The sequence below is a fragment of the Liolophura sinensis genome, chromosome 12 (genome assembly GCF_032854445.1).
Source record: "Liolophura sinensis isolate JHLJ2023 chromosome 12, CUHK_Ljap_v2, whole genome shotgun sequence".
In the NCBI taxonomy this organism is placed as follows: Eukaryota; Metazoa; Mollusca; class Polyplacophora; order Chitonida; family Chitonidae; genus Liolophura; species Liolophura sinensis.
Window position 1 is genome coordinate 23,354,194 of NC_088306.1, and position 54,408 is coordinate 23,408,601.

At 38.6% G+C, this 54,408-nt stretch overlaps 2 protein-coding genes across 2 annotated transcripts; one reads left to right on the plus strand and one right to left on the minus strand.

Annotated features, from left to right (window-relative positions):
- Positions 1–20,274: 20,274 nt before the first annotated feature.
- Positions 20,275–36,543, minus strand: LOC135479132 (PCI domain-containing protein 2-like). The gene is made up of 11 exons (XM_064758883.1): positions 36,454–36,543; positions 35,108–35,211; positions 34,350–34,425; positions 33,624–33,727; positions 28,310–28,356; positions 26,135–26,235; positions 25,240–25,313; positions 23,249–23,374; positions 22,384–22,450; positions 20,922–20,978; positions 20,275–20,405 (listed from the first exon to the last, which is right to left on the minus strand). The coding sequence occupies exons 2-11, from the start codon at positions 35,137–35,139 to the stop codon at positions 20,334–20,336; spliced, it is 756 nt and encodes a 251-aa protein (XP_064614953.1). The 5' UTR covers positions 35,140–35,211; positions 36,454–36,543; the 3' UTR covers positions 20,275–20,333.
- A 5,358-nt stretch (positions 36,544–41,901) lies between these two features.
- Positions 41,902–51,182, plus strand: LOC135479101 (cyclin-C-like). The gene is made up of 10 exons (XM_064758822.1): positions 41,902–42,022; positions 42,676–42,782; positions 43,361–43,445; positions 44,164–44,233; positions 45,500–45,551; positions 45,916–46,007; positions 46,913–47,004; positions 47,692–47,759; positions 48,924–49,003; positions 50,653–51,182. Exons 1-10 carry the CDS (start codon positions 41,991–41,993, stop codon positions 50,773–50,775), a joined length of 801 nt encoding a protein of 266 aa, XP_064614892.1. The 5' UTR covers positions 41,902–41,990; the 3' UTR covers positions 50,776–51,182.
- Positions 51,183–54,408: the final 3,226 nt, after the last annotated feature.

Here is a 54,408-nt window from a genome sequence, read left to right on the forward strand (position 1 = left end):
CAAGGGCATTCATAAAGAAAAGACATTTGTTAATGAAATCCAAAACAAAGAAACGAAAAAATTCTTACCCTTCTACGCTCATTTTCGTGCACTATCAATCGATGGAACGAACAATCAGGGGTGTCGAATGGTCCAGTTGTATAGGCTATACTATCACTGCACACACACAGTTCTCCGTGATCTTCAGCCTGTCTCATTCACACGCACAAACACAGCAACAAAAACATTTCCATGCGGCATTACGCAAGTCCAGTGCCCGGAGAAATCCCTAGCATTTGCCGCCCTTCTCGGAGAATGACGGAGCGATTTGATGCGTGCTCCGGCTCGTGGAAAGTGCCGAAGTGCTGAGAGGTTTCAGCACTCTGACACAACTGTCGTCTGCCTTAATCAAATATCAGGCGCGTGGCAGATGTTTGAAGAAATCATTAACAAGAGTGTAATGCCAACTCGAATATTAATCTTATAGGGGGCACATGTGTGTAATATCGGTGGTCTTCGTGCAAATAAGATGTTCATTTTTAACCTTTTTTTCTAAAGAAAATAAGTTCCTCTTATGTCTTAGATATTAAAAAACACTCTATTACTATCATCTAGATAGAAAATGAACATAGAAAAAGGGCTACATACTAAATAACGAATATGTGTAACGTGCATGTCACGGAGCAAGAGCTTAGATAGGAACCTATATAAGGCCTCAGACATGATAATATTAAAGGAGACTTAGGTCGATCAATATGCAGCGAACTGTGCAAATTTTTTCGTCGCAAATGTGCGAATTGCAAATTTATGTCCGAATGCATGGAAGAAACCTGTGACGTGCTCGTTTTAGTAGAGAATTTATTCTGATTACAAAAAAGAGTTTTATTAAGCGTCACTCTTCTTATTACGTATAGGTTTAGCCAGACAAACATTCTCCATATGGTGCGCTCGCAATTCCGGTCACCTGTATACTACTTCCAGCCGTTCTGTGTCGAAGTCCACAACAGAAGCAAAAATAGTAAAAATTTTGCTGAAAATGAACCGATATGGCCCAATACTGGAATTGCTGTGCAAATTTGTCTCGTCATGTGCCATGCTTATATTTAAAATAACAAAACCGATTAGAAGAAAGTCTGCAAAACTGTTGATGTCCATTATAATACAAAACGATAATGATTTGGTTGAAAATGAACATAACCAGCACAAAAGTCGACTTTGGCCTAAAACTCGTAATGCTAAAGGCATGCGCGGGTACAGGCACAGAGTTTCAATTCTGTCCAAAACTTGACAATGGTGGCCATAATTTTGTTGAAAATTGATGACACAGTCCCGAACCTGGAACTCGATCTTTAACTCGCCATATAAAGCTATGTACTAAGTTTCAGTTTACAATAACGAACCACTGGAAAATGTCAGCAAAAAACATGCGTATCTCGTCATATAATGAAGCTATTTACATAGTTTCAGTTCAGTATGATACCCGTTTGAAAACGTAGTCAGCAGAACTGTTTTCTGAAGAACTGAGAGGTGATAGCCGATGAGTAAACTTGTCACATACAATCTCGAACAGTGAAGTGTTGGATGTTCATTCAAATATGCTGCCAATCTATAGACATACTAGAGGTGACCCAAAATGGACGGTCCAGGTCAATATTCGCAAGACCAGTTTCCAAAACGACATTCGACACAAACCACATAAGAACTAAGAAAGTGCATTAAGTACGAAATTAACACAGATTCATGCAAAGACAAGCAGTCACCAGTTTTCAGTGATGTGGGCAAGACGCAAGAAATGTTCTAAGCGACTGAGCGAAATCACTATTCAACTCGTGTACCAATATATATATGCTATATAGCTGTCGATAATCAAAATATGTACCGCAGTTGCGCTTTGATTGCCACTGTTCATATGTTCAAAGTGGCCATCCAATTCAAACAGGACGAATATACAGCCCCTGGACCAGTGTTACGCGGAATTACAGACAGTTATGAAGCAATATTCTACCAATTATTACACTGTAGATGTCATGCTGAAATCAAGGTCTCCGTGACCGAGGTGGTAACCACGCCAGCGTGGCGCAAGGACCAAGGAGCCGCTCGCCAATCCGATCGTTGTGAGTTCAAGTCCAGCTCATGCTGCCTTCCTCTTCGACCGTACGTGGTAAGGTCTGCAGCAAATTGCAGGTGGTCGTTGGTTTCCCCTTGCTGTGCCCGGTTTCCTCCCATCATAATGAGTTTCAATGAGCCCGGGGGAAACTCACAACAATCCGCAGGTTTCTGTCAGACCTTCCCACGTTTGGCAGGAGAGGAAGCCAGCATGAGCTGGACTTGAACTCACAGCGAACGAATTGGTGAGAGGCTCCTAGGTTCATGGGGATCCAGTAGGCCTATGATATACATATATGTATGGGTATACCATATAGCCTTCATTGAACCATGTACAAACGCAATTTAAAAAATCATTTCCTCTCTTCTAAACACTCTTTTCTTGTCGTATATTTCACCGACAGTGCCATTGTCGGCACATAAAATGAAACTGCGGAGCAAGGGAAAAATGCCATCCATTATCAAAGTTCGTTAGGCCGTTCCATATACATGGAAATTACAAATATTCTCATAAAATTATATGAAAAAAATTCTATATCATTACAAAAATATATGATGCAACTATACATGCATCTCATATATTGCTAATTTATGCATTAAAATATGTGTTGTAATCAACCGCTTACGGAAGTTCTCAGTACTTCTCTGGCTTGTTTCCAAGTTTTTGAGCAATTATATCATGATTACTTTCGTGAAATTCAAACATTTGCGCCCTAGATCCGCTCTGTTGGATTTTCCCTCAAGGAAGTATTATATAAAACAAATGATGGGGAAATGAAGTTAAAAAAATTATAAATAACATGCCTGTCGCATATACATATACATCTATACTTAATGACGTATAAGCCTCGCACAACTCCCTTCATGCTCATCCTTTGATCATGGGAAGATATTCGAAAGTCCATAAAAATATATTATACCATAACTGTTAAACGGGTGTTATATAACGATTTTAATATTTATTTATTTAATTTATTTATTTATCTATTTTTTATGTATTTATTTGGATTTAACGGCGTGTACTCAACAGTTTTTCACATCAGTTTTATCGGTGGCAGAAACCAGAGTATCCGGATAAAACAACCTATATTTGGCAAGTACAGTTCTGAGGAAGTTTCCTATGCAAATATGACTGACCCTTTACCATCAGAGGGAGCTTAATGTATACATGTCATGGATGGACGGCTAGTGATCTCAAGCAAACACCATCTAATATGGCCCGAATAAAGCGCCTCACAAAAAGCGCACCGTTAAGGTCTTATAACCATTGTTAATTAATGGCAGTGGAACTGCCGAGTTTTCCATGGACCTGGCTCATAAAAGTCTGTACCCCTATCTCATCTGGCTGTTCCATAGCTGTTGTTTGTTTCTTCTAGTCGTGTAAACACGGATGTATTAACTTCATATGACTCTTTTTACAGAGTAAAAAAGTAAAGATACCAAGTATTACCTGCGCAGCAGATGTTATTTTTTTTTGCTGGCGTTCATTTGTCTGACTGCCTGTCTCTGTGTCAAACTCCACGCACATAGTTTACATGGCCAAGCACAAATCCATTCATTACATTTTATTGAGTATCCAGATCGAGATACTGGGTTAAGTAATAGCACCTAATGTACACAGACTCATTCGACAACAGGACCCGTTGTGGCCTAGGGGTTAGCGTGCTAGCGCAGCAGGGTGCCCCGGGAGGCTCTAGCCCAATTTAACTGTTGTGAGTTCAAGTCCAACTCATCCTGGATTCTCTCTGGTATTAAGTGGGAAGGTCTCTCAGCAGCCTACGGATGGTCGAGGGGTTTACACCGAACAAAACCCGGTTTTCTCCCACCACATTGCTGGTGGATATAGTGAAATATTCTGGAGAACGGCGTAAAACACCAATGAAATAAATGTAAATAAATCACAAGAGAGCAAGGAGAGGGGCGTGGTCCAGTAAAACACCAGGTGTAAGATCAATCCCAGCTTCGGGCAGTAAATTTGTCAATTTCCCCGCTCTCATGCATTGTTCATGGGGACTTAATGACAACATAAGCAACATATGGCACCAGTAGAGCCATTTTCGCAGTTTTTGTGGTCGTTAAAGGCTACCAAGGAAAATTCGTCAGTAACTTGCCAAAGGTTTGTGGGTTTTACCCTGGGCATCGATCATATAAACGAAACATTCTTGCGTACTACAGTCAGTCAGTCTGTATTATTCAAACTGCAGGGCGATCTTGTGGTCAGCAGTCTCGATCACAGCACATATGGTTACTCGGCCAACGACGGCTCATGTTCCCTGTATTTGAAATATGCCCTATCCAAATTCCCCCAAGAAATAGGACAATTCACAGAAAATAAATACGTCACATAAGTAAGAAATACGATTATTCAAATTGCTAAAACATCACGAAAATGATACTATATAAGATATACTTATAAGATTATGGCATGAGGTGAATAACTAGGGATGAATATATCACATAACAAAAATCACAACTGTTCGAATTGTTAAAATATTAAAATTTGATGGTTTTCTCTACCACCCTACGTAGAAAGGTCTGGCAAAACCTGAGGATGGTCGTGGGTTTCCCTCTGGCCCTGCCCGGTTTCCTCCCTCCATAATGCTGGCAGTTGTCGTGTAAGCGCAATATTCTTGATTACCGCGTGAGACAGCAATCAAATAAATACATAAATAAAGAAAACATTAGAATTAATATGGCTAACTCTGTCAGTGTAGAATTTTGTGCCATCGATGAACTTATTTCAAAAAATACTTTTTAAGCCGTTTGCTGATGTGTTGTATAAATAGAAAAAAAATAAATATAAGCTTATCCGAGTATCAATACAATTTTACCATTCATATCGAAACTTGCCCTGTACTCTAAAATATAGTAAAAAAAAAAATCTATTTTTCTTATAACTTACCGACATACGATGGGGGTCAGGCGTGTGTCTACAGCTTCAGTGGCTGTGTAGCTGCTGTGTGGGTCACTTTTGGTACTGACATGTGCATAAGTAGATGTGTGTCGTTTATAAATGATGGGGAAGTGTTGGTATAACTAAACAATTTACCATAACCCAGCGCAAGCTGAGGTTCAGACTCATGACCGTTAAACATGTCAATTACAAACACTTATATCGAATCAGTGTAGGGGTATATAATACACAAACGGCGCAGAAACGGTATATATGCTAATTAGCTATTAGGCCTACTGCGCATTACTGAGGGAAAATTGAACAAATATCAAATTTAGTAAATTTTAAAATGTGCCGAAATAATAAATAAATAAAAACAAAAAGTATCCATGAATAACTATAATAAAAACAGAAAAAAGATAAATGAAAATATATTTGAGTAAGTAAATATATTCAGTTTGTCTTATACTGAACGTGTATGTATACATAAATGTGACTGCTCTTTAATTCCATGCTAAAGATTTTTTATTTGTATATCTGAAAGTCAGTCATTTCAAGGGTGGAGGAGACGATCGTGCCCGAAGTAAACCATCGACCTTTAATAAGTTCCTGGTGCACTTTCACGCGTGTCCAGTGCTTATCATCGCCAAGGTTATTATCTGTGAGCTCTTGCGATATATATGGCACCAGTCTGACCGAATATGTTGAGCATTTACGGTAGATAAATGTATATTAGTGCGTAAACAAACAGGTCAACCTTACAAACAGCGGTCAATTATATCCCGAAGTTCCTTCCGCTTTCGGCGAGCTGAGCCGGGTCTAGAACAGCGAGTGTTAGTTTTAGTGTCAAGTGACGAGTGACAGAAATGTACATCGGACTATGACGGCATCACCATAACTGTGAATGTGTCATTATAGAATTACCGTAGTGACCCGGACAAATGCACGAATGTAAGAATACTGTCAAGTACCATGGGCCTTCAGCAATATAAAAGCATTTAATGTTTAATAATGGCAAGATGTAGTATGTCTTAAAACCTATTACAAGAAATTTTGGCACGCAGAATATTTCATACTGTGAATGCATTTCGCAGCATTATGAGATTTATAGTCAACTTGGCCGACACTTTATGTATTAAAAGCGTGTAAAATGGTGTCTTAAAAAGTCTGCAAATCTGCTAAAAACGGATGTTTAAAAATCCATTCAAAAAGTGTTAATAATAATATGTCTAAAAATTGTTTATAATTTATTAATTAATTTATTTATTTGATTAATGTTTTACTCCATGCTCAAGAATATTTCACTTATACGACGGCGGTCAGTATTATGGTGGGAGGAAACCGGCAGCGCCTTGGAGAAACCCACAACAATCCTTCTTACGTACGGCTGAAGATTTACTCAAAGCGACCGCATTGGTAGGCTCCTAGGTCATTGCGCTGCGCTGGCGTGCTACCCCGCCCCCCCCCCCCCCCCCACCCCCACCCACGCCACGGAGGCCTCTAGAGTTTCTGTCTGAGAAGAGTGTTCAACAATCTGTTAAAAAAGTGTGTACATCACAATTTATTGAAAAAGTATATCTAAAATGTATTTAAAAAGTGTGAACATCACAACTTATTGAAAACGCATGTATAACAATCTGTTTAAAAAGTGTTTAGATCACAATTTATAGAAAAAAAGTATGTGTAACAATCTATTTAAGAAGTGTGTACATTACAATTTATTGAAAAACTATATATAACAATCTATTTAAAAATGTATAGCAGCCTGTTTTGAAAGTGTGTAAGAATCTATTAAAAATGCTTATCAACCTGCTCAAAAACTGTGTAGGTATCTGTTTAAAAAAAGACAGTGCATAAGAATATGCTTAAAATGTGCTCGAGAATCTGTTTAACAGACAGCGCATAAATGTGCATATGTACAGCTGTAGGGTCTTCAATCCTCCACGTGCTTGCAGTGTATATTCAACGTCAGTTTCTTAAATGTCACTGTTATTTTTATTTTATTTTTTTGCGTGTGTGTTATTTCCCGCGTCACATTTCCAAAAAAGAACTTTCTGGTTCCACTACTTCTTGCTCTGACATGGAAACTGAATATTTGTTAGCCTTTCATGTGATTCGGATGATATTTTGACATCACTGAATCCAACAGTTGGATAAAATTCTGCGGAGGGTTAACATTTCTGAAATGCGTGTATAAGCACATTATTCATCTCTATTTTATTGGACACCGTATATGTTAATCCTTATCATTGCTAATCAAAGTAAAGCACACAAAATACTGGATCGCAAAATCAGACAAGTTTTCATGACTACCTCATTAATTCTCCGTCATACAAGGGAGATAATTTACAAGGTCGCGAACGGGCCGCTATGTTAAGATAGGCAGAATAGGGAGGTGTGTAGAAGCAGACATTCCAACGAAACATTTAAGTCATAGTATTTAACATATATGTCTGTGTAATTTAGAAATTTCGTCGCAAAATGAACAGTACATCAAATGATGAGAAATGGCGGGACTCCATGACGAGATAACTCTTCGTACAGACTAAATTATCTCCCCTGATTTTACATTTTAACGATGCTTAAAACAATTGGCACTTGTTTATCAGGATAATACGGCCAGCTGATAAAAGATTAGTTCCAGAAATACGTGTCATTTGGCTCTTTGGTTACATGTAACTTGTCACCTGATGGGCAAAATTTAACATAACAATAACTGTTGTACTGGTACTTCCTGATCACTCAGAACCTTTGTTTCTGACGTTGTGTTGGACGTTAACTTTGACGTCACTCTGACCTCAGTCGGTAGCGTCGTGACCTCTCGTTACCTGGAGACGTCACGTGGGCGATTGTTACTTTGTTGGCTGCTCTTTATCGAAACGTTGACGTCGTTTCAATGAAATCTTTCTAGATTTAAAGGTTTGAGCGCTTTTATTTGCTGATTTAGATGGAGAAGCTGTACTCCTATAAGAGTAAGTAGCGTCAGTTTGCTGTTGTAATATACGTTAGATGGTAAATATGGGAAGAGAGCAGCTTTCTATAGCAATTTTACAAGTAGAAGTCAAAAACTTTCCTTTAGCTCAGGTACCAGGATCACGAAGTTGTCTAAGACCTTGATGTTTTATGCAGTGCTCAGGAATATTTCACTTATCCTACGGTACTCAGCATTATGGTGGGAGAAACCCACGACCATCCGCAGGTTGCTGACAGCCCTTCCCACATAGGGGTTTATTGGTATAAAGATAGCCTATACTTTTAAACTTCGATGAACAGACCCGAGATTTCTTTCAATTCTGTTGATCGGAAGTTAAGCCTAAGTTCATGGTGAACATCATGACGCCATGACGTTCAAGGGCATTCATTTCGTACCTAAAGAGATCTTTAGTGTGTAAATGATGAGCATTCCATGGCTCGTCATATCCGAATGGAATTTTGATAGTCTAGAAAAACAGTTACAAATTTTTATTGTCTTTTAGCACTTTCTTATCTAGGGCTTGTATCTCAAAAATAGATTTTCGACCCCATAAATTCATTAATTGTTACAACGTGTTTGGAATAACTTTCTACAACAACAATGTTATCTTGTCAACTATTTCCTGCTCAGACTATATTCTCTTTGTGATACCGCAGGAATGGAAGATCTGGATAATGACCCCACGCCCAAAAGTAGTAGTTCCGAGGAGGACCACATATCGACTGGGCCATTCTCAGATGAGGATATCTGGGCGGATTTCGACTCGGCCATAGAATTGGGCCATCAGCTGAGAAGACAGGATAAGCTAAGAGAACAGGGCCGAGATTACTGTGCCAAGGCTACAAGCCCCACGGTAGGGTTTGGGGGCAGTGACAGTGGAGTGGGCGCAAAAAGCTCCACAGTTGCATATGCAGACGAGAAGGTTTCTAAGGCCCCCGATAACGAAAAAGAAAAGATTTGTTCTTCAGTTAATCTGAGCAAATCCACAAAGTTTGACCAAAAAATAGAGGAAGGTGACAATAGTCTTTCAAAATACGAGAAGGGCAAGCAGGGATATGATGGTGAAGAGGGTGAAGATTTCGGGATAAGTTTACCACAGGTGATCACCAGTGACAACATTCCAGGACACATAAGTCTTGACGACAGCCAAGTTCAGAATGCCATTGCCACCAAAGAAAAAGTCTGCGCACAAGCTCCTCCTAACGCTAGAATCAAAGATCCACGGTGTCCCAAGATGATCCCAAAACACGTCGCCTCTGCTTGTGCAAAGTTCACGGTCAAAGGTGAGCAAGGCCTGAAAGAAACTACCTACAACCCCGAAGAACAAAACTCCTCCGATTCCAGTGACGACCAGTCCGATGAGTCTTCTGATTTCACGGACCAAGAAAAGCCGTCCGGATTCGGAATCACGTGGTTCTGGCCGGAGACTGAGCCGGTCACCATGCCCCTGTGTAACGTGCCCAGAATGCTGGGTCTGGGCATGGACGAATGGCTGACCCCTACACACGGCTCCTATGACATCTCAGACAGTTCGCTCAGCGACTCGGCAGACGACGAGAGAAGTGTCACGTCGAGTTCAGATAAGGAGGTATCTCCCAGAATAACCGCAACTCAACACCAAGTGGTGGACGAAGAGGTCAGGCGTAAACGACTTGTGAGTTTGGAAAGCTCCGAGTTAAATGGCCGACAGCACATCCTCAGAGATGCACCTCAGCCTTCTGACAAGATCACATCGAAGAAGACTGTCGAAAAGAGAAAGGTCAGGATCCACCGTTCTCACGCTGAGATTCCGAACTTTGATGGAAAATGGCAGAATGACACGCTGATTCTGGACAGGTGCACTAAAGCGTTAGCCAGAAAGAAACACCACACGACTGCCGTGGTTCATTCAATCGGTGATTCCGTAAAAGAGGACAGGAAGTCACAAGACGGCCAATCGGAAAACAGCGTCTTTGCAAATGACACATCAGCGAGGTCTTGTGTCACAGAACACAACCACAAAGGAAGAAGTTTACGTCAAGGATTGCGGCAGACAGCACGGCGGGTTAGAGAGAGGTTTCAATCTTTTGGAAAGATGTGTACAGCATGCTGCAGATAAGTAGCAATAAGAGTTGCGCCAAACAGTGTGGGATTAAAGAGGTGTGAGAGGCAAAATATATTCAATTGGATAAGTAATCAACTACTTTGGATTGATAATAATTTTATATCATGTGTTTTCTATGTTGTAAATAAGACAAGACACAGTACTTTGAAATTCTGCCAGATTAAAGGGAAATTAAAGCGAAAATAAAGAAAAGGTAGACGTCAGTAACGGAAACATCGTAGACGTCGCGTGATACCTGCCCTTGAAAAGATGTTTCCATGAATCAATAACGTTACAAATTCTCAGGCCAAACAGCGGTTTGCTTTCGAGCACTATACCATCTAAGTGTCGGTATGTCCCTTCCACACGACCCCTCCATCCACCACCCTCTTTTACACCTTGGAATCTGTATGCTTGCCGCCATATGCACCACAATGCAATGTGCGCCTCGATCACGACGTCATTAGGAATTCCCGTTATTCATTAAAATATAGCTAATGCGGAATGACTCCACATTTGCCTAATAATATGTCACATAACTTCATGTACAAACGCGCGAAAGCCTAAACTCCTATACGATCATAGCCTGTATGTATGTGCACCAAATGTCTATGTCAAAACTGCAATGACTACAGTGTCAGGTGTATTTTGAGACATATATATGTGGAAGTTCTTAGATTGGCGTAAAATGTTCTGTAAATGACTACTGCCTCCTTCCTGATTGATGTTATCTGCCTGTTAGAGCTTGCCTATTTATACGTATTAATGGATTTTGGTCGTGTGTGTTCTTGGGTCATATTCATTTTTTCTTTGATGTTTTTTCTTTGTACAATTTGCCGTTTTGCACACATTCTGTTTTCGAAATAAACTGGTACAAACGCACCCGAAAGTGTTTTGTTTACTATTATTAGTTGTACAATTAAAAACAGCTTATATAGTAACTTGTTCGACTGGAGGTTAAAATCATAGTGGAGAAAGTCTCAATCGTATGACGGTGCCTTTTTTACAAAACTTTGTATTTCAAATTTCTCATGATCTGTCTGGGAATCGTATGTAATGGCATAATTCGACTTTGTTCAAGAGAGAAAATTTGACAACTTGATTTTTGAGGTTTTGTGAAATTGGGATCAGGTTTATAGTGGTAGAAAGCTGGGCAGACATCCTCAACCGTAACCAGTTAGTTACCTGACAAATTTATTTTCTTAAAGTCGCAGTCAAGCCATCAGGAACTGAATTCTAGCCCACAAGGATCTCCCTGCCCATCGACTAAATGCATGTATGTAAATGTGCTCGGGGTTTTTCGTCCTACTTACAAATTTTTCGGTCATATGACGACGAGGAGTCATTAGGTGTGTGTACATATCGTGTGCCTTCTTGTAGCAGAGCACGTCAATGCCGTCGAATTTATTGCCGCCACTTAAATACCATACCGAAGACACCAGACATTACACCCCACCCAGTCACATTATTACTGACACTAGGCTGTTTACTTGCTCTTACTTCTCACTGCTGAGCGCCAAGCGAGAAGGCAACAAGTACCATTTTACAGCCTTTGATATGACCCGACCAGGGTTTAATACCGGATTCTATCGGCTTTGAGGTGGACGCTCTATCCATTAGGCCACCGAAGCGGTGACAAACGGCAAAAAGTAATCTTGGAGAGCCCATTGGCCCTGGTTAGAAACAAAAAAATTGAAATATTCAACACCTGGTTTTAAAAGAATTATTAATTGTTAAGTACTAAAATAACGATAGGATAAACAATTTTTTAAACAGGATTTTAATAAACAAAACCATGGATTAGGAAACACTGTAAGGCACACAAAGCACCGACATCAGCGGTTCATGCTTATCTGGATGATTAAAACAAGGGAGGTAATTAACAAGGTCGATAGGATAGACGGTCAGAGAGTAAACCAGCATGAACTGGACTTGAACTCACAGCTAACCAACTGGAGAGCCTGTATGAGAATTATAGTGACTTATTTATTTTAACTCGTTTGTTAAGTGTTTGTTTCCTGTTTGTTCCAATTTTGGACAGTATCATTCTTGGCAACTGCTTCCTTGTCCCGCTACGATATGGTTGCAGAACTACCAAAGTGGTTCAACCATAGCCATTTCTTTATTATTCACTTTCTTCCTTAAAGTTGAAAAACGTTTTCATATTTGCACACATTTAACGAAATTATAGTATCGGTATCAGGAAAATGTGTTCGTTTACTTAGGAAAAGGATCCCGCAAACAAACGATCGCGGTGTGAATCAGTGAGAAATTTCTGGGGAAATTACAATTCATGCGGACTGAATTATCTCCCTTGGTGACACATTTTGAGGACGAATACCCAGTATGTTGAGGGGTTATAATTCCTCATTTCTCGTGTACTTCCGGCTGTTTTATTTTTGTTTATTAGCCAGCAGTTGTAAGCAAGGGTTGGGTGGAGCAGCACTTGTAAAATCCTTATCTGAACACATTGTTGATTTTTTTTTAAACAGACACCGTACATGATAACCCGTATATATACTTATGAAAGAAAAGCACACAAAATGCCAGATCTGAATGTCATGACACTACGGTTATCCCATCAACCACACTGCTCAGCTCGGACAAGAGAAGTTGGGAAAGGGTGAACAGAGCTGGGAAATATTTTATGTAGATGAAGACATTTGAACGAAAAATTAAAATCATATTATCGGGCATGAATGTCTGTGTGGGATGAAGATGTATTCGCAGTGTGTTCACCAATGAGGAATGGTCGGACTCCACGACAAGATAACGCTTCGTTGGGAATTGATTTATCTCCCTTGATTTCACATTTTAACGATACTGAAATCAGGCGATAGATATGCACGGATGTTTAGGGTTTTCCGATGTACTTAACAATGTTTCAGTCGTATGACAACGAGTATGCTGCGGCTTTTTGTGACAGGTTCAATCCATGCTGCAGCATATGAATGGATTAAAATTATTGTCGGACAAGATAATTAAAAACATGTAAGCTCTTGAAAAACATTGCTGTTGACTGTATCATTCTGTACTTTAGGAATAAATGCCAATGGCCTTCGAGGCCCTCGCGTGTCGCCTGATGGATATACTTTACTATAACTAGAGCTACGTGTATGTGCATGAACACATCGTGGGCAGTCATCGGCTCTAGACAGCTAGACTCGAAGGATTTCGATTGGCCGTGTCATAACGTTGCACCAAATGGGTAGTGTTAACCGCCGGAAACTATATATGTTAATGTAATTTGTACATTCGCAAAGAAACAATTACTGTGTGAATGAGTGAGAAATGGTCGGACTCTATGACCCGATAACTCTTCGTGCGCACTAAATTATCTCCCTTCATTTCAAAGTTTTCACGATATGCGATTTGTGAGTGGATTACAATTTTTGTCTCACACGACAATAGGACGAGATGACAAACGGTATCCTCAAGAAAAACATGCCTCTCATTGTCTCTTTCCGTTTTCATTGTTTGCTTTATAAATACAACACAATGACTTTCAGAGCCAACGCTTGTCACGTGATGAAGAATATTTATTATAACTTGAAGTGTTGTACATGTACATATTTCAACTCGGAACACCGCTTCAGCTGTCAACGGTTCCTAGAGAGTTAACTGGGAGGATCTCCGACAGGCCGCGTCATGAGCAGTGTTAACCGCCGGAAACTACTTATGCGCATGACATTGAGTCAAAGCACTAAGTTGAAAGTCTATTATACAGCTCGTAGTCAGTTTGAGATTTAGCCGTATCTCAGCTGACTCGTGATTGATATCAATCGCTAAAAGAATTCCACTTATTTTTAGATTATTTGCTGTGAAATGTAGATCCTATAACGCTAAGCATAACAATATTTATTTATTTGATTGGTGTTTCACGCCGTACTCAAGAATATTTCACTTACACGACGGCGACCAGCATTATGGTGGGTGGAAACCGGGCACAGCCCGGGGGAAAGCCACGACCATCCGTAGGTTGCTGAAGGACCTTCCCACGCACGGCCGGAGAGGAAGCCAGCATGAGCTGGACATGAACTCACAGCGACCAACTGAGCCACGGAGACCCCCATAACAATATCGAGATTCCGACCGATTCCATGACGTAGACCTACACGTATTCTGCGTTCGTGGAAAGTGATGGGGGTGGGAGGCATGGGGTGCAACTATTCATATTCATAAGTCTTTTTCTACAAAACTCGACGTTCTGCAGTATCGTGACGTTGTGTCACAATTCATACACGTACGTAGTGAACCTACACCCTTTGTGACCTCCATATTCTGTTCCACAATGGATGGACTGTCGTCCGAGGTGAGTTCGTGACGACAATAGCCGAGCAGTTCCGCATGTACAAACTCCCCAACAAAGCTGTAACATTTTTTCTGACGTTGTCTTCGACATTATCTGTGACGTCACTCTGACCTCTGTTCATAACGTCGTGACCTCTAGTTACCCGGAAACGTCACGTGGGCGATTGTCACATTGTTGACAGCTCTTTATCGAGACATTGACGTCGTTTCAGGAAAATCTTTCTAGATTTTGCCGGTTTTAGCGCATTTATTCGCCGATTAGATTGAGAGGATGTATTCCTATAAAGGTAAGCAGCGTTAGTTTGCTGGGGAAGTGGAGAGGTTTTCTTTAATTCGGGACCCAGAGTCATGAAGCTTTCTTAGGCTTAGATCGGACGTTCTCTTCAGTTGTAGTATCATTCCTGGATTTATATTTGAACATAAAGGTTAATTTTTATTTCGGCGGAATTCCGTATAGTTGTAATATCCTTTGCTCAAATCCCGGTATAACTCAAAGTAAATTCCTTACCCTGTAAACATAGATTTCAAATAGATTCGGTGTGTGTTGCTAGAGGCTGTCAGACTATATGACTGCTGTCGAGCTACTCGTCTTTTCGTCTCTGTCTGTTCTTCGAGACTCAAGGTTTAGAGACAAGACGCTCAAACCACAGACACCGAAAACATCTCTGACCGCAACTGTAACTTTAGCCGCTATCCGACAATTTCGCACAGCATTTACGGTAAATTCTTAGCGTTATACTGACAATGGACAGTAAAGCGTTAAAGATAATCATACAGCTGTCTTAAATTCAGGTAGAACTCCCGAACACAATCAAAAACGTTACAGATCATTAGTACGGTATGCTAGATCTGTTTATCTTAAATGCTTACATAAGCATTTCACACTCGATGTTTCTTTCAATTTTGTTGATCGGAAGTTGGCACTTTGGCTTAGCATACAAGACAGTTTAAAGAATCGACTCAGCTCAACTGGTCGTATAAGGTTGGTTTCTGTCGCTGATGACCATACAATTTTAAAGTGGAGAAAACATAAAAACCACATAAAGTGCAGATGAAAGAGTGCAAAAAGTTAGCTGTAAATGTGATGTTGACATCTTTTTTCAATTGTTCTTTAAAGAGACATATTTAAAGTATATATTGTCTTTGAGTAAAATGCGGAATTTGGTCTTTTCAGCTGACAAATTTGTTCAACCTGGATTTTGATATAGTTTTAACGTATTTATAAATATTATTAAAATTCCGATTAAATGCATATATGTTTGGATATCAACAACAAATGTACATTCAAGTAAGTTTATTAGACATGCATTACATCCTTAAAAGAATATTATTATGCAAAGACGACCTATACCAAAAAGTGGTCCCAAATACCCACCATGCATAAATATTTTCAAATACCCTCTTCTAATTGAAGAAAAAATGGCGAAAAAAATTAAAAGCCATATTTGCAAATAAGTTTTAAATTCAGTTGAATCGCGTTTTTATTTCGCGTACGCGAGCACTGAGCATGGCGCCACTTACGCCATTCCTTGCGTATCTTAACAAATTTAAATGCATTCATGATGTACATTCTTTAACTCGTCACATCTGATTGGAAGCTTGATGGTCTACAAAAACTGTTACAAATTTTTTCTGTATTTAAGCACTTTCTCAACGAGTCTGATATCGCTTAAAGAGATTTTTTTCACATGTACATGTATCGATTTATTGTTACAGAGTGTTTGAAAAAACTTTCTACAACAACAATGTTATCTTGTCAACTATATCCTGTTCAGAATACATATATGTTTTCTCTCTTTGTGATACCACAGGAATGGAGGATCCGGATAACGGCCCCACACCCAAAAGCAGTAGTTCCGAGGAGGACCACATATCGACTGGGCCATTCTCAGATGAGGATATCTGGGCGGATTTCGACTCGGCCATAGAATTGGGCCACCAGCTGAGGAGACAGGACAAGCTGAAAGAACAGAGCCAAGACTACAGTGGACAGGTAGCAAGCCCCACGGTAGGATTTGGGGGCTGTAACAGTGGAGTTGGCACAAAAGGCTCCACACGCGCATGCGCAGACGAGATTGTTTCTAAGGCCACCAATGACGAAAAAGAGAGGGTTTGTCCTTCAGTAAACCTGAACAAATCCACAAATTTGAAAACTGACCAAAAAACAGAGGAAGGTGTCACTAGCCTTTCAAAATTCGAAGAGTGCAGGCAGGGATATGATGGTAAAGAGGGTGAAGATTCCGGAATAAGTTTACCACAGGTGATCTCCAATGACAACATTCCACGACAGATAAGTCTTGACGACAGCCAAGTTCAGAATGCCACTGCCACCAAAGAAAACGTCTGCGCTCAAGCTCCTCCTAAAGCTAGAATCAAAGATCCACGGTGTCCCAAGATGATCCCAAAACACGTCGCCTCTGCTTGTGCAAAGTTCACGGTCAAAGGTCAGCAAGGCCTGGAAGAAGTTACCTTCAACCCCGAAGAAGAAGGCTCCTCCGATTCCAGTGACGACCAGTCCGATGAGTCCTCTGATTTCACGGACCAAGAAAAGCCGTCCGGATTCGGAATCACGTGGTTCTGGCCGGAGACTGAGCCGGTCACCATGCCCCTGTGTAACGTGCCCAGAATACTGGGTCTGGGCATGGACGAATGGCTTACCCCTACACACGGCTCCTATGACATCTCAGACAGTTCGCTCACCGACTCGGCAGACGACGAGAGAAGTGTCACGTCGAGTTCAGATAAGGAGGTATCTCCCAGGATAACCGCAACTCAACACCAAGTGGTGAACGAAGAGGTCAGGCGTAACGGACTTGTGTGTTTGGAAAGCTCCGAGTTAAATGGCCGACAGAACATTCGCAGAGATGCGCCTCAGCCTTGTGACATATCGAAGAAGATTGTCAAGAAGGGTAACTCCAGAAACGCCAGAAACCACCGTTCTCACGCTGAGATTCCGAACTTTGATGGGAAATGGCAGAATGACACGCTGATTCTGGACAGGTGCACTAAAGCGTTAGCCAGAAAGAAACACCACACGACTGCCGTGGTTCATCCAATCGGTGATTCCGTAAAAGAGGACAGGAAGTCACAAGACGGCCAATCGGAAAACAGTGTCTTTGCAAATGACACATCAGCGAGGTCTTGCGTCTCAGAACACAACTACACAGGAAGAAGTTTACATCAAAGATTGCGGCAGACAGCACGGCGGGTTAGAGAGAGGATTCAGTTTTTTGGAAAAATGTGCACAGCTTGCTGTCGATAAGACATTCAAAATATGGGAAAAGCCTTATGGGATTGAAAATGGGTAGGAGACAAACCATAAATAACATTGGATTAAGATCTTTGGTTCGTTGTCAGAAAAGCCATCATCATATATAGCTATATATCCGTTGTGTTTCGAGAAAAGTTTTTACGTCCACATTTTACTATGAAACTTCATCTGCTTTTAGCGACAATAACACAATGGAAAACGAGATTAACGGGTAAACATTGCTTCAAAAGAATCATATTGAGGTTCTGCGCAAACTGTTCTCCTATTCAGGAAAAAAAAACTCATACTGAATAAAACTTCACCGTATTTCAATGGAACAGTAACAGGGCAAATATTGTCCACCCGAAAAATCAGACAACGTTCCGGTCTTCTTCTTAACTCACATCAAACACCATAACGCAAAGAGCACTCCGGTAATGACGCATTTATGACTAATGCGGATTGGAGGACATGATAGGACTTCATGTACAATTTCACACACGCTTCATTGGTGGTATTACAGCTCCAACAGCTTCAGAGCAAGGCCCGTTTTGACATCTTCCTATCTGTAAATGCCGATATTAGCGCAGTGAGTGAAGTAAACAACAATTTCTTTTTTGTTTGATGTCAATTTATCTATCATTTCTTGTCAAAATATTTTTTTTTATTACTGTGCTGTTTGAATAAAACTGGTACAAAACTTAATAAGGTTCTTAATTCTTTTCTCTGCCACACTTCGGTAATATTGCAGCAATATCCTGGACTTCAAAAGTGTGTTAACTAATAATGCAGGGTATTAGGTCATATTATATATTTAAAATTTTGGTCAAACTCTGCAGTCCACCAATATCCAACTATAACAGCACCAGTTTTAGTTTATATTTAATATACTGGTACACAATTATTCTAGGCTAAATACAAAATGGAAGACTTGGCTTAAAGTTAAAATTGGTATCAAGTCTTGAACCAGTTTTGAACAACCGGTCCCTGGCGATCATATTTCTTGAAACAAAAGGTATACCCTAAATATTCGACCACAAAAACAGCAGTTTTGGAGAGAGGGTGAGTGGGGTCGCACTTAACAATTTTTCAGTCATATGAAGCCATTTTGGAGGCAAATAAATGCCAGGAGATATTACTTCTGGTGCTAAAGCTCACATTTTCCCAGTAGGATATCATCCTACCTTCCAAACACTTTTCTAAAATCAACAGAACTCCCGAATCTGGAAAAATGAACAACTTACTCATAGAAAAATATTAGGTCATTTTGGGTAATCAGTAATCACTTACGCGCTAATGTCCACACGGACCATGTACAATACCTCAAGTTCCTGAGTTCAGTGATCCGTTGGAACCACTTGTTTAAAACTGTAATGGTGGTTAATTTTTTTCAGCTAAAGTTAAAGTTCTTTGAGGCACTAAATAATAAAATGAACATGTATGTCACATAAATCAAAAAAAAGGCAATCAGTGAATTTCGGCACTTCACCTGATTTACTTCAATACCTGGACTTGTTACCTCCCCTGTTCTAATTTTGTGTCGGTCAGGTCAAAAGTCTGGACTACTCGCTAGTTTCAGCTGGCCACAGACCCCCATTAATTTTCCATAAGCGACAATGTTAACTTAAGCGCTGTAGCTCAGCCCCAAACATTCCGTGGCCAATAAGCTTTGGTGCATGCCGGCAGCTGGGAGGGGTGCCTAGCAACGCCAAGGGGACTTCATACGCAGCCTCATCACCATCTATCTCCTTGTGTCCTCTCGCCCAGAATTTGATACTTTCATCATTAAAACTCACACCTTCCCAAAGCTTAGACAATTCCATCATTTTGATACCAAGCATGCACCAAAAACGTCAGGCTGGCGGCAAAAAAAAAAGGAATTTACATCCTAAAATACACAGAATTACATCCCGAAAAACGGAAGGTGTAATGGGGGTCTGTGGCCAGCTGTTATTCCAAATGCGACTGAGCTGTTAGTGGGCCAAATTATCTCCCCTGTTCTGCTATAGGATTTAAGGTTTTGTGTTCTGATCAGGGCAGTGTAGGTGGCAGTGTGATGTAGGAAACTGTTTTTGATATGAAGTTAAAATTTGTAACAGGCCTCCTGATGAGGAAATGCTGCATACTAAACACTGAACAAACCAACAGGATCTGTTGGCTGTATAAACTGTAGATAAATACACCCTTTAATGAATAATGTAAACTCAAGCAAAGTTTTATACATACTAGTATATTTACAATTTTGTACTGACCCTTTTATCACACAATCTACATTTTTATACATCGTTTTGTTTATGACTGAAAAGGTCTGTTCTTCGTGAATCTTTACAAAAACTTTTATGATAAAAAATATGTGTTATGAGAATATCAAAATTACAGCATTATGAGAAACGGGATGTTCAATAGTTTTGAGTGATAATACAATTTTCAGCCCACAAGAGAAGAGCTGATTCAGACTGTCCTTTGTAACGTTGCTCTGTAGGAAGTCTTACAGAAAAAATGTCAATAAGTTTGAGTGCCCAGTGCACATCTGGATAACATCATCATGACAATATCATCACGACAATATCATCATGACAATATCATTATGACAATATCATCATGACAATATCATCGTGACAATATCATTATGACAATATCATCATGACAATATCATTATGACAATATCATCATGACAATATCATCATGACTATCATCACGACAATATCATCATGACAATATCATCACGACAATATCATCATGGAAATGGATTTTGCTTGCTGACAACAAGCTTCTGGTGGGTGTGAGAAATATAGCCTTTGATCTTGTTCTGAAAAACCAAAGAAAAAAGAAAGAAAACATGGTTAATGAAGTGTGCTGAGAACAGATTTTCAGTGATTATACCAGCAGTAGCTATTGGGAGTTCAAATTATGGCACAATCCACACAGAAATATCTGTTCCTTTCAGTACATAGCGAAAACACACCAGGTGAAATACCCACAAGTTCTTCATAGATAAATGTAATATTTCCTAACGAGTACAGAATTATCACATTTGTTATTACACTTTACATTACTGATCTTTGACCCATATCTTGTTTTATTTAATCATACATATCTCCTACATTATTGTGCCACGTTTTCGCAAATATTTTTGGCCTGTCTGTTTTTCATTTCCATCCCGTAACTCTTCCAACTGGATGCGTACATATAAAGTTTTACATATTTAACAATTCTTTTTATTCTGTTTGGTTGTTTGGGCAAAAATCTAAATCATTTTCATCGCTGTCTCAATGACATATGCATGCATTATTAACAGCAAAAGTCCTATTTTCTTTAGACTTACATCATAGATAAGGTTTGCCAAGATACACTGGACTTCATCATTGTCAACATCGTCTTCCTGAAACCGAAAGAAAGATGCCCCCTGAATCCTACAATTTAATATATATGCACATATTTTCGAAACAGAAGTATGTAAATTCAGAAAAAAATCGGATTCTCCAACACATGTAATACTAATTCAAGTACCCTAGTTCTTCAACCTTTTCGCATATGAAAGAGCAATTTTCAATGCCATATATGCCCATTCTTAATCAGATTCTGGAGACAAAACTAAATTTCTAGGATTGGCGAGTTTCAGGGCTCCACAAAAAGTGTAACTTTATCACTCTACACAGAATAATGCCTTCAGAATATGTCCGAATAAACACCTTGCAAACATGCACAAAGGTTGATTAATTACAGTAGGCTTATAATTTCCTTTTACATGTACATGTATTTAAGTTTTATAACCTCACAGCCAGGTATTTTGTCTGCTGCCTTGATCATGATCACTGCACAGAATATGCCCGAATAAACACCTTGCAAACATGCACAAAGGTTGATTAATTACAGTAGGCTTATAATTTCCTTTTAAATGTACATGTATTTAAGTTTTATAACCTCACAGCCAGGTATTTTGTCTGCTGTCTCGATCATGATCACTGCACAGAATATGCCCGAATAAACACCTTGCAAACATGCACAAAGGTTGATTAATTACAGTAGGCTTATAATTTCCTTTTACATGTATATGTATTTAAGTTTTATAACCTCACAGCCAGGTATTTTGTCTGCTGCCTTGATCATGATCACTGCACAGAATATGCCTGAATAAACACCTTGCAAACATGCACAAAGGTTGATTAATTACAGCAGGCTTATTCTTTCCACTTATATGTACATGTATTTAAGTTTTATAACCTCACAGCCAGGTATTTTGTCTGCTGCCTTGATCATGATCACTGCACAGAATATGCCCGAATAAACACCTTGCAAACATGCACAAAGGTTGATTAATTACAGTAGGCTTATTCTTTCCTTTTAAATGTACATGTATTTAAGTTTTATAACCTCACAGCCAGGTATTTTGTCTGCTGCCTTGATCATGATCACTGCACAGAATATGCCCGAATAAACACCTTGCAAACATGCACAAAGGTTGATTAATTACAGTAGGCTTATACTTTCCACTTAAATGTACATGTATTTAAGTTTTATAACCTCACAGCCAGGTATTTTGTCTGCTGCCTTGATCATGATCACTGCACAGAATATGCCCGAATAAACACCTTGCAAACATGCAAAAAGGTCAAGAAATTACAGTAACAACAAGAATTTGCGTTTTGGTAGATTTGCCAACATCAGGGCTTCATATGTTTTAGTGTTGGCAGAGACATGTCCTCAAGATGTGCTTAAAACAACATATAAAAAGGTTGAAGAAACAGGGTAGCCTACCGTTGGGATTATATCCCGAGCAAACTTACCTCTAACATTTTTAGAGCAGCAGTGAAGGCTTTCACAGGTAATTGATGAGTTTTCAGTATTAGGTACCTGAAAATAAAAAGGTAAGACCTGTCCTTACTTGCTCTACTCCATGAGCGGGATTTCAATCCCAAACCTAAAAGAAAAACAATTGATAAAATTGTGAAATACATTTTTAGAAAAGCGTCATCGATCTTTAGATGCATCTTCTCTGTGTTAGATCTTGTGTTCGGCTAGCTCAGGAAGGCTACTGCTTTCACTGTATAGGGGAAAGAGGTTGATGTTGTATTGGGCAATACTTTTCATTTATTTGATTTATTTATGGATTTGATTATTGTTTAACACCATACTTAAGATTCTTTCACATTTATATGTATGATGTCAGTTTTATGATTGGAGTAAACCACCAACCTTTGGCAAGATGCTGACAAACTTTCCCACATGTGATTTACAGATATGCACACCATATTGGTGGCAGACAGGTGATCTTCAACAAGCATTAGGCTGCACAAATAACAGCACGAAGGTCATCGATCGACTACGTCTAAAGCTGGGTTTGAACTTGCACCTTGTGTGTCCTAGCGATGGAAACAAAAGTGCTTTTAACCACCAGACCAAGGACATTTCTTTCATATTTCTCAAAAAGGATCCTCTTTTTCTTGAAAATATAATTCAGACTATGAAATTCTGGCATTACCTTAGAGAGAAAGAAAACCATACAAGGTCACATATATCATATGCCAACACTGTATTTCTGTCACACTCCTATAGGATACCAATATTATGATTATAGGTAATCATCACATTGAAGATCTTTTATTTTTGTTCTAATCTTAGTGTTTTGTTCTGACCTTCCAAACTACTTACACTTTTTTGAACAGATTTCTGTAGGCGATGATTTTCAGTTTTTCCAAAATGAGATAGATTCCAGATCTGATGAAAAATGCTTCATTTTCCTGCATAGCTTGATTCAAAAGGAGTAAATTACCAGAGCTGAAATATAAAAAAGTTAACAGAATTGACAAAAATATGATTTAAAGAAAATGACATGATACATAGATATGATAAATTCTATACAATAAAATTATCCTCAACCTACTCTAATGACCATGAATTTCGTCCATGATTAACTTGCCCATTTTTTCTGATTGTGAGAGTTCTACAGATTTTAGAAAGGTGTTTTGAGGTTTGCTTGAAACATGGCACGATATTTGCTTCTAAAAATGCACTTTTGTGGGCGAAATTTAATGTAATTTAGGGTACTCTTCCATTCTCATGTCTTCGTTAATTATTAAAGAGAAAAAAGTGCAAGTACATGTAAGAATCAGTATAAAGAGAGTGAAAACTGTAAATACCTTATTATCCCTTTCTTTTTACATTTTTTTCGCTGTATTATTATTATGTATTATACTTTATAGCCTTTGTTGTTGATGATGTGTTGTGTCAGAGCAACTTTTTTCTGGCTTCGGTGCATTGTATTTATTTATTTTTGTTGATTGGTGTTTCATGCCGTACTCAAGAATATTTCACTTATATGGCAACAGCCTGGGGGAAACCCATGACCATCCGCAAGTTGCTGGCAGACCTTCCCATGTACAAACAGAGAAGGCAGGCAGCAAGAGCTGGACTTGAACTCACTGCGAACACATTGGTGAGAGACACATCGGTCTTTGCGTCGCACTGACGTGCTAACCACCTCGGTCACGGAGGTTCCTACACTGTATTTGATGTCAGATTTGCTTTACATGAGTGCAGTTTACAAAAGCTTTGTTCAAAACTGATCACAGGGAGGAGAACCTTTTCCGTCAAAATCAGCTGAAATTTCTTCTACCGGTTAACCCACATTAGCATAATGATTAGTTTTGGTCACCTTGGTAACAGATTGGATACTTTGCATATCTTGATTTCCCTTAAAATCAGCTCAAAATTCTCATCCTCATAAACAACCAATACAACCCACGATAATCAAAACATTTGACTGCATTAACCTTAAATCCTGAACCTTTTCCTATATGAATGAGCAACTATCAGTGCAATTAATCCACATTTTTAAGCTGATTTTGGTGACAAAACTACATTGGTCACCTTGCAATAAACACCTTGCAGACATGCAAAAATGTTAAAGAATTACAGTATTAAAAGAGTCAAAAACTGGAAAAGAAGTACCAGTAACAAATACAAGTGACCTCATCCACCAACGAGAATGACAAATTTCAACAAAAATAAAATTTTCTTCCACCTGGAAAATAAACCGGTTTTCAGAAAAAGGATGAGCAAAAGACACATGTATAAATGGATTATAGCATGATGTATGAAATAATATGTTCTACAGGGTGTCCCAGAAGTCGCGCACCACCCAGAGTGGTGTGTTGCCCCATCTCTTCCAAACATAAAAACCAATTCAATTCTCTCTTGTACTGTTAATTTATTAGCCATAATTAACTCTGAAAAAGGGAAAAAAATTTTAAATCAGTATTAAATCTGAAACACAGAAGAAAAGAGTGAGTAAGTGAGTGCTCGGGGTTTAACGTCGTACTTAATTTTTCTGTCATGTGACGACAAGGAATCCTTAGAATGCATGTAATGTGCCTCCTTGTTGCAGGACGGATTTCCACTGCTCTTTCATCTAGTGCTGCTCACAGACATCTTACCAAAGGCAAGTAAGCCGCTCGCCCGAGCCATTATACTGGTACAGGTCAGCCAGTCGTTGCACTCTCCCTTTCATGCTTAACGCCAAGCGAGGAAGTTACAACTTCCTCTTTTAAGGTCTTAGGTGTGACTCGACCCAGGATTGACCCTGGATCTACCACTCAAGAAGCGGACGCTCTACCATTCTATATTAACAACATCCAACATACCTGACAGCTTTTGCCACTCCAGCAAACTCCATTAAGTCATATTTCTGCAGGACCTCAACTTTCGGCATGTGACCCTATCCCAGCAAAAGGAAGACACAATGCAGTCATCCATCAAACAGACAAAACTGAGTATCACAGCAACAGATAAAAAGAACAGTATTTCACTTTTAGTTTGAGTTGTAAAAATGCACTTTCAGAAGTTAAAAAAAAAGACATAAAATAATACTATTAATTCCCACATACAAGTTTTTCTGATAAGATATCAATAAAACTTCATATCTTAAGTGGCCCTACAAGGCAGATAAATCATGTAAAACGATGCAAAATGCGTCACTTGTAAAATGCTAAACTTTTTGTTTACTGTCTCTTTTTTTTTCTTTGTTTTGCATATACAAGTTTTATCACACTTATGTACAAGTTTTATCACACTTATGTACAAGTTTTATCACACTTATGTACAAGTTTTATCATATATATTCATATCATATATTCAGCTGATGAAATCACAGTGTCACGATCAAACCATTGCTTCTGAAAGGTAACCGACACATTCGTGAAGAGCAAGTTATCTCATGTAAACTTCATGTATGATCACCTGAAACATTAACATGTGACCTCACTGACCTCCCCAAATGCAAAACTGTGTCAGTTAAATCTCCACTGTGGGAGAAAGTGCATGGCCAAGGCACAAGGACAAATTGACACAATTTTATCATAGTTATTGCCGTAAAAGGAATTGAGACGAAACTGATACCATTTCACTGTTTCTGGATGGGCCTTCACATAGTTAGCACACTTTTACAGGGAAGTAAAAATAAACATTCAACTCTAAACTGAAACTAGAAAAAATATCAGGTGATGAGGACTCACTAATTATTAACCCATCAAAACTCACCAGTAACATTTTGACAGGTAGCAGACAGATTAGAATGAGTCTCTTGTTCTTTTTGCTGGCACGGTGACATCTCTCAAAGGCAAACGAGAGACACGTTTCAGCTGCAATGAAAAAAAAAGGTCTTGGCTTATTAAACAAAGGTGAACAACATAAACAGATAAACAAGGTTACATCTGTGCAAGTCGAGAAATTGGGCCTCAGATTTGCCTCCGAGTGAGTGAGTGAGTGCTTGGGGTTTAACGTCGTACTCAACAATTTTTCAGTCGTATGACGACGAAGGAATCATTAGGGTGCATGTACGTGTAATGTGCCTCCTTGTAGCAGGACGGATTTCCACCGCTCTTTTATTTAGTGCTGCTTCACCGAGACGACTTACCGAAGATTTGCCTCCGAACTGAAGTGTGAAGCAGAACAGATTGGAGTGAGTGCTTGGGGTTTAATGTAGTACTTAACAATTTTTCAGTTGTATTACCATGAAGGAATCGTTAAACTGTGTGTAATGTGGGTCTTTGTTGCAGGACAGATTTCCACCGCTCTTTTATCTAGTGCTGCTTCACTGAGACAACTTACCAAAAGGCAAGTAAGCTGCCCTGCCCGAGCCATTATACTCATACGGGTCAACCAGTCAATGCACTATTCCCTTCATGCCAAACACCAAGGGAGGAAGTTACAACTTCCTCTTTTAAAGTCTTAGGTGTCACTCGTCCCAGGATTGATCCTGAATCTACCGCTCTCAAAGCAAGAACAGATTGGATAATACTGCCACAGAGACACTTTAAATTGTTGATACACTATAAATTTCTGCACTGTTCTGCACTACATTTTGCATCTAGTTAAAATATATCAGAAGTTTGTTTGTTTTGGATTAAACTGAAAACTGCTGAAAGAAATAGTCATGCTAGGTTGATTTTTGATATGTTGTAGAGAAAAGTGCAAGCTGGGTGTGGTGGTATGGCATTGTACCACGTAAAATTTAGGGGATATATACTTTTGAAGTTGACAAATTTACTACATAAATAGTAAGGAAACCTATGGAGGACAGTACGTCACTGAGAATAAACGGAACTGCTGTGTGTGAATTCTAAAACTACCAGAAACTTAGCCCCAAAAATCCGGTCTGAGGATGGCTTGTATTTACTGATACACTGGCAATTCTTAGACTAAACGAAACCTGTAAATCTTCAACCTTTTCAATCAATAAAGCACTCTTTGCAGTGAAATTTATGAACACTCATATTATGAAAATGACACCATAATGATATCACTTGTGTCACTAAAGATGCATAAATCATAAAACTGTGCAAATTATCTCTCTACAGACCAATTCAAAATATCGGTCGTAAAGGCGACTGAAAAGGTTGAAGATTTAGGGCATGGACCTGATTATGACTTTGTTTCAACACTTAGGTACCTTGTCAGCAAGGATCATTGTGTGTGTGATTCACAATACCTAACTCCTATTAGTATATGCTCAATTCATGGCCTGAGACATTTGCACATGTTTCGCGGCCACTGGCGCCAACCTTTGTCTGATAAATCTTATGAAATACAGGCATGCTCTGTGCGCAAAAACAATAGCTTCACATGTAAAATGTTACTGTGATATGCAGGTGTGAGTTAGGCACAAAAGAGATATATCCTGGAACTGCCACTGGTATACGCCACAGAACAAGATAAAAGTTGTCTAAAAGATCATGAAGCTTGCATGTCTGAAGGCTCTGTTACACCACATGAATTTCACTAAGGACATCATCTTGGCTGTGAACTAGACCTTACCAAATATTAAACTTTCATTAAGAAAATCCACAATGCTGCAGAGGTAGAGGAATGCATACTAGTGAAACTTCTGTATCTATTTGTTGGTGTTTTACACTGTACTCAAGAATATTTCACTTATATGACGGCGGCCAGCATTATGGTGGGAGGAAACTAGGCAAAGACCAAGGCAAACCCACAACCATCCGCAGGCTGCTGCCTGATCTTCTCACGTACGGTCAGAGAGGAAGCCAGCATGAGCCAGACTTGAACTCACAGCGACCGCATTAGTGAGAGTCTTATGAGTTACTGCACCGTGCTGGTACTGTCCTGTGCTGCGCTCGCACTGTTTTGCACTGTGCTGGCGCATACTAGAAAAAGACTGCACACATCTTCAAATGAGCAAATACATGTACATACCCCTTTCGAAGTCACTGTCAAACATGGCCTTCCTACCAACGTAGTATCTGAAGACAAACAATACAATGTAGTATGTTTATTTACTTAATTAGTTATATGATTGATATTTCATGCAGCACTCGACATTAATGGGAGAAAGACAAGCCGATGGAAAATCAGTTTCACGACGGGTGCACATACATTTTTCCGGCAAGCACATAGACAAAAGCACTTTCAACAAGTTGATGGTAAGCACATAGACAAAAGCACTTTCAACAAGTTGATGGCAAGCTCATAGACAAAAGCACTTTCAACAAGTTGATGGCAAGCTCATAGACAAAAGCACTTTCAACAAGTTGATGGCAAGCTCATAGACAAAAGCACTTTCAAAAAGTTGAGAGCAAGCTAACAGACAACAGCACTTTCAATAAGTTGATGGCAAGCTCATAGACAAAAAGCACTTTCAACAAGTTGATGGCAGGTTCATAGACAAAAGCACTTTCAACAAGTTGATGGCAAGCTCATAGACAAAAGCACTTTCAACAAGTTGATGGCAAGCTCAAAGACAAAACCACTTTCAACAAGTTGATGGCAAGCTCAATGACAAAAGCACTTTCAACAAGTTGATGGCAAGCTCAATGACAAAAGCACTTTCAACAAGTTGATGGCAAGCTCATAGACAAAAGCACTTTCAACAAGTTGATGGCAAGCTCATAGACTAAAGCACTTTCAACAAGTTGATGGCAAGCTCATAGACAAAAGCACTTTCAACAAGTTGATGGCAAGCTCATAGACTAAAGCACTTTCAACAAGTTGATGGCAAGCTCATAGACAAAAGCACTTTCAACAAGTTGATGGCAAGCTCATAGACAAAAGCACTTTCAAAAAGTTGATGGCAGGTTCATAGACAAAAGCACTTTCAAAAAGTTGAGAGCAAGCTAACAGACAACAGCACTTTCAATAAGTTGATGGCAAGCTCATAGACAAAAAGCACTTTCAACAAGTTGATGGCAGGTTCATAGACAAAAGCACTTTCAACAAGTTGATGGCAAGCTCATAGACAAAAGCACTTTCAACAAGTTGATGGCAAGCTCAAAGACAAAACCACTTTCAACAAGTTGATGGCAAGCTCAATGACAAAAGCACTTTCAACAAGTTGATGGCAAGCTCAATGACAAAAGCACTTTCAACAAGTTGATGGCAAGCTCATAGACAAAAGCACTTTCAACAAGTTGATGGAAAGCTCATAGACTAAAGCACTTTCAACAAGTTGATGGCAAGCTCATAGACAAAAGCACTTTCAACAAGTTGATGGCAAGCTCATAGACTAAAGCACTTTCAACAAGTTGATGGCAAGCTCATAGACAAAAGCACTTTCAACAAGTTGATGGCAAGCTCATAGACAAAAGCACTTTCAAAAAGTTGATGGCAGGTTCATAGACAAAAGCACTTTCAACAAGTTGATGGCAAGCTCATAGACAAAAGCACTTTCAAAAAGTTGAGAGCAAGCCAACAGACAACAGCACTTTCAATAAGTTGATGGCAAGCTCATAGACAAAAGCACTTTCAAAAAGTTGATGGCAAGCTCATAGACAAAAGCACTTTCAAAAAGATGATGGCAAGCTCATAGACAAAAGCACTTTCAAAAAGTTGAGAGCAAACTAACAGACAACAGCACTTTCAAAAAGTTGATGGCAAGCTCATAGACAAAAGCACCTTCAACAAGTTGATGGCAAGCTCAAAGACAAAACCACTTTCAACAAGTTGATGGCAAGCTCATAGACTAAAGCACTTTCAACAAGTTGATGGCAAGCTCATAGACAAAAGCACTTTCAACAAGTTGATGGCAAGCTCATAGACAAAAGCACTTTCAACAAGTTGATGGCAAGCTCATGGACAAAAGCACTTTCAAAAAGTTGATGGCAGGTTCATAGACAAAAGCACTTTCAACAAGTTGATGGCAGGTTCATAGACAAAAGCACTTTCAAAAAGTTGATGGCAAGCTCAATGACAAAAGCACTTTCAACAAGTTGATGGCAAGCTCATAGACAAAAGCACTTTCAACAAGTTGATGGCAAGCTCATAGACAAAAGCACTTTCAACAAGTTGATGGCAGGTTCATAGACAAAAGCACTTTCAACAAGTTGATGGCAAGCTCAAAGACAAAACCACTTTCAACAAGTTGATGGCAAGCTCAATGACAAAAGCACTTTCAAAAAGTTGATGGCAAGCTCATAGACAAAAGCACTTTCAACAAGTTGATGGCAGGTTCATAGACAAAAGCACTTTCAACAAGTTGATGGCAAGCTCATAGACAAAAGCACTTTCAACAAGTTGATGGCAAGCTCAAAGACAAAACCACTTTCAACAAGTTGATGGCAAGCTCAATGATGAGCACTTTCAACAAGTTGATGGCAGGTTCATAGACAAAAGCACTTTCAACAAGTTGATGGCAAGCTCATAGACAAAAGCACTTTCAACAAGTTGATGGCAAGCTCAAAGACAAAACCACTTTCAACAAGTTGATGGCAAGCTCAATGACAAAAGCACTTTCAACAAGTTGATGGCAAGCTCAATGACAAAAGCACTTTCAACAAGTTGATGGCAAGCTCATAGACAAAAGCACTTTCAACAAGTTGATGGCAAGCTCATAGACAAAAGCACTTTCAACAAGTTGATGGCAAGCTCATAGACTAAAGCACTTTCAACAAGTTGATGGCAAGCTCATAGACAAAAGCACTTTCAACAAGTTGATGGCAAGCTCATAGACAAAAGCACTTTCAACAAGTTGATGGCAAGCTCATAGACAAAAGCACTTTCAAAAAGTTGATGGCAGGTTCATAGACAAAAGCACTTTCAACAAGTTGATGGCAAGCTCATAGACAAAAGCACTTTCAAAAAGTTGAGAGCAAGCCAACAGACAACAGCACTTTCAATAAGTTGATGGCAAGCTCAAAGACAAAACCACTTTCAAAAAGTTGATGGCAAGCTCATAGACAAAAGCACTTTCAAAAAGTTGATGGCAGGTTCATAGACAAAAGCACTTTCAACAAGTTGATGGCAGGTTCATAGACAAAAGCACTTTCAAAAAGTTGATGGCAAGCTCAATGACAAAAGCACTTTCAACAAGTTGATGGCAAGCTCATAGACAAAAGCACTTTCAACAAGTTGATGGCAAGCTCATAGACAAAAGCACTTTCAACAAGTTGATGGCAGGTTCATAGACAAAAGCACTTTCAACAAGTTGATGGCAAGCTCAAAGACAAAACCACTTTCAACAAGTTGATGGCAAGCTCAATGACAAAAGCACTTTCAAAAAGTTGATGGCAAGCTCATAGACAAAAGCACTTTCAACAAGTTGATGGCAGGTTCATAGACAAAAGCACTTTCAACAAGTTGATGGCAAGCTCAATGACAAAAGCACTTTCAACAAGTTGATGGCAAGCTCATAGACAAAAGCACTTTCAACAAGTTGATGGCAAGCTCATAGACAAAAGCACTTTCAACAAGTTGATGGCAAGCTCATAGACTAAAGCACTTTCAACAAGTTGATGGCAAGCTCATAGACAAAAGCACTTTCAACAAGTTGATGGCAAGCTCATAGACAAAAGCACTTTCAACAAGTTGATGGCAAGCTCATAGACAAAAGCACTTTCAAAAAGTTGATGGCAGGTTCATAGACAAAAGCACTTTCAACAAGTTGATGGCAAGCTCATAGACAAAAGCACTTTCAAAAAGTTGAGAGCAAGCCAACAGACAACAGCACTTTCAATAAGTTGATGGCAAGCTCAAAGACAAAACCACTTTCAAAAAGTTGATGGCAAGCTCATAGACAAAAGCACTTTCAAAAAGTTGATGGCAGGTTCATAGACAAAAGCACTTTCAATAAGTTGTTGGCAAGCTCAATGACAAAAGCACTTTCAACAAGTTGATGGCAAGCTCATAGACAAAAGCACTTTCAACAAGTTGATGGCAAGCTCATAGACAAAAGCACTTTCAACAAGTTGATGGCAAGCTCATAGACAAAAGCACTTTCAACAAGTTGATGGCAAGCTCAATGACGAGCACTTTAAACAAGTTGATGAGACTTTATTACACATGGTTTTATTTATTTATTTATTTGATTGGTGTTTTACCCATACTCATACTTGTAATATTTTACTTATACAACAGCAACCAGTATTATAATGGGAGGAAATCTGGCAGTGCCCATGGCAAACCCCCAACTATCTGTAGGTTGCTGGGACATACATTTTTTTTGTTAAGTAAGAAAACATAAAACATGCAAAAGATATTAAAGATTAGCATTTTTCAAGTGACACATTTTGCTTGATTCAGTTGAAATATAGTGCCACTTAGGAGTTTTTGTTCATTTTATTTCTGATGATAATTTGAATGCTGGATTCAGAAGTGTAAATTTAAGGACTTTATTAAGTACCCCAATTCCTCAATCTTTTCGCATATGAAAGTACAACTATCAATGCAATTTAAACACACTTTTAATTTGATTTTGGAGACAAAACTACATTGGTTGGATTGGCGAACTTCAGAGCTTCACAAAAAGTGTAATTTTATCACTCTTAGAATTTGCTACAACGAACACCTTACAAACATTTGAAAAGGTTGAAGAATGGGAGACTCTAGGATGAGCTACACAGAAGGCCCAAATGACAGTAGAATGCATCGTTTTCTTCTGTGACGTTGCAATGCGTGCGTACTTCGCACAGGTTTTATGAGCACACACACAGACAATTGTGACGTAATAAAGGAAAGTGAGTTGACACCTTTGGACCGTCTTGATACAGGCAGGAATGAGTTTTAAGAGTTCCCCTTTAAAATACTTCTGAATGGTGGTGGTCAGAGTGAGGACCCACCAAACCCACCCCACTCCCGCCACAAAAAATGAAAAATAAACAAAGAAAAAAAAAGAACAATATTAAAATAAATAGTACGAAATATACAGTGTGTTCTTTGTGGGACAATTTCCATTTGCAACAAGATGGAGCAACCCCCGCTGAACTTTCCTAGAGTTTTCACAGTCAACGTTTTTCACAGATCGCGAGGCTGTTGTTTTCATCAGCATATTCATACTCATTCTTACTATTAGGAATATTTATTTATTTGATTGGTGTTTTACGCCACACTCAAGAATACTACACTTATATGAAGCCAGCCAGCATTATGGTGGGAAGATACAAGGCAGAGCTTGGGGGTAGGTAAGAATGCTTTGAATTCATTAAATCTAAAAAGTTTACAACATACAGCAAAAATACAGCATATATTCTTCCTAACAGGTTAGTGACTGTTAGTCAGACTTATTTTTTACACTGTTTACCTGTAAGTGATAAGCTGTGATAAGCTAAAAGAAAATCTGTCTTTGTCACTCTGACTCATGTCAATGGCTCTGATCAATGGTTTACAAAGGTGCAATTTGTTTATCTGTAAACAAAGAAACAAACAACGTATCTGGTTACATACACTTTCAAATCTGGGGAGACAGAGTTACACATATCTTACATTTACATTTTCTATGAATCTGCAATTTACAAGACAAATTTCAACCATACAATGAGGTTGCGAGTTCAAATCTAGCTCTTGCTGGTTTTTATGTCAGGAGGTCTGTCAGGTACATGTACCTTTGTTGGGCACAACCCAATCCTATCAGAAAAATAAAGGTAGGCTGCACAGAAGATTTCATATGCATGTTCTTGGGTGACAGTTCAGAAAATGGTTCATTCATTAGCTTAATATTTAGGAGTCACATGGTTTTCTAAATTCATTCATCTTTAAATACATATATAAGCCTACAGCAACATATATGCGAGTCATAATATGGAAATTCTGCTATATCATCTCTTTAACCTGGCAACCTCAATATTCCACCACCAGCTATTAATTACTCCCCTTAGCCAGCGAAGGTCCCCCACATCAAATACACAAAGGAATTAATTTTAACCTTGGGAATCTGGTTGATTTGCCATACCTACAAAAATATATACAGAAAGACATTATCCTTATAATTAACAATCAAACAATTCTCCATTGGCCATTCATCACTTACCTTGAAGTATATCTTGAACAGCTGATTGACCAAATTTAACATGCCCCATTTCTTGGTGTCCTCCATAGCTGAACGACTACAAAAAGAAAGGACAGATAAATCATGGTCTACTGAACTACTGTATAATGTGTTACAATCAAGGTACTGTGAGATCTGTGTGTATTTACTGGAGTAAGAACTGCTGTGTTGATTTTCCAACAAATTCTTCAGTACTTAGTCTAAGCAACTACAAAGTTCATATTAGCGAAATTTTTTTCCAGATTACTCATGCAATTTAGCCCACTTCACATCTTCCCCTCTGTGGCCTTAAGCCATAATCATTCACTCATTCTCTGCATGGTACCTGGCCTTCTGACACCAGACAACAACCTGCTGATGATCATGGGTTTCCCCCCCGGGATCTGGTTGGTCTCCTCCCCTCGTAATGCTGGCCAACGCTGTACAAGTGAAATATTCTTGAGTACAAGTTGTAAAACACCAATCAAATAATTAAAAATAAATAAACAGCCTCATGGCCACCCCTTACTGAGCCAGTCTTAACAGTAAACATTCCACGACGCACTCATTTAATACTGCCTACCAAATGTTTTAAGCTTTTTAAGTCGTGGATGTATCCAAAGCACGATAGCATTTGTTCATTAAATTGTTGATTAATACCACACTTTGACAGTGGTCAGAAAAACTACGTAGAAAGTTGCAGTTTTTAGATTTTCATGATGTCATGATCTGTACAAATGTTCCCCTATGTAAGTATGTACTTGTCACTGGCACAAACTCTGAAGCATCCCATCAACAAGTCTGCTGCCTTCTCCAGTCTCTCCCCAGCTTTCCCCCGCCCCTTGTGAACAGCCTGAATATCCGCCTACAAGAAAGACAGCCCTTCATTGAGGTGTTCATCATAATGAAGCTTGATACACATACTACATATGCTTTTTTTTTGTAAAAAAAAACCAACAAAAAACCTGAACTTTAATGTGTCACAACTAAGTTACACAACAATTTCAGAGAATGGTACATTATACTGTATTTTTCAAGACACATTTAGCTTGACTCTCATGGTCCATTATACTGTATTTTTCCAGACACACATTTAGCTTGACTCTCATGGTACATTATATTGTATTTTTCAAGAGACACATTTAGCTTGACTTTCATGGTCCACTATACTGTATTTTTCAAGAGACACATTTAGCTTGACTCTCATGGTACATTATACTGTATTTTTCAAGAGACACATTTAGCTTGACTCTCATGGTACATTATATTGTATTTTTCAAGAGACACATTTAGCTTGACTTTCATGGTCCACTATACTGTATTTTTCAAGAGACACATTTAGCTTGACTCTCATGGTACATTATACTGTATTTTTCAAGAGACACATTTAGCTTGACTCTCATGGTACATTATACTGTATTTTTCAAAGAGACACATTTAGCTTGACTCTCATGGTACATTATACTGTATTTTTCAAGAGACACATTTAGCTTGACTCTCATGGTACATTATACTGTATTTTTCAAGAGACACATTTAGCTTGACTCTCATGGTACATTATATTGTATTTTTCAAGAGACACATTTAGCTTGACTCTCATGGCACATTATACTGTATTTTTCAAGAGACACATTTAGCTTGACTCTCATGGCACATTATACTGTATTTTTCAAGAGACACATTTAGCTTGACTCTCATGGCACATTATACTGTATTTTTCAAGAGACACATTTAGCTTGACTCTCATGGCACATTATACTGTATTTTTCAAGAGACACATTTAGCTTGACTCTCATGGTACATTATACTGTATTTTTCAAGAGACACATTTAGCTTGACTCTCACGGTACATTATACTGTATTTTTCAAGAGACACATTTAGCTTGACTCTCATGGTCCAAATCCATCAAATATTAGGGCCATTTAAAAATTCTGTGTGCTGTTTGATAAACTTCTCATCCAAAAACTTCAGAAGTATATATGCTTTAGAACTTGCATCTTTACAGACTTACAAACGTTTAGATGAAATACAGTTTATTAACGTCTAAACTACGCAATGGCGGTTGTTAGGCTGGAAAACACAGAAAACTGACGGAGTCATCCTTACACTGGCAGCAAAAGAGCGGAGATCTCGACAGACTGCGTACAGGACGGGTAACGCCCAGTTCTCATCCTTCTGATTCTGGAAAGCTCGGGTGAAAACTGTGAGATGTGTTAAAGAAACAAGTGCAAGTATGCAGACAGATCGAAAGATGCACATACAAGGGTCGCTGGTAAAAACTCACTGGTCGTTTGGTTTATTACATGATGACTTGTGTTATAGAGAAAGCAACCAAACAGCTGACTGACTGACAAAGCAGACAAAACAATGACAGAGTAATAGGAAATGTTGACATGGTCAGGTTTCTACTGTGATTCTATTTATTTACTTAATTATTTGATTGGTGTGTTATATTGTACTCAAAACTTAAGAAACGGCACCCAGCATTATGGTGGGAAGAAACCCATAACCATTCACTAGTTGCTGGAAGACCTTCCAGTGTGTGGCCAAAGAGAATGCCAGCATGCAGTGATTCTATCTCAAGTCATACATGATAGGAAAAGGATATTGTGTGAGGAGTGATTGACAGCCGTAAGCCTCGATGAAGTCATGATTACTGACGGCCCAACAGCACCTGAAATGGACAAACATCACAGAAACATGAGGTCAGCTGTATATAAATCTTTCTTTTTGGAGGTTTATAGTATGTTTTTTTTCATTAGCATCTAAACTGCAAAATGGCATGGTGGGTTGCCTTGTATAAACTGTCTGGAAAGACTAGGCCTGGTTATACTCCTGCTAGCATGCCAATATCTGTCAATGTGAGCACAAAAATCTTCTGTGATCTGCACACTTATTTCAGAAACTCCTTATTTTAATAGTAAGTGTCTACAATTTTCAAGAAAGTATAGAATAATGGTTAAACAGGACACATTAATGGTTTAGCGCCAGATTTTTTCTCCTATTTTCTGCATTTCTACAATATTACAAACAGTGTCAGTAATGTGATCGCGAGAGATCCAGCTCATGCTGGCTTCCTCTCGTGGGTGGTATGACAGCAACCTGCACATGCTTGTGGGTTTCCCCTTGGGTCTGCCCAATTTCCTCTCACCATGATGTTGGCCACCATCATTTAAGTGAAATATTCTTGAGCATGATGTTAAACACAAATCAAATAAATAAATAAATAAATAAACATTATTACATAGCATGTTTAATAGCAGATCAGAGATGTTTGCCTGTACCTTAAATGTGCGGCGACCAGTTCGTCCAGAGGTGGTTCAAACACCCTCTCACAGTGAGGCTCTGGCTTCTCCAGCTGTAGGCGATGATTGGCAATGTGTGGATGGGAAAACGACAACAGGTTCTGCAATGTACACTAAACATGTCACTCAAACACAAGGTAAATATGAATATATTATTATATTACATTTATTTAAATGTTCTTTAAATAAAAAGATTTTACTCCGTTTTATGGAATGTTGAGTGGTTGCAAGCAGGACACTGCCTACTGTTTAAAGGTGCTTTTAATTCAGTCACTATGATTTGCACGATGTAGGTTCAAACCTGGCCTTGGGCAGGGAACATTCAACAACTAACAGGGCTTAAGCGAGTTCCTCTTTTATGGACATTTTCATGGTTGCAGGAAGTTGTGGGAATACTATAGCGATTCTTAGTCTATGCTTACATCAGACATGTCAGAGTTGCGCGAATGCAGTGTGTTGTCAGTAAAAAGATATACCACTTTCATTTCTGAATAATTAATTTTCTTAAAAAACAGTTTGAGCCGAAGCAGATTTTGGCAGTAGCGGCAGAATAGGGTAACTCATTTCAAGCAATGCAGTTGCTAGAGTTACGGTGTGAAACAGCCCCAAATGTGTCAGGATTTACACGCAATGAATATTTACGGCTGTTGAAACACGTATTAAATCTTCCCTCACATAAATCGATGTGAACTAAATGTTCTTACAAATGAACTTACCTGTTCTTAGGTTGGTCGAACCTAAAAATAGATCATGACGTTAGTCACGCGATCGATGTGACTACTCATAATGCCATTCAAGAGGGATAATCCTTGGACTTTGCAATACATCTGTTTGCATTCAGACTGATAAAGGGCATGACCTCAAAGTCAGTCTTGTTAAAGTAGAAAGATGGAGGCAGACTCACCAGTTATAACATAGACTTTAGAGCATGTGGATATTTTTCATGAAAAGATGTGACTGCCATGGGCCCATTAGGTCAGTCAATTACTTATGGTTGACATTGATTTATACCAGGCATGTGAACAGCAGTAAATGTTCCTAACCATAAATCTGACAAATCTGAGGATGTTTCAAACCTTATCTCTCACAACTGCCTTGCGAGACTAAGAAAGAATTACTACACACTGCAACTAAGATTGGTGCATTCTGTTTGTTACACTTCACTTACGGCTGCTTTCTCTCCATCTTTCTCAGCAAAGGCATCAGCCACCTGAGAGTAAAGACAAAGCAAAGGACATTATAACATGTGGCACTATACTGCAATAAAACCTAAAATTGACCATTCAAGTCGTATTCGTTTCGAGAACATTGCAGAATCAACGACAAGCAGACAGTACAAAAAAAAAACAAAAAAAAAAAACAACATAAATACATAAAATACTCCAGTCCCTTTCTTAAATTACGGTGACTGGACAGACTTCATATTTCCTTACATCTGTCAATCCTCTTCGGCCGTACGTGAGGTCTGCGCCACCAACCTGCGGATGGTCGTGAGTTTCCTTTCCCACATCCCCCACTCCGTCTCTGTCCCCTATCCTTCCACTATAATGCTGACCGCCGTCGTGAAATATCTTAATTTCGGCGTAAAACACTAATCAAATAAATAAATTAATTAAATGTTAATGTTTACGTCACGAAAACTGATCACTCCGTGAAACGGTCATCACTCTCCAATGTAAAGCATCCTTTACGATTCCGAAAATCATCACAAACTTGTGTTACAATTTCAACTGACAGCGAATAAAGTTTAAAGGAAATGAGATCGTCGCTAATTTCTTATCACCGATGTAAAAAAAGTCAGAAAACTTACACTCTGTAAATAGCTATTTAGACTCATGTGCGCCATGCTTATTATTCCTCGGACTGTCTCGGCCAATCAAAAATAAAGAACTCTACAAACTCGTACATTTATCTGGGTTCTTTAATTCAATTAACAATGTACGAGTGGCAATAATCCTATGTTTTTCAAATATTTAAAACTTACCTAGACTGTTTCGATTCCTTTGTTGATTGTCCTGTGGCTGTGCATCACGAAGATCACGTGATAGCAGCCTTGCTGAGTGTAGAACATGTATTACTTATTGACACATTAAATTAAATGTGCATGTTTATTGTACGTTCCAGTTCACTTTATAACTTCTTAAGGATTTCAAAAATGGAGGTATCTATCAACATACTGTTATACGTACCCATTTTTATTTTGCATGTAGGCCTACTGGGTACAGGTTGTCGCGTTAAGACTTCATACGTATAATCTGAAAATAAAAAGTACACGACGAGGTTTCTGTGTTATGTATGCTAGATATACTGTAATTCTTCAACTTTTTTTCCTGATTGCAAGGTGTTTATTCAAGAATATTTTGAAAGCATCGTGCTGTATAGACTCATAAAATTATACTTTTTTGTGAAGTATTGAAATTGGCCAATACAACCAATGTAGCTTTGTCTCCAAAATCAAATAAAAATGTGCAATATTTTGTTGTTCTTCCATAGTGTTCATAAACGAAAAGGTTGAGGAATTAGGGCAAAACAAAGCACACTCATCAGCATGGTCAGGTGTAATGACAAACCACAGTCATCAACATGGTCGGGTGTAATGACAAACCACACTCTACAACATAGTCAGGTGTAATGACAAACCACACTCATCAACATGGTCGGGTGTAATGACAAACCACAGTCATCAATATGGTCAGGTGTAATTACAAACCACACTCATCAACACGGTCAAGTGTAATGACAAACCACAGTCATCAACATGGTCAGGTGTAATGACAAACCACACTCATCAACATGGTCGGGTGTAATGACAAATCACACTCATCAGCATGGTCAGGTGTAATGACAAACCACAGTCATCAACATGGTCGGGTGTAATGACAAAGCACACTCATCAGCATGGTCAGGTGTAATGACAAACCACAGTCATCAACATGGTCAGGTGTGATGACAAACCCCACCCATCAGCATGGTCAAGTGTAATGACAAACCACACTCATCAGCATGGTCAGGTGTAATGACAAACCACAGTCATCAACATGGTCAGGTTTAATGACAAACCACACTCATCAACATGGTCAAGTTTAATAACAAACCACACTCATCAACATGGTCAAGTTTAATGACAAACCACAGTCATCAGCATGGTCAGGTGTAATGACAAACCACAGTCATCAACATGGTCGGGTGTGATGACAAACCACACTCTACAACATAGTCAGGTGTAATGACAAACCACACTCATCAACATGGTCGGGTGTAATGACAAACCACAGTCATCAATATGGTCAGGTGTAATTACAAACCACACTCATCAACACGGTCAAGTGCAATGACAAACCACACTCATCAACATGGTCGGGTGTAATGACAAATCACACTCATCAGCATGGTCAGGTGTAATGACAAACCACAGTCATCAACATGGCCGGGTGTAATGACAAACCACACTCATCAGCATGGTCAGGTGTAATGACAAACCACAGTCATCAACATGGTCAGGTGTGATGACAAACCACACCCATCAGCATGGTCAAGTGTAATGACAAACCACACTCATCAGCATGGTCAGGTGTAATGACAAACCACAGTCATCAACATGGCCAGGTTTAATGACAAACCACACTCATCAACATGGTCAAGTTTAATGACAAACCACAGTCATCAGCATGGTCAGGTGTAATGACAAACCACACTCATCAACATGGTCAGGTGTAATGACAAACCACACCCATCAACATGGTCCAGTTTAATGACAAACCACAGTCATCAGCATGGTCGGGTGTAATGAAAAACCACACTCATCAACATGGTCAGGTGCAATGACAAACCACACTCATCAACATGGTCAGGTGTAATGACAAACCACACTCATCAGCGTGGTCAGGTGTAATGTATTCTCCTATGCAACAAACATGAAATATAACAAAATCCAATTCAAACATGTGGATCTATAGCTTGGACATATGTAGGCCTATAGTACCGGTATACATACTTTCTTCTATTTATTTAAATGTGCGTATACTGTAACATAGGCGGAGGAAACAAGGAGGGGGTCTGAGGGGTGATGGGGGGCTGATATTGAAATCGGGAGACTAAGGCATACTAAGGCTGCATCAGCCACTCCCCCCCTCCCCCCTCATCCCAGACCAATTCCATCACGTTCCGCCGCCGCTCATATTGTCTGCGTTCCTTACTAACGTATGTGAGGGGAAAAGTAGGTCACGTGAGAAGATGCCGTTTTCGATATGTGAAAGACACAGGGATTTCGAGAATTTCCACCCGGTTGCCTGCTGATAATATTATTGAATTTGAGTGATTTCCCCGAATGCAGACATAATGGCTGGAAACTTTTGGCAAAGCTCACATTAGTAAGTACATCTTCAATGTACCTGAACAGTTAAATATCTCTTATTATTACCCATGTTCGATTATCAATGAACCGCTATTTGATAGGAATTATAATGTGATCAGTTTTCGTTACCCGGTTTGTCTGCTTGGTCTTTGACTTTTCGGGGAGTTGTAAAGCTGGATCACTGTGTACATCACGTTGCCAATGATATGACATCAGTTCATTTGCAGAATCTGCTTTTCACAATGAGCATCTGAAATGTGGGTTAAAGAGAAACAATGGGCAGCAAACTCAAGCTTTATAACTCCCGATAAAGGCAACACAGATGCACTGCTGTAGCTCTTCTACTGATAGGATGATGGACAGAGAGGTACAGAGTGAAAGCTAACAGATTTTGTAATATGGATCGAAAGTTAGAGACCAGGTGATCTCCTTAGTAAAAAACAGCCTGGGTGAAGAAAACGGTCCTCCCAACGTTATTGCTTAGAAAAATGCCTATTTTTTAGTCACTGTCAAGGATGTTGTATCTGATGGATTTGTTGAATATTTTGAGATAGTCTGAGTATTTCTGCAGAGCTTTCTTGATGTTATTTTGTACAACTAGGCCTTACTGGTCGCTAGTCATGCATGTTAATTTGTCTCTGATTGAATTGTGTTCAATATGTCTTACAGTCAACAGTGGGTATTGGACAAACAAGATATACAGAGATTCAGACAACATGATCTCAAAGTCTTGACAGAGGAGGAGTACCAGAAAATCATGATATTTTTCGCTAATTGTGAGTACTTGTATTCATGTACTTGTGTTATGATGTAAATAATAAGTTATTCGTTACTTATGTCCACTGTCCATTAAATGTTTTTTAATAATAAGGCCTGAATTGAACTGAATTGAATTGATCTTGTCTAAGTCACATAATGTCTAAGCCCTTGTATTATTATAGATTGTAACTAGTTTGAATAGGTGTTTTACACAAAAATAACCAGTCTTTCTAAGTCAACACCTATTTTATTTGTGTTTTGCGAGCAACAAACACTAAAAAAAAAATCAAAAAATGGACCAAAAATAAAATTCCAAATCAACGTTTTTATTTTGTTTGATCTTAAGTTAATGCTTTTTTTGTGATTTTGTGTTTTTTTAAATACTTTTTGGTCATACATATATGTCTTTTAAGGCAATAATTTGAGAGATAGTCCACATTTCTAACAAGTTGTGATTTTTCAGTTTTATTTTTGCACCCTCCTCCAGTATTAAGAAAAGATTGATTCTGCCTAGAGAACAAAACTTTTAATTGGTGTGGCCTAAGTCTCACTAAGATTTCTATTAAGTGTTTGCAATTCTGCTACTATATTCCAGTTATTCAGGCTTTAGGAGAACAGCTGAAAGTTCGTCAGCAAGTTATAGCAACAGCTACGGTTTATTTCAAAAGGTTTTATTCCAGGTGAGTTTAATGTCAGTTCTAATGATATCAGTTTGTTGCCATGACAAAACTCAGCTATCCATGGATGAATGTGCTAGTCTTGATTGGTAATGAATAAGTCAGCTTTTGAAACTTAAGGTTTTGGTTCATTCCCATCCTCAGACATAGAATTGTCAAGTTTTTGCTTTTGAGGCCAGTATAGGGTCAACATCAGTAGGGGAGTTTCATATTCCAACTCTTTTGTTGATTAACATAAAAACAGTCCTTCTTTGTCACATGACTTGTGAAATATGTTAGGCAGCCCTTGTTTACATCTCTTCACCTTTATCATCATGTTCCAGAATCAAAAAATGACACCTCTGTAGGAACTTCTCAAGTTCACAGATGTTCAACTCCTCAATTTTCTCCATAGTTCCATTGGTCTCTACCCACGACAGTTGTTGTATGAATGAAATATTCATGAAACACCAGTTCATCAACGAATGAGTGAATTGCTCTTTTTATATTTGCGCAGGTAAAATATTCAATGTTTTACATCCGTTAGGTTTCCTCCACTTTTCCCAATGTTAGATGACTTCAGTACTGAGCATGATGTCGTCTAAATAACATTTGTTAATTTCTTTAAAAGAATAGATAAAAAAATCATTTTTTGAGATGATATGGACAACAAATGTGAAGAAAAGTTAAAAAAAAAAAGAAAAACAGCTTAAAAATTAAATTTTTTTCTTCTGTTTAACAGGAATTCCCTCAAGTGTATCGACCCCTGGCTGATGGCACCAACATGTATCTTTCTCGCATCTAAAGTTGAGGTTAGTAGAAATCAGTTTAATGCAGTCAATTTAGCTGTTTCATAATGCAATGTGAAAATTAATTGAAGTAACTCACATCTATGTGTGATACTGTTATAACATTGAAGGGCGGTGGGGTGAGTGTTCATAGAAATGCTTTAGTACTTGGGAAGGTCTGACAGCAACCTGCAGATGGTTGTGGGTTTCCCCCAAGCTGTGCCCGGTTTCCTCCCACTATAATGCTGGCCACCGCCGTATAAGTGAAATATTCTTGAGTACGGCGTAAAACACCAACCAAATAAATAAATAAGTAATACTTGTTACAAGTTCAGCAGGCATCCTGTTGTTGTTACTATGAGACAAACCACTGTAGCCTGAATTTATGAGGTTCTATGAAGGAAGCCTCTCAGATGAAAACTTACACCATGGTCAAGCATTTCATGATATATAGCACAGTTTGAGCACATCTAAAGTGTCCGGAGAAAACAAAATCTTCAGAAGTTTGCATACAATTTGCCTAATGAGAGATAAAAACCTTCCTGATGTTATGTTGGATGAGGCTCAGGTAGGGCAATGTGAATGGATGATCTCAGAAGTGTTCCAAGGTAAAAATGGATTTTTTTTTTGTAGCTGTTCAGTGATGTTAATGTAATTCACTCTCGTAAGACGTACGTGTAGCTGTAAGCAACAATAACTTTGTGTTAGTACAATCCTGCAAGATTTTCCTGAAAGACATTGAAACTCTTCAAAATGACTAGTTTAGAAACTCAAATCAGAGATACATTTATCTGTATTTTCTATGAACTGATCAATCACTGAACCTTTCTTTTAAAAAGCAGCGTCTTATGAACTGAAGTAGTTCTTTGATGTCAGGAATTGCTTTAATGTTTAAATAGCCTAAATTAAAGAGGCTATACCAAAGATTTTTTGCAAAAAAATTGCTCATCTCAAATCTAATTGATCTTTTGCAGTCATATTAGAATAGCCCAAATAATTACCTTTCACGCAATTGTCTGTTCAGGTGTTGCCTTTCAAAATCGGTAACGAACTTACTGAATTTTATAAAGCAGGTTGCCTAATGACTTTTTCAAACTTAAGTATCATTTAACGCTATAAATATTATAGATATAAATCTGATATGTAATACTAAAAGGCGGTGAAGTGGGCTATTCTTGATAAATACTGCTGATTTGATTTGATGAGTGAATATGGATCTATTTGCTGAAAATCTCCTGTACTATAGCCTCAGGAATCATTGTATTATGTGATTGTATATTTTGGTTTCAGGAGTTCGGTGTTATTTCAAACAGTAGGCTTATCACAACATGTCAGTCTGTGGGTAGGTTATCAGGCTTAATTAAAAATGCGCTGTCTTAATCACATAGTGCGACTTAATGTTAAACTGCCCTTTGGTGCTAACACTTAAGCCTTTCTGACTAGAAATTAATGAAGTTAAAAAAAAAAAAACCCTAAAAAGTGGATCTGGGACTACTATATACAATAATCCCAGGATATATGAACCAGTGAGAATGAAGCAAAATGTATCACTTGAAAAACAACTTGTAAACATTAAGGTAAAATAGCAGTAACAGCTTTTCAAGACTGTCAGCTATTCCATTTTCTATGATGAATAAATATGAAAAAGCTGCATGGTACAAGGATTTACTACCTGTATTCATTCTTTCTCTTTTTATCATTTGCAGTTAAAGGGAAGTTTTCTCATGCCTACAGCCAGGAATATCCGTACAGAATACAGAATGTCCTAGAGTGTGAATTCTACCTCTTAGAAATGATGGTACGTTTCTAACTGTAGCACTGTTGATCTTCCCTTTCACCCGAGAATATTGAATATCTGTCTTCGCAAATTTGCAAGAGCCATTCTTTATGTAGTCTCCTTAGCGAGCTGGAATAAGAATGTAACCATTGTCAGTATAAACTTTCATTTTCAGACTTTTTCCTCGAAATTTAGCATATTCTGCACTCATTTTTGTCTTTCATTGAAAATTCCAAATCAAATCAGATATATTCCAAACATTAGTGAGTAGAATGCAATTTCAGAGTGCTATGTATATGTAGATTCCGTGCTGTCACACCTTCTGGGACCTTTTGGGTTGACAGTAGGCTGTCAAGTGCTCATAGGGCTATTTACCCAGTCTTAAATTTGTCTTCCAACAAATATGACGTTCAAGTCTGTATGTGAAAGTTTGTCAGTAACTTAAAATGCCGGCCATTGTATGAGTGAAAGATTTAAACTGTTAGTAATAACCATTTTTCAGGATTAAAATTGTTAAATTACAAGCCTGGAAATAAGGAACAGGACCTGGACAGTGTTCTGCATAAAACAGTATTGTAACATTGGCACACTGTTCAGTACGGGGACAAAACTGCCATACAAACAGTATTGTAACATTGGCCTGCTGTTCAGTATGGGGACAAAACTGCCATACAAACAATATTGTAACATTGGCCTACTGTTCAGTATGGGACAAAACTGCCATGTATACAACATTGTAACTTTTTATTAAAATGATGTAGCTGGAACATTTGCCAGTTATGTCCTGCACCAACTTAAAAATTATTTCCAGGCTTGAAATGAGTCACCAAAATGTCATATATTCCAGAAATTAATCAATCGATTAGTATATTGATAAGCCTGGTAGTGCGGCCCTAAACCTGTGTGTGTCTGTTATATGATGACAGGACTGCTGCCTGGTGCTCTACCATCCTTATAGACCCCTCCTGCAGTACGTGGCAGACCTGGGCGGAGATGACAGTCTGTTACCTCATGCCTGGTGAGACATGGTTTGAAAATACTTTGTAGCTCATCTTATGAAGTAAGGAGAGGTATTGTTAGAGGGCGATCATATTGTGTAGCTGTCCAGAAGTTTTTGGCCAATCATAGGGGTGCAGTGACCACCCGTAGTACACAGATAGACAATTATCTGTAGCGATTTGCATATAAAACTAAGGAAGTCTTTACCTCATAGCTCAGCATTTTGCTCAGTTATTATCAGGGTTGCAGTTGGCTCCCATAGTACATGGATTGCCAGATGCAGTTCATGATTTGCGTATTTAAGACCTCCGTGGCAAAGTTGTGCATTAACTCCCCAGAGTGTCTTTGCCACCACAGTGATTTACAACTCCATAACATACGAAGTCACAGCTTTGCAAGCCTTATTCATACCATAAACAGTCAGAGTTGTGACAGTCTAATAATTTTGGTCTTTCTTGTTGATTTAAAAAGAAAATCTGTTCAAAGAAGATCATTTTCATCACTGACTAGTTGAGACTTTATACAAGTACTTTGAATAAAGTGCGTGAAATTCTCGTCAGCAATAAGTATAAAAATATTTAGACAAATAAAGTATTGTGTTATTTTACAATCAGTGAACTCTGCAGCTTATAATAGCATGTATTACCCACTATCCACCTGCTGATTATGTTGCTTATCAGTGAAATTATTCTTTGACATTTTTCAGGCGTATTGTGAACGATAGTCTCCGTACAGATGTCTGTCTCATGTTTCCCCCTTATTTAACAGCTCTCGGTGAGTATTTCACACCTGTTGTTAAACAGCCCTTGAGGCGAGGCTTGCTTATAGCTTTTAGTGGGATTTATCTACCACTTTTGAAATTGTTTTGAAAATTACTCGAGGACTTGGATTATGTGTGACATTTAGAATTTGTTTCATACTGAGGTCAAAGTTCAAGGTGACTGAAATGTTGTGCACGTGCTAAAAAGCTTGTTACAAAGTTTCCAAGCACACTTGTTCAGCGTAGTGGCTGTCATGGCATAAACAGTGGTAATGGTAATAGACACAGATTCATAGGGATCTGTCACAACCTGTCTTTTGTCCAGTTGAGATAAAACCATGGTAACCAGATTATCATTACAGACTTGGTCCACTGTATACCTGAGTAAACCTGAGTAATCACAGCGCTAATTGAGATACCTGTCAAATGTTTAATTCCCATTGATACCTGTTGTTTTTGCTTCTACACCAATCAGGTAATTTATTTATTTATTTGATTGGGGTGTTATGCCGTACTCAAGAATATTTCAGTTATATGATGGCTGCCAGCACTATGGTTGGAAGAAACCAGACAAAGCCTGCTGGAAACCCCCAACCATCCACAGGTTGCTGCCAGAACTTCCCATGTACAGCCGGAGAGGAAGCCAACACGAGCTGGACTTGAACTCAAAGCGACCGCATTGTTGCAAGGCTCCTGGCTCATTGCGCCATGCTGGCATACTAACCACTTTGATTATTTGATCAAGTAATAAACACATCGTTATTATTATCATGCCATTATCATTACAACACCGTCAATCATTACAGCACAGTTATCATGACCACACCATCAATCATTACTGCACCGTTATACGTGTCACTCCATTGTCATTTATATGTCATGATCATTATCACACTATTATCATTAGCAAACCATGATCATTATTACACCATTATCATTACTGCACCATTATCATTGTCATGACATTATCATTGCCGCACTACTACCACACCATGCTCATTATTGTACCATTATCATTACTGCACCATTATCATTATCATTTGATTATCATTACCACACCATGAGCATTGTCACACCATTATCATTACTGCACCACTATCATTATCACACCATTGTCATTACCAAACCATTATCATGATTACACCTTCATCACGATAACTCCTGTGCTCTGTTTCCAGCCTGCCTTCATATAGCGTGTGTTATTCACCAGAAGGATGCCAAGCAGTGGTTCGCAGAATTATCCGTGGATATGGACAAGGTATGTCACATATACCTGCATCTTCAGCTCAGATTATGTTGTTCTCCTTAAGTTCTTGTTTTAACCCTTGGCCATTTTGACTGGAGTCACGTTGTTGTTGTCTCCAGCTTCCTGTGTGTTGATCACACGATCCTTGTTACCAAGATATCTCAAGAAAGATTTCACCCAATCCAATCAAACTGTCTGGCCGTAAGTGGGAAGGCATGCCAGTACCCTGCGGATGGATGTGTTTCCCCTCTGGGTTCTGCCCCGTTTCCTCCAACCATAATGTTGGCCGTCGTCGTATAAGTGGAATATTCTAGAGCACGGCGTAAGACACCATTAAAATAAATGAATACATGTAAATCAAATCGCTGCGTAAGGATAACATGCAGAACACTACTGAATTTAGACTCGATTGATGGATAATTTTGGTGGCCATCTTATGTTGAATGCACTGAAATTCAAAACTTGCTTGTATTTCACATACAGTCAAAGTGACTACCTCAGAACTTGTTACTTGTACATGTATGTGTCATTGATGTACTGTGAGACTTTAAAATTGTCTTCTGACCTATAAAGTCTCTTAATTTAGAAAATTTTGACTAAACCAAACTGTCATATTTGTCAACAGTCTTAAGTGTACATCCAGTGGTCAAAATGTTTGGTCATTCATTCATTCCTGTGAGCTCAAAATCAGACAGAAAAATTAGGCAGACCTCAAGTAAAGGTCAGGTCGTCACAAAGATGAGTTTGTGTCATACAGATATAATTTTAGACCAGTGAATTAGTGATTATGGTGTTTTACCCACCTCTGTATTGTTTACTGATTCTATAACTGGTATTTATTTACATTTCAAACCTATAAGTCATATAGGATGACCTCCGTTTTTTGTCAAGGTCATCACTCCGAAGAGCTCAAATGATCAGACATTTTGATACCTAACATCATAGCACGTACCCAAAATTAAGAATTATTTACATTTCACTTGAACAACCTGCAGGTGGCTCTGCTCTGTTTCCTCTCACCATAATGCTGGTTGCCGATGTATAAGTGAAATATTCTTGAGTATGGCGTAAAACACCACTAAAAAGTATATGAATAATTTCACTTGAAAATGTGGAGATGTGACTGTTGGTAAGAAGCATTTAGTTAACTTTTTGTATCACCATGTGTGGAAGGTTTTTCCACAACCGTGAGGTCTTCAAGTGATTAACTTTTGTGTTTGAGCCTGACCACAAACAAGAGCAAGCCAAGAAGTTGTTTTGTGTAGGGTTGTGCTTCCGTGAACATGAAGTTGCGTTCGTGTTGCTTTATGCTATTACATAATGCATTTGTTAGTGTTTTCACGCCCTATGTACTAACAACTGCAGTCTTACTACACTGTCAATTCACCCCAGCTGTAAGTCTTTCTCTGATGCGTTGAGAATGGGACATGTTCCATTCACTCTGCATAAATGCAGGCATTAAACACCCACACATTAAACACAGTTCATGGAAACACCCAGGTCTTTTTATGTAATTCCCATTCTTGGAAGAATTAACGGATCGCGTGTCCATGGAAACAGGCTGTAGTAGCGTTGTTCTCAGTAATATGTGATATGTTTTTCTTTTTTTCAGGGTTTTCATATGCTATGCTTGCGACATAATCGTTTTTGTATTATTTCAGATTCTAGAAATAACCCGACAGATTTTGGCTCTTTATGAAATGTGGAAGAATTATGAAGAAAAGAAGGACATTTTAGGCATTCTAGAAAAAATGCCAAAGCCGAGAACCAATCCATCTAGGTAACCATGACAACTATAAAAAAAGTAGGACATCAGAAGTATTTCGTTGGAGGAGGTCAATTCACGTTTCCTGATGACCTGGCAACAGCCATTGATGGCCGAGGAGACAGTGTTTTTCTGTGACGCATGCTTAGTGGTACAGTACTGTCTTGGCTGCTAACGTAGTCACTAGAGCACCATGTTGCTGCATTGAAGTGCTGTGTGCCAGCTCACGATGGTTAAAAACAACACATATTGTAAACAGTATTGTAATCAATCTGATAGCCCTCGTTGGTCGAAGCAGTTACAGTGGCGCTTTCAGAATGTACGTGATATATATATACCAAAGCCATGATTTCCAAAAAGAAATTACAAAGGCACTTTCAGAATGTGTATGATATATCCAGCAAAGCCATGATTTCCACAAAGAAATTACAACTTTCAGAATGTGTATGATACATCCAGCAAATCCATGATTTCCACGGAGAAATTACAAAGGCACTTTCAGAATGTGTCTGATATATCCAGCAAAGCCATGATTTCCACAAATTACAAAGGCACTTTCAGAATGTGTATGATACATCAAGCAAAGCCATGATTTCCACAGAGAAATTACAAAGGCACTTTCAGAATGTGTCTGATATATCCAGCAAAGCCATGATTTCCACAGAGAAATTACAAAGGCACTTTCAGAACACATATGATGTATCCAGCAAAGCCATGATTTCCACAGAGAAATTACAAAGGCACTTTCAGAATGTGTATGATACATCCAGCAAAGCCATGATTTCCACGGAGAAATTACAAAGGCACTTTCAGAATAAGTTCCGGAACTAAAATTGAAAGTTTTGGCACCACAAGAAATATTTTAACATGTTTTATTTGCCTCCAATATGGGGCGAAATTTTAGGTCACTTATCATTTACTGTAATAAAACAACTTTGATCTAGTTTGTGTGTTTCCCCGAAAGCTTACGGCAGAATTCAGTCACGTGTGTGTATATGATATCATGGATGTGCAGGGCCTAAGTACTGTTTGACAAGTGTGTAGTTTGAGCAGTGGTACAAATATGGAATGTTGTTAAATCGTCTCTCATGTGCGTGTGGATGAAGTGTAAATTGCATGCTGGATTTCCAGGCGTCTTAATTGTCTGCAGAAGCCCTGAGTTTCCGCCTCATTATGAAATTGTCTCGACATAGACATGCATAACACAAGGTATAGCACTTCCTATGTTCACATGGACAGAGGTATTTGTCATTATTTTGGTATTTTGCCTGGAAATACAGAGTCATGTAGTCTCCAGTTACATGTAATTGAAAAGAGGTTAATAAAAAAAATATCCATCACACTTAGGGCTGGCAAGAAGAAGAAAAAAATACCCATAAACCTGACTGGACTGAAAAAAAGAGACATTATTGAGTGTGGTAAAGCACTAATTGAATACGTAAATCAATCGCCAGGAATTGAACTTGTGTGTTGTAAGCTGAATTAAACCTTAAATTACATGGGCTAGATATATTCTCCGTGGAATGCAGCAATATCACAGTTGTTCCGGATTCTGTCGTCTCTTTTTTTTTTTTTATTTATCATGAATAAAATTCTTCATGATATTTAATTATGCCCAGTAGTATTTATTTTCCCTCAAAGGGAGATTTGGTGTTTGTTCAAGTATATTATGAAGGCATTGTCCTGTGTACACTGATAATATTATACTTGTTGTAAATCCCTGAGAGTGACCAATGTAGCATTGTCCCCAAAATCAAATTCAAACTGCAGAAATTGCATTTGATTGGTGTTTTACGCTGTACTGAAGAATATTTCACTTAGGCCTATACGTCGGCAGCCAGCATTATGGTGGGAGGAAACCAGACAGAGCCCGGTGGGAGCCACGACCATCTGCAGGTTGCTTGCAGACCTTTCCACGTACGGCCAGAGAGGAAACCAGGAAACTGAATTTGAAAGTTGCTCCTTCATATGTGAAAATGTTGAGGAATTAAGATTATATAGAGATTGCGTAGATTAGCTGTTTTTGTCGAAAAAGACTTTGTTTTCCACGAATCATCATAGGCGAGTATCAACTAATGCCAAATTAAAAACTGGATATTTCACACCGGGCACACAGTTGAAATGGTTTTCTCCACTCGTAAACCAAACCGTCTGCGTAAAAACGGATTTATTTGGTTCATTTGATTGGAATTTCCTGTCTAGTACGATTACACTGACTGATGGTTGAGGAATATTTGGATATGTTATATTCATGGCTATAGGGTCATATACTCCACATTAAATATTCCTCAGCTACATGTAGCAGTCAGTGTACTACTTTATGTTGTACTCCAGAATATCTCACTTCTGCGACTGCGGCCAGCATTATATATGGTCGGTGGAAACAATCAAAAACGAAAAATTCGGAAGAAGGCCCCCTACAGCATTAAAAACCTATCCGTTAAATGAATTTATTAAATTCACATATTGAGAGAGGGAGAGAAATGAATAACTCTAATAGTATATAAGCCTACAGACAAATGTTTTATTTATACAATATTCACAAATAAGACGAATGCAGCGGATTCCGTAGTTAAGATAAAAACAATGCGTTGTTAAGTTTAAAACAACGAGGGACTCGTGAACAAGCTACACAGAAAGTCCAAATTACAGTTTCTGTGACGTAGCAGTGCGTTTGCACTTCATATATGTTTTATGAGCACACGTACACCGATAATTGTGACGTAATACAGGAAGGAACAAACGAGTTCAGATCTTTGGACCGTCTTGGAAGAGGCAGGAAGGAGTTTACGAGCTCCCCATTAATACCATATGATCTGTATACATACGTAAGAGACTGATCACCGAAGCGATTTGTTGAAATGGAAAAAGAGAAAATCTGGCGCAAAATCCACCCCATATAAAAGAAGGGAGAATACTCTAACCTATGTGGGGCTATCACAAGGCAAAAATACCCGGAATGTAAACTGAGAGAAAAAAGGTGGAAAAATATACAATTTGGCAGAAAATAGATTTGTATGAAAAATTAATCGTACAAAACTTTTATGAGAGTAAAAAACAAGCCCACAGGATAGCAGAGAGGATGTCTTTAAAGTAGATAGTATAAAAATGTGGTGGGAAAATACAGAACTGAAAAAAGGCAGTAAATGTTTTGTTCAAACCCTATAATTTGTCCACTGAAAATGGAAGTTTCCATAAATAGTAATACTGGCCACTACATGGTCAATCTCACCTAACTAAGCTCACTACAGATTTATACTATTTTTTCACATATAACACACAACACTACAATGAATGATGGCTCTTAGTTTTAGAATCTAAAATTTTGAAGTAAACTGAACAACTAACATACTGCTTCCGAGTAGCATGTATATACTAAATGACGGCCCTTAACTTAAAAATCTAAAATTTGGGAGTAAAATAAACCTTACATGAGGGAAATGCAGAATTTATATTCATATGTAACTGTAATGCTAAATATGTGATTGATTACTACGAACAATATTGACTAGGACTCTAAACTAGATACACACATTCATTATCCTTATCGAAGCGCCTCTCAATTTCGAGTTTTAGGCTTTCAGTACAATTATCTGTCTGCAGGCTGTTACTCCCAATAACAATTATGGTGCCGATGGATACCTACCTCCCT

Bases quoted from the DNA above. Each gene is read 5' to 3' on its own strand.
- LOC135479101 (XM_064758822.1), top strand. From the start codon at position 41,991: ATGGCTGGAAACTTTTGGCAAAGCTCACATTA. The intron at 42,023-42,675 runs GTAAGTACATCT...TATGTCTTACAG, and splicing joins TTTTGGCAAAGCTCACATTA to TCAACAGTGGGTATTGGACA. The intron at 42,783-43,360 runs GTGAGTACTTGT...ACTATATTCCAG, and splicing joins CATGATATTTTTCGCTAATT to TTATTCAGGCTTTAGGAGAA.
- LOC135479132 (XM_064758883.1), bottom strand. From the start codon at position 35,139: ATGGGATGCTTCAGAGTTTGTGCCAGTGACAA. The intron at 33,728-34,349 runs GTAAGTGATGAA...CTTTGTTTACAG, and splicing joins TGTTCAAGATATACTTCAAG to ATAAACAAATTGCACCTTTG. The intron at 26,236-28,309 runs GTATGTACATGT...TTTTCATTGCAG, and splicing joins TGACAGTGACTTCGAAAGGG to CTGAAACGTGTCTCTCGTTT.